Source organism: Mustela nigripes, chromosome 17 (assembly GCF_022355385.1).
Source record: "Mustela nigripes isolate SB6536 chromosome 17, MUSNIG.SB6536, whole genome shotgun sequence".
NCBI classification, from domain to species: Eukaryota; Metazoa; Chordata; class Mammalia; order Carnivora; family Mustelidae; genus Mustela; species Mustela nigripes.
This window is the reverse complement of record NC_081573.1, coordinates 11,776,550-11,842,929: the sequence shown is the minus strand read 5'-3', so window position 1 is coordinate 11,842,929 and position 66,380 is coordinate 11,776,550. Positions and strand designations below refer to the sequence as shown.

Below are 66,380 nucleotides of genomic sequence, written 5' to 3'. Positions count from 1 at the left end.
AGAAATCACAAGAAGGCAGAGAGGCAGGCAGAGAGAGGGGGAAGCAGGCTCCCCGCTGAGCAGAGAGCCCGATGCGGGGCTCAATCCCAGGACCCTGGGATCATGACCTGAGCCGAAGGCATTGGCTTTAACCCACTGAGCCACCCAGGTGCCCCGAATGGGGACTTTTAAAAAGCCATCCAGCAGCTAGGAACAAGGCCAGGAAGTAGATCCCAGCAGTCTGACTCGAGGGCCCATGCTCTTGACTCTCCATTGCTCCGAGGAGGGCAAAAACCAGTTGCCCATTTACAACCTAGCTCAGACCATTCACTCGTGAGACGTGTGAGCTCCTGTGAGCAAGCAGCTGACAGGCCGTTAACTCCAGACCCGAGGAAGACATCACTGAGCCTTCCAGACGCAGCCCCGCATCTAGGAGTGCGACAGGAAAGGCCATCTGTGGGCCGGGGGGCGTGGGGTGAGCACGGAGGGAGCTGCGCCTACTCCCAGGAGCCAGACTCCCCCAGGCCTCCAGCATGTGGTCTCTCTGGCGGGCCCTCCCAGCTGGAGCCCAACACTCCCACTCCCTCCCAGTCACCCCCTCTGATGGATCCATCAACCTGACCATGCCCAACACATTATTTCATCTCAAGTTATCCACATTTAATGATGCAGAAATTATTATGGCCACATATTTAATTTTCTTCTTTTAGAGCCAAAGGCTACGTGTTTCAACAGCGGGAACAGAGTAAATGAGAAATCACAGACATAAGTGCGATGTAAAAACAGCATTGACCTGGCCATTTTGTCTTTGTGGAAATAAAGGCAAAAGAGGGACTATTTGCAAATCAAATCACCTAAAGCTCCATCTATATCAAGAAAGGCAAGAGCCTGGCTCTGCAGTCTCACACTTCGTCCCCATTAAGTTCAACTCTACGGTGGAAGAGTATCTGTGGCTGCACTGATTTAGTTACCATGGTCATATGTATGTAAGCTGTCGCCTCAAAGCTAGGACTTTGTCACTGCAGCAGGCTGTTGACTCAACCTTTTAGTACCATTCAAGTCACTGTGAAGAAGAGCTCATGTCGCAGGCCTGCGACTGCTACCCCTGGAGCTTCAAAATCTGCCTTTGGCTGGAGTTGGGATCTTATGTTTCAGGAGGTTTCCCATAGTTCCCAGAAATGACAAATGGCTCGGTTTGCCTATTGTTTGTGTCAACCACGTGGCTTATGCTGGTGGCCTGCTATCCTTCTGGAGGTCTAAAGTTTTTATTATATTTTAGAGAAATAGTGCCCAATAAAAACCCTGGGTATGGAGTTTTTCTTTCCTTCCTTCCTTCCAAAGTTTATTTATTTGAGAGCGAGCACAAGCTGGGTAAGGGGCAGAGGAAGAAGCAGACTCAAGCAGGGTGAAGAGCAGAGAGAGGGAGAAGGAGACTCTGCTGAGCAGGCAGGCCAACATGGGGCTTGATCCCAGGACTCAGGGATCATGACCTGAGCCGAAGACAGAGGCTTAGCTGACTGAGCCAGCCTGGTGCCCCATGGCATGGAGTTTCGAATGTGCTTCTCTTGTATACATTGCACAGACGCTGTCCTGACTCCTTGATGGAACCTGAGCGCTCAGAACTCCTGAGGAACTCCGCACTTCTGCCTCCTTGCTTGGCTGATTTGGCTCTGACCCCATCCGCTGTAATAACTCAGTCACAGCTACTGCGTACGCAGCGTCCTCGGAGTCTTCCTACTGCATCATTCACCCTGCAGTAGTCTTGAGGACTTGCAACACACGCCACTCATTACTCAGTCAAATGCTCCACCGCCGAGCTATACCCCGTGCCTCCACCACCATTCACCATGGCTTTGCAAGTCTTAGAGATGTGGCCATAAACGCTGCTGTGGTTTCTCTCTGGGGTCAACACATGCCACATGCTGTGCCAACTACAGACAGAGCGTTGCGTGAACACTCTGTGAGGGGCCCGGACATAGTAATAAAAATACACTGCCATGTGTGACCATTTACTAAGACACACATACACCAAGTGTCTACGGAGGAAAATAAAAAGCTAAAGACAACAGAACGAGACACTGGCTGGATGCGGGGAAGACGGAAGAGAAATGGCGGCAAGGTATCCAACTCAGGCAACAGACAGAACACAACGGATTCACTGAGATATTTCTCAGGCACCTCAAACACGACGTGTAAAACCAAATGCCTCCCATAGTCCTCTTCAACCTCATACCATGTGAAACCCAGAGATTCTCTATAAATTTCTACAACATTATAATAGACTATGCAGCCATTGAAAAGTTAAGTTTGGTTTATCTCACTCAACCTAAAGAAACGGCCAAGGTGTACAGTCAAAGAGAAAAGGGGATTATAGCTCAATGACCATAATTTGATCCACTTTAATAAAAATGATGGTGACCAGGAAAACAAAGACTTATCACATGAGAAGGAACATAGGAAAGGACCTGGACATGAATCCTGCAGCTGTCCTAACTGGCCTCAAATCCCTAGTCTCATACTTGGTTAAATGTACAACTCTGGGTAAATCCCTTAGCCTTTCTGTTCCTCTGAACAGATCAGTTTTCTGATCTGTAAAACAGGGATAACATGACCTACCACATAGAGTTTATCGCAAAGAGGAAGAGCTGATGTGTGGAAAACATTCAAAACAATAACGGAAACATAGTAACATACCATGTCTGCCTGCTTTTGTGCTGGCCCACCGCCTGCTGGCCCACTGCCTTGAAGGGATTCCCGTGACTACATGGCACACGCAGACAGGCTCCGTGTGTATGATTACTGCCCAGGTGTGCAAGGATGACCAGACAAACATTCAACCTGGAGACAAGGACTTGGGGAACTCTGCAGATCACTGAGCGTCAAATACCTTGAGGGGGGGATTCACTCACTCATGGAACCCCTCCCAAGTCAGAAAGGGCAACAGACGGACTGAGAAGTACCACTGTTTAATGGATGGAAGAAGACATAGTTTCTCTGAAGGAGCAGGGCAGGAACTCACAGAAACCAGGAAAGTGCTTTCAAGTCAAAGAGGTAGGCAGCAGGAAAAAGGTCCCATCACAGCCTGTGTGGGGGGGGAGGGTGCGGTGGAGAAGGGTGGGAGGACAAGAGGGAACTCTGGGAGACTTGCTTAAGTCAGGTGACGGTGCTGGAGACCACTGTTTAGTTGTCGGCAGGGTGAAGGGACATGAGGGGGTGGCGACAGACAGGGGATGGAACAGTGACACAGGGTGTGTGTCCACGCGGTGTTGGCAGTGAGGCAGAAAGTGCCTGGGGGTGAGACTAGAGACCTAAACACAGGTACGGATGAGGCGGCTAGAAGGGGATTAAGAGAAGTTACAGACCAAGCAGTGGGGGGTATAACAGACATCTTAGACAAGTCAGGGATTGGAGATACATGTCCAATCACAAAGAGGAAGAGTGAGCCTTGAAGAGGAAGAGCCTCTTTTTCCTTTGAGGCTACACAACTGAAAAATTCAAAAACCAAAATGAAAACTCGCTGGGTGAGCTCAATAGATTAGCTACAAGAGAGAAAAGACTCAGTTAGCTCAGAGAGAGATCAATGGAACTAAATCCTTCTGAGCAACAAAGAGAAAACAGACTAGAGAATGGGGGGAGCACAAGTCCACAGACCTTCCGGCACAAGAACAGAAGATCTACCACTCACGTTACTGAAAGAGAGGAGAAACTGGGGCTGAAAAAGATAATTGAAGAATATCTAAAAATCTTCCAAAATGGCAACACATTCAAAAAGCTAAGCAAACACCGAACAGGATAAACCCCCCAAATGTCATGCCACGTTATATCATAATCAAACTTCTGAATTCTATATACAATAAAAACCACATTGAAAACAGCTTGACAGAAAGAGGCATTACAGATAGAAAAACAATGGGTCAAATGGCAGACTTCTCATCTGAAACCAAGGAGAACAGAAGGAAATGACATGCTTCCCAAGTACTAAAAGGAAAGAACTGCTGACCCCACATCCTGTATCCCACAAAAATATCCTACTAGAATGAAGGAGACTTACATCGTTAGATGAAGGAAAACAAAAACATTTGTTACTAGAAGACCTTCCCTATAAGAAAGACTACAGATGATCCCTGACTTAGAACGGTTTTAGGACTTTTTTGGCCTTATGATACTGTGCAAGTCATAGTCAGCAGTAACAGCCACAGCCAGCAGAAACCGTAGTTCCAAATCTGAATTTTGACTTATTTTTCCTCAGACCAGCAGTATGCAGTACGATACTCCCTTGTGACACTAGGGGAAGCACATCTCCCCAGCAGCCCTGCAATCTCAAGGGTGACCCACTGGTACTCTACAGGGCCCTATGTTGCCAGCATTTACGATACTATGTCTGGTGTTTCCCATCCCATCATTTCTACAAAACACCCATCTGTGGCTCCACCTTCTGGTGAGAAGAGAAGGACAATTACTCTTGAGAAGAAACTCAAGATAATTACCTGGCATGAAGGTGGCGAACTAGTAATGGCTATCACATGTGACAGTTCGGACTTTCTTAAACAACAATCAACCATATTAATGGTCAGTGTTGATGAAATCCACTGTCACCACAAAGAAAAGAGATGGGCCAGCTGATGAGCAATGGGGAACTTTGCTGCCATGCGGACAGATGACCAAATACAGAAGCTAACCACATGCTGCTTAGCCCACTGACGATCCAGGCTAAGGCAAGAAGTCGAAAACTAAAAGAGCAGCTGATGATCCTACAGATACACAAATGGTTACAGAAAGTCCTAAGGGATTCCAGTGCTTCAAAAGGCATCATAATTTTCATCATGTGAAGGTTGGCAGTGAGGCAGAAAGTGCCAACACCGAAGGTGCCGAAGCTTTTAAGAAGACCTGCACAGGATAATTGTGAATGAGAAATATGTGCCAGAGCGAGTATTTAGCGATAATGAAACAAGCTCGTTCTCGGAGTGTGTGCTGGGTCATTCATACACTTGTCAGCAGTCCAAGTCAGCCAAGATTCAAGGCGCTGAGACAAATAATGCTGCTTTTGCGTGAGAAATGTTGCAGAGTTCAGATGAAAGCCTTTTCTACTCTACCACTCAGAGAGCCCTAGAGTATTCAAGAACGTGAGCAGGTATATGCTTCCCATATGTTATCACTACAAAAAGAGAACCTGGATGACATTAGCACCGTTTAAAGGCTGGTTTTCAAACTGTTTTATTCCACAGGCAAGAGACTATTTGAGGCAGGCATCGTCCCATTCAGGAGTCTTCTTATCTGAGAGGGTGCTTCAGGGCACCCACAGCAATTCAGGCACAAACATCCTGCTGTAAATGTTGTACCTTTGCCAACAAACAGAGCTACGCTCGTTCAATCCATGCACCAACGTGCCACAGCTATGTTCAAAGCACACTATTTATGCCATTTGTGTAGGCTGTTGAAGTGACTAAATCTGGCCAAATTCTCCCATTTTAGAAAAATCTTCACATTCTAAATGCTCTCCAGAATATCACTACAGAGCGAGGGGTCACGCAGCAATGCCTCACAGAAGCTATGGGCGAACACATTCAGAGGTTGTAACAAAGATTCTGCTGTTGAGGAATGTTAAGTAACAAGATGTTAGTGCCTGGCAAACAGCCACATCAATGAAGATATTCCTGAGCTTGCTGGCGTGGAGCGGAAGAGCTTTCTCCTGGGGACTCCGCTAATCAAACTGGAAGGACAAAGAAAAAAGCAGCTGATGCAGAAGTCACATTGAAGCACCAAGAAAAGTCACAGCAAACACTGACAGAGGACTCCGCTGCTATCAGCAGTGCCATCGGGATGTTAGAACAGATGGATGTCAGTCGCAAGACATTCACTAAGCTGATGGGCAGACACAGGATGCTCCTGCTTGCTACGCAAAAACTTGTAATGAGGGGCGCCTGGGTGGCTCAGTGGGTGAAGCCTCTGCCTTCGGCTTGGGTCATGATCTCAGGGTCCTGGGATCGAGCCCCACATCGGGCTCTCTGCTCAGCAGGGAGCCTGCTTCCCCACCCACTGCCTCTGCCTGCCTCTCTGCCTACTTGTGATCTCTGTCTGTCAAATAAATAAATAAAATATTTTAAAAACCCATACAATGAAAAGAAGAAACAAACCGCAGAGTCAAAACTTGGTATCCCCCTAAAGAACTCTGCTGGCTAAACCTTCAATGAGTCTTGATGCCTTGGTGCCCTCTACCCGCTATTCTTCAGCCTCATCACAAGAAAGAGAAATGGATGATCCTGTCTCTGTAGCAACCCCATTGTCCACAAATTAACTGTAGCTCACCAACTCAAACGTTCCTTAGGCCCAGCTGTGTATGTTAATGATAAGTACCCACACAATCATGGTTTTTCACTTTCAGTATAGTATTCAGTACACTACCTGAAATATTCAACACTTCGTTATAAAACAGGTTTTGTATCAGATGACTCTGCCCACCTGTAAATGAATGTAAGCGTTCTGAGGACAGGTAACCCAGGCGAGGTTATGCTACGATGGTCAGGAGGGCTGGTGTACTAAATGCATTTCTGACCACAGTGTTTTCAACTTGCAGTAGGTTTACAGACATGTAACCCCACAAGTGAGGGAAGATCTGTGTAGGAGTTTGCAAAAGAGAAAGGAAATGTTAATAGAAAAAAATCTTCAAGACAAAAGGACAATGGAAAGGATACAAGTAGAGGTAAACAGACTATACTTCTCATGGGTTTTGTAAAAATTCCTTGTTGAAGCAAAAAACATCATCTGATATGCTCACTGCACAAAGAGGAAATACATAACACAATTATACTGGAGAGTGGGGAATGTGAAGGGGCGGATAAAAGCCAGGTTTCTACATATCAAAGCACTAGGGCGTTGATGCCACAGGCTGTGATAAATTATATGTGTATAAAACAATACCTAAAATGACTACTAAAATACAAAGAGATATTCTCAGAAACACATTTATAGCAAATGAAATTCTAAAAATTAAAGTTAACCCACAGGAAGGCAAAACAAACAAACAAAAAGCCCCCAAAAAACAGAGCAAAAATAAACAGGGAACAAAGAAAGGCCAAACAATAAAATGGCAAACTCAAGCCCTAACATATCAGTAATTATTTAATCTTAAATGGTCTAAATACAGCAATTTAAGAAAGAAATCAGCAGAATGGATAAAGACAAAGCATGACCTGAGTATGTGCTATTCCTGGAAACTCACAAATATAACAACACATGTAAGGTTGAAAATAAAATTATGGAACCATATAAACCCCAAACTGCAAAATATTACCCCCAAAATGCAATAGTGATTATATTAGTATTGGATAAAATATACTCCAAAGAAAATTTACAGGGGCAAAAAGAGACATTACATAATAATAAAGAAGTCAACACACCAAGATGACAGAGCAATCCTACATGTGTGCGCACTGACAACAGAGCTTTGAAACGCTCAAAGCAAAAACTGGTAGAATTTAAAAGGAGAAACAGACAACTCCTGATCATACTTCAGGACTTCAATATCCCCCTCTCAGCTATTGAGGGCAATACCAAACAAAATCAGCAAGGATACAGAAAATCCGAAAACATCCTCAACCAACAAGATCATGTGGATATTTACATAAATTCCATCCAATGACAGTAGAATACACATTCTTTTCAAGCAACTTTATAAACATTCATCAAGACAGACCATATTTGGGGTCATAAAGCAAACCTCAACAAATTTAAACAACTAGATCAAATATAAAACAAACTAGAAGTCATTAACAAAAAGCATGAAATACCCCAAACACTAGGATATTAAACAATACACTTCTAAATACTTTATGGGTTAGAGAAGAAGTTTTGAATAAAGAAGTTTTTAGAACCAAATAAAATGTAGTTAAAATGTATTACAACTTGTGAGGAAAGTGCTCTAAGGAAAATTTATAGAACGTAATGCTTACATCAGAAAAGCAAAAAATCTCAAATCAGTAATCTAAGCATCCATCCCAAGAAACTACAGAGGAAAATACCGCCAAAGCAGATGGAAGAACGGATATAATAAAGGTCAACACAGGTATCAGTGAAATTGGGAACAAAAAGGTAACAGAGAAAAAACAGTGGTATAAAGTGCTGCTTCTTTAAAAAGATCCAAAAAAATGATAAATACCTAAGAAGATTAACAAAGATAAAAAGAAAGTTGATGCATTTCCAATATCAGGAATCTAACAGGAGATATGAGTAGAGATTCTTCCATCATAAACAATATAATAAAGGAATACTTGAAACAAGTAAGAAAATTTAGATGAAATGGAACAATTCCTAAAAATGGACAACTATGAAAATTCATCCAATACTAAACATTCTGAACAGTTCTATACATATTAAATAAAATAAATATATAACTAAAAGCATCCAAAGAAAAATCTCCAGGCATAAATGTTTCACTGGAGAATGCCACCAAACATTAAAAATAAAACCAATTCTATATACTATCTTCCACATAATAAGACTACTCTCAATATAGTTGGGGAGGTCACTATCACTTACAGACCCAAACCAATGATGGTACGAAACAAAAGACAAAAAAACAAAACAAACAAACATGAGTGAAAGAAAAAAATCTATGTATCATTACCACTAATGAAATTGCAGGAAAAGTTCCTCAACATACTAGTATACTGAATACTGTAATAGAATAACAATTATGTTCTAAACCAAGTAGGGCTTATTTCAAGAAACACAAAGTTGATTTCACATTCAAAACTCAAATTAAGTAATACATCCTATCAACAAGTTACAGAAGAAAAAACCACAAGATTATATCAATTGGTAGAGAAAAAGTGTGTGATAAAATTGAACACCGATTCATAATAAGAACAAAAAAACCCCAGCAAATTAGGAATATAGGAAACTTTCTAAACTTGATAAGAAATTTCTATAAAGAAACCTTATACTAACATCATACTTGATGAAAAATTGTATGTTTCCCCCTCATATCAGAAACCAGACAAGAATATCCTTTCTTACTACTACTACTGTTCAACATCATATTGGAAATCCTAGCTAGTACAGCAGATAAGAAAAGAAAATACTAAGTATACATATGGTAGGAAGATAATAAAACTATCTCTTTTGTGGATGATATTTCTATGTTTTCTAACCCCAAGCATCCTATCACAACAAATAAATGGCTACCGTTCACCAAGGGTGCAGGATACCAAAACAACATCCAGATTTTAATTACATTTCTGCATACTACTAAAACTTGTGTGGAAATGGAAAGTTTAAAAATCAATGCCATTTATAATAAAAGGAAAAAAAACACCTTGATATAAACCTTATAAAGTCCATACAGGACCTATCATTGAAATTTATACAACAGTGATGAAGTAAATCAAATGATACTTAAACAGAGTTTGGGTTAAGTATGAACATACTGTGTTCATAATGATGCGAATTCTCAACAACTTGATCTGAAAATTTAACTCAATTTCTATCAAAAGTCAACAGATTTTTTTCATAAAAATAGACAAACTTCTCCAAAACTTTATGTGGAAATTCAAAGTAATTAAGAATGCTAAATCAGTTTTAAATAAAAACAATAAAGAGAAAGAAATCATTTTACACAACTCAAAGATTTACCATCTAATTATAGCCATCAAGTAAACTAATAATACAGGACCAAGAAAAAGTCCAAGTATCAGCTCCTCAAAACCACATGAAGTTTCTTTCTTTCTTTCTTTTTTTTTTTTAAATCAAAGCCTTAAACAGTTTTAACCAGTGCAACAACATGTGCCCATTCATATGTGTGTTCTTATCTCCTCAACAGAAAGGTGTTTGATGGTTCCAGCCTTTGTATTTCTCACAAAGATGAAGCTCCTTAAGAACAGAGACAGTGTTTTAGAACAAAGATGTTCCTGAAGTTTCCAAACCTGCCTTCAATTAACTCTCTTGACACTGGATAGCAAGGAATGTATATACAAGACACATAGCAGTCTGGATCCTTTATCCTTAAAACAAAACCCTCCCCCTGCCAAGTAAACTAAGGATGCCATGACAAAGTGCCAAAGGCTTGGGAAGGAAGTCTGAAAGAAAATGTGTGTTTACAGTTCATTTTCTCTTCTATGTCTCTTTCTTAAAAAAAAAAAGAAAGAAAGAAAGAAAGAAAGAAAGAAAGAAAATTCCTGAGATATTACTGCGGTGTAAAACAAGGAAAAGCATGTAGCTGGAGGTTTTCCTATATGCACATAATCACTGGGTCTGTCCCTGGATGAACTCTCAGATGTAGGATATGGCTCCAGATGGGGTAAATTTCCCGTCTGACTTCTCAGATGACAAATGATATCCTACAACAGAAGGTTTCTCATCGGGAAGGAAACTGAGGGGGTTCTCTTTGGTATGAACGATCAGATTCTGAGTAAGAAGTTTCCTCAGTGGTTACATTCAAGAAGTCTTTCCCCAACAGGAGCTCTTGGAGGTTGACTGAGGACTGCCCGCTCGTGAAGGGTCTTCCCACTTCGGTTACACGGACAGGGTTTCTCCCAGTATGAATCCTCTGATGCTGAGTGAGGGACGAGCTGCGACTGAAGGCTTTTCCACACTCACTGCACTCATAGGGCTTCTCTCCGGTGTGGATGATGGAGTGTCGGATGAGGTTGGTACTCCAGCAGAAGGTTTTGCCACACTCGACACATTCATAGGGCTTCTCTCCACTGTGAATCCGCTGGTGCCTCGTGAGCCCTGACCGGCGGTTGAAGGCCTTCCCGCACTCCGTGCACTCATAGGGCTTCTCTCCAGTGTGGATGCTGAAGTGTCGAATGAGGTCTGCACGATTGCTAAAGGCTTTCCCACATTCTTTGCACTCAAAGGGTTTTTCTCCGGTGTGGGCCCTTTTGTGCAAGATGAAAGTAGAGCAGTGGGTGAAGGCCTTTCCACACTCGCCGCACACATAGGGCTTCTCCCCAGTGTGGATCCGCTGGTGCCTCTTGAGGTACGACCTGTGGTTGAAGGCCTTCCCGCACTCCAGGCACTCAAAGGGCTTCTCCCCAGTGTGGATGACATAGTGGTGAATGAGGGCCGCACTCTCACAGAAGGCTTTCCCACACTCACTGCACTCATAGGGCTTCTCCCCAGTGTGAGTCTGTTGGTGCCACATGAGGTAGGACCTGTGTTTGAAGACCTTGCCACACTCGAAACATTCATAGGGATTCTCGCCACTGTGGATGATATAGTGACGGATGAAACCTGGCCTATCACGGAAGGCTTTCCCACATTCTTTGCACACAAAGGGCTTTTCTCCAGTGTGGCTCCTATTATGCAAGACAAAAGTGGAGCGGTGGGTGAAGGCCTTCCCACATTCATTGCACTTGTAAGGCTTCTCTCCACTGTGGATCCGCTGGTGCTGGGTAAGGTGTGACTTACGGTTGAAGGCCTTCCCGCACTCCATGCACTTATAGGGCTTCTCCCCTGTATGGACCATGTGGTGTTGAAGGAGATAAGTGCTTTTACTAAATGTTTTCCCACACTCGGTACATTCGTAGGGCTTCACTCCAGAGTGAATCCTTTCATGTCGAGCAAGGAGGCGTTTCTTGTTAAAAACTTTCCCACATTCATTGCATTTAAAGATATTTTCTTCTTCCTGAATCACAGGATCTTTACCTGACCCATACGAGTCACGGTCATGGACAGCACCTCCCCGAGGGACAGGCTCCTGTACAATCCCTGAATACACATTATTAGCTGTTCCTATGTTGCCATGTTCAGAGCTTGATTTTCCAGGGAGCTTCTCCTTCTGGGGGTCTATCTCTGGTCTCAAGTGTCCTTCTTGCATTTGCAGTGACCCAACCTGATCCTTAGTTCGGCCCACCTGGGAGTTCCCTGGAACTCCTTGTGTTAATTGTTCCTGGTGGAAGACTCCCTCAGACAGGGCTGGCTCACTAGTGGTTGATTCTGTGGTCTTGGATTTTCCTTTGTCACCTGAAAGAAACCCAATACATAAAAAGGTCCGTTGGTAATGCCAACACAGAAAAAAATGAGCATTTCAGTGAAATGAAGAGAAAAAAACAAAGATGAAAATAGTGTCTCTGGGGGCGCCTGGGTGGCTCAGTGGGTTAAAGCCTCTGCCTTCGGCTCAGGTCATGATCCCAGGGTCCTGGGATCGAGCCCCGTATCAGGTTCTCTGCTCAGCAGGGAGCCTGCTTCCTCCTCTCTCTCTCTCTGCCTACTTGTGATCTGTCAAATAAATAAATAAAACTTAAAAAAAAAAAAAAGAAAATAGTGTTTCTGTCTTGCTACCTCTGAATCCCAGGATAACAATGTCTTTCTTTCTTGATCCTAGGACTGTTGACACCATGAAAGGGAAACCTGGGGGAGTGGCTGGGTTAGAAGACAAAGTGCAAGAGAGGAGACACAGTCGATTCCAGATTGGACATTTATGCAAATAGGTAACTCATTTGGGCCCCTGATAGTTCATGCTTAAGAGATGACTGAGGGCAATGTCTGACCACATGCAATCAGAGGGTTGGTGCTTTGAGCTATAAGATAGCAACTAGGCCTCTGGACAGTCACATAGGAAATAATTCAATCAGCTGTGCTTATGTGAAGACAGTCAATAACTCTGACCCTCAAGTCAGGTGAAATTCCTAGGCTGCCAATACTTTGTGCATGGATTTCTATACATCAATCCCAGAAAGGTAACAAGTCCCTGAGGATACAGTAGGTCATGTATGGAACCCCTCCAAAACCTATTCCTAAAAAACACCTGATACAGACATACTGGACGTGACTTTACAACAACCACATTAAATAAGCTCAAAGAGCTAAAGTAAGATATGGAGATAGTCAAGAAGACTATGTATAAACAAAATGGAAATATCAATAAAGAGCTAGAAACCTAAAAAGAAACCAAACAGAAAAGTATAATAACTGAAATGAAAAATTCACCGCAAGAATTCAAATGAAGATTTCAGTAGGATGAAGACAGAATCAGCATACTTAAATAAAGGAAATGAAAATTCTTGGGGCGCCTGGGTGGCTCAGTAGGTTAAAGCCTCTGCCTTCAGCTCAGGTCATGATCCCAGAGTCCTGGGATTGAGTCCCACATCGGACTCTGCTTGGCAGGGAGCCTGCTTCCCCCACCCCCTGCCTTTCTGCCTACTCGTGATCTTTGTCTGTCAAATAAATAAAGAAAATCTTAAAAAAAAAAAAAGAGAGAAATGAAAATTCGGTCCAAAGAACAGAAGAAAAAAAAAATTTAAGAAAAGTGAACATACTCTAATGGACTTTGTGATATACCACTAAATGAACCAATATAGTTATTGTAGGATTAGTCAGAAAGAAAAAGGTAAAAGAAAGTATTTTATTTTTTTTATTTTTTTTTTTTTAAAGATTTTATTTATTTATTTGACAGAGAGAGATCACAAGTAGGCAGAGAGGCAGGCAGAGAGAGAGGAGGAAGCAGGCTCCCCGCTGAGCAGAGAGCCCGATGCGGGCCTCGATCCCAGGACCCTGAGATCATGACCTGAGCCGAAGGCAGCGGCTTAACCCACTGAGCCACCCAGGCGCCCAAGAAAGTATTTTAATAAGTGGCTGAAAATATCCCAAATTTGATGAAAGAAATCAACAATAAATATCCAAAAAGATCAGTGCACTCCAAGAAAGAAGAACTAAAAGATTCACACCAATAAAACTTACAATCAAACTTTTGAAACCCAAAGATAAACAGAGTATCTTGACAGCAACCTTGATGCTACTTGTCATATATAAGAAATTCTCAATGAGAGGGACGCCTGGGTGGCTCAGTTGGTTAAGCAGCTGCCTTCAGCTCAGGTCATGATGCCAGCATCCTGGGATCGAGTCCCACATCGGGCTCCTTGCTCCGCAGGGAGCCTGCTTCTCCCTCTGACTCTGCCTTCCACTCTGTCTGCCTATGCTCGCTCTCGCTCGCTCTCTCTCTGACAAATAAATAAATAAAATCTTTAAAAAAAAACAAAACAAAACAAAAAAAAAAAAAAAAAGAAATTCTCAATGAGATTATGAGCAGACTTCTCATCAGAAACCTGGGAGGCCAGAAAACAGTGGGTCAATATATTCGAGGGTAAAAGAAAAAAATGTTAAACAAGAATACTATATATGGCAAAAGTGTCCTCTAAGAGGGGGAAATTAAGGGGCATCTGGGTGGCTCAGCTGGTTAAGCATCTGCCTTTGGCTCAGGTCATGATCCCAGGGTCCTGGGATAGAGCCCCGCATCAGGCTCTCTGCTCAGCGGTGAGCCTGCTTCCTACTCTCTCTCTCTCTGCCTGCCGCTCTGCCTACTTGCAATCTCTGTCAAATAAGTAAATGAATAAAATCTTTAAAAATAAAAAAATAAAAGCTAGCGTTACTGTAACTTCGGGCTATAATTCCACATCTAGTTTCTACATAATTCAAAAGACTAATGAATTTAAAAGAGTTATTAGTCTTAAGTCTGCGGCAACACAATATACAAAAATATACTTTTGTGACACGAACAACCAAAACAGTTGAGAACTGAGCTGTAAAGCAGAATTTTGTTTGTTTTTTAAAGATTATTTATTTATTTATTTATTTGACAGACAGAGATCACAAGTAGGCAGAGAGGCAGGCAGAGAGAGAGGGGGAAGCAGGTTCCCCGCTGAGCAGACAGCCCTATGTGGGGCTCGATCCCAGGATCCTGAGATCACGACCCCGAAGGGTCTGCTGAAGGCAGAGGCTTAACCCACTGAGCCACCCAGGTGCCCCTATATTTTAAGATTTTTATTTTTTATTTACTTGACAGAGAGAGAGAGCAAGCAAGAACACACAACTTGGTAGAGTGGCAGACAGTGGGAGAGGAAGAAGCAGGCTCTCCACTGAGTAGGCAGCCTGATGCGGGGCTTGACCCTAAGACCCTGGGATCATGACCTGAGTTGAAGGCAGACACTTAACCAACTGAGCCACCCAGGTGCCCCAGAACATTGTATTGTATTTTATTTTTTTTAAGATTTTATTTATTTATTTGAGAGAGAGACAGTGAGAGAGAGCATGAGCGAGGAGGTCAGAGAGCGAAGCAGACTCCCATGGAGCTGGGAGCCTGATGCGGGACTCGATTCCAGGACTCCGGGATCATGACCTGAGCCGAAGGCAGTCGTCCAACCAACTGAGCCACCCAGGCGTCCCCAGAACATTGTATTTTAATAAAAGATCTAATACAGCAAGAAGCTGCAACAATTGTAAACATGTACTTAAAAACAGGCCATCAAAATATATGGAACAAAAAGTGACACAATGAAGGAAAAGAGAGACAATCCTATAGTAATAGATGGAAACTCCAATATCTCACTCTCAATAATGGAGAGCACAACCAGACAAAATATAAATAAGGAAATAGAGGACTAATGAATATGGAACATTTTCCAGGATAGATCATGTTAACACCAAAATTAGGTCTCAACAGATTTACAAAGATAACATATAAAATATGACTCACTTCTACTGAAAATGAAAACTTAAGATATTAAAACTTACAGGATGCAATGAAAGCAGCATTAACAGGGAGATTTATAGTTATAAATGCTTATGTTAAATAACAAAGAGATGTGAAATCAACAAACTAGTAGACAACTTAAGGATGCAGGAAAAGAACACACTAAAACCACAGTGAAGGGAAGGAGGGAAATAGTAAAGATTAAAAGGAAATGATAAAGAAAATAGAAAAATAGAAACAAAAATCAGGATAATAAAAACTTGGTTCTTTGAAAAGATCAACAAAATTGGCAACCTTTAGCTAGATGAACTAAGAAAAAAAAAGATACTTAAATGACTAAATCAGAAATTGAAGTGGGGACATTACTACTGATTCTGCAGAAATTAAAAAAAATAAGATTATAAGAGACTATTATGAACAACTGTACACCAACAAATTGGGTAACCTAGATAAAACAGACAACTTTCTAGAAACACAAAACCATGAAGACTAAATCAGGAAGAAATACAAAATCTGAATAGACATCTACCTAGTAAGGAGACTGAATTAGTAGTAAAAATATCTCCCAACAAAGAAAAACCTTGGCCCTGATAGTTACACTTATGAATTCCACCAAAGGCTTTAAAAGAAGAACACCAATCCTCTAACTTTTCCAAAATATTGAAGAGGAAGAAACACTTCTCAAATCATGAAGGCCATTAATATCCTCATACCAAAACTAAAGACACTACAGTAAAATTATAGCCTAATATACCTCACAAACATTGATGTAAAAAATCCTCAACAAAATAACAGCAAATTCTGCAGCATATTGAAAGGATCATACACCGTGACCAAGTGGGGTTTACTGCTGCAATGCAAGGGTGGTTTGACATAAGAAAACTGATAAATGTAACAACACATTACTAGAATGAAGGGGAATAGCCATAAAATGATCTCAGTGGACACTGAAAAGCCTTTGAAAATTCAACATCCAGGGGCGCCTGGGTTGCTCAGTGGGTTAAGCCTCTGCCTTCTGCTCAGGTCAGAATCCGAGAGTCCTGGGATCAAGCCCCGCATCAGGCTCTCTGCTCAGCGGGGAGCCTGCTTCCCCTCTCTCTCTGCCTGCCTCTCTGTCTACTGATCTCTGTCTGTCAAATAAATAAATAAATAAAATCTTTTAAAAAAGAAAAGATATTTCATCAAAGACGACATACAAATGGTTAATAAATGCAAGGTGAGAACGCCTGAGTGGCTCAGTTGGTTGAGCAACTGCCTTCAGCTCAGGTCATGATCCTGGAGTCACAGGACCGAGTCCCACATTGGGCTCCCTGCTCCACAGGGAGTTCGCTTCTCCCTCTGACCTTCTCCCCTCTCACTCTCTCTCTCAAATAAATAAAATCTTGGAGTTCGATTGGGAGCGGGAGCGAAGACCGGACTCCAGAGAGCCCTGAGCAGCCCTACAGCCGCCGCTGGCCTAGTTTCCTTCACACCCCAGGAGAAGCTGCCGCGGCCGCAGCTGGCACAGTCCCCTCACCGCAGCCAGGAGCAGTGAGGCCGGAATCCTGCAGCCGCCTGCTGCCCTCGCCCTCCGCGCTGCCCACACCAAGGCCTGCACCACCGGCAGCACCACAAGGAGCGGCGGCCCAGGGGGGCCTCACATCAGCGGCGCCTGCCGGCAGGGACAAAAAGGTCATCACAACAAAGGTTTGGGAATAGTAAAATGGTTCAATGTAAGAAATGGGCATGGTTTCATCAGCAGGAAGGGCACCAAGGAAGACGGATCTGCATCACAGGCTGCCTGAGGGAAGAAGAACTCCAGGAAGGGCCTTAGCAGTGGAGGAGACGGAGAGACTGTGGAGTCAGGTGCTGTGGAGGGAGAGAAGGGTGTGGAGACAGCAAACGCGGAGGGCCCCCCGGGAGTCCAGGGTGAGGCAATAAGTCCGTGACAGACCCGAGCCGTTACACATGCTCTCCGCGTCGCAGGGTCCTCCACGCAGTCACCAGCCAAATGACCAGAGCAGGGAGCATGCGGGAAGGACGCAGGATCGGAAAGTGCTCCCGAAGGCCAGGCCCAACAGCGCCGACCACACCTCAGGCGACGGTTCCCGCCTTGCTCCTGCGGAGACCCTACAGCGCGGATTGCAGTAGGCCAACCCTCCCGAGCAGGGAGAAGGGATGGGAGAAGGAATGGCAGGTGCGGACACCGGGGTGCACCAGAACAAGGTAGTGAGACAGAACATGTATCGGGATTGAAGACCCCGATTCCGCAGGGGTCCTCCTCGTCAAAGACAACCTAGAGAGGATGGCAACGAGGAAGATAAGGAAAATCAAGGAGATGAGACCCAGGGTCAGCAGCCACCTCAACGTCACTACCACCGCAACCTCAGTTACCGACGCAGACACCCAGAAAACCCTAAACCACAAGACGGCAGAGACAAAAGCAGCCGGTCCACTCGCTGAGAATTCGTGGGCGCCCGAGGCTGAGCAGCGTGGGGCTGAGTAAACCCCTGCTTTCTGTCTCTACCAGCACCCGGTTAGTCACCCAACACGAAGAAATGAAGATGACATTCCAGCAATAAGAAATGAACAAGAGAATGGAGCTGAAGACCTTAAGTGCTTGCTTTTTGCCCACTGACCAGATAAACAGAACTACCTGCATTATCTATGCAGCATGGCCTTTTACTGCTTTTACCTAAAGATGTCTCTTTTTCGAAATGACAAATGTGTTTTTTAAGAAAAAAAAAAAAAGCCTCGTTTTTCTCAATATACCTTTAAAGGTTTTAAAATTATTTCATATCTGGTCAAGTTAAGATTTTTAAGAACCTCATTTTTAAATTGTAGTAAAAGTTTACAACTTGATTTTTTCAAAAAAGTCAACAAATGGCAAGCACCCGTTAACAAAGGTCTTACAAAAATAAAATAAAAACCCACAAGGTGTTCAACATCACTTATCATTAGGGAAATGCAAAGGAAACCTACAATGTGGTATCCTCTCATGTCTATTAGGACTGCTATCAAAAAATCAGAAAGAACAAATACTGGCGGATGTAGAGCAATGCCAGCTCTAGGGCACTGTCGTGGGAATGCACAATTACAGAAAGGAAGAAGAAGAAGAAACAGAAAGGAAGCTCCTCAGAAAGTTAAAAATGGAATTCAGAGATGACTCAGCAATTTCATTTTTTGTTATATGCCCAAAGAATTAAAACCAGGTTCTCAAAGATGCTTGTACACCCATGTTCACAGCAGTCTTATTCCACAATAGGTAAAACACGGAAGCAACCCAAGTGTCCGCTGAGGGATGAACAGATGACAAAGTGTGCTATGTGGAGTGTTACCAAGCCTTAAGAAGGAAGGAAATTCTGACACGTGCTATAACACAGATGAAACTTGAGGACATTATGCTAAGTGAAACTGGCCAGTGCCAAAGACACACAAATACTGCATCATTCCACTCATACGAAGTACTTACAGGAGTCAAAATCATAGGCACAGAAGTAAAATTGTGGTTGCAGGGCCTGGAGCAGAGAGATTGGGGATCACTGTATCATGGGTATAGAGTTTCAATTTTACACAATCAAGAGCTTTGGAGATGGATGGTAGAGACAGGTGTACGGGATTATGAATGTGTTTTGTACCACTCAACTGTACAATTAAAAATGGATAAATGTCAAGTTTTATGCTATGAATATTTTAACACACAAAAATAACAAGAATATACATACAATCCCTACAAATCAAAAAGAAAATGCAAACAAGTTAATAGAAAAATAGGTATTTATCATGAAACAACACTCCAAGGAGAAAATACAGACTGACCGAGATCATATGAGCAGGTGCCAAAGGTCCTCCAGGAAGGAAAAGCAAGTGGAGCCCACATGAGATACAGTTTCGTCGACCTGATACCTGAGAGTAGCAGACACCGGGCAGAGTACTGTCAGCGACCGAGGAGCCCTACAGTACCAAGTCCCGGGCAAAGCATGGGCCCAAAGGAACCTCCATGCGGTCCTGGGGCAAGTGTGAACTGGTACGTGTTCTTCAGAACACGTTAGCCAGTGAGCAGGCGAGCCTGCATGGCCTTTAATCCAACATGTCACCCCAGGAGACATCAGAGACACCGCCATCTTGTGCAAGATGACCGACGCAGGACTGCTCCTGGAAGCAGCGCCTATGAGAGTCAGAACATGTGAGTAACGGAGCGCAGAGTGGGTGAACACGCTGAGAGACAGGAACTTTCTTACTACTTTTCTTCAACTGTGAGGATTTGAGCCCATTTGTATGGTGAGTCGAAAAAAAGTGAAGTCACATTACACAACAAGCAGAATATGAATGAAGAAAACAGTTTCCTGCAAAGGTGTGCTCTAGACTCTTGACTCAGAACTGGCCAGGGCCAAGGGCAAGACCTCTCCCGCTCGATGGTAGGGGAAGCTGCAGATCCCGGAGCCTGAACGAGTGCGGTAGGGTTGAGGATCAAGCAATGGAGGAGGCGGACCTGACTTTCAACGCCAAGACCCGCTGAGACATCATGGCTGGGGCAGTGGGAAACCCTGGAAGTGAGTCCGAGCCCCTGAGGTAACTCATGCAGAACACAGAGTTGACCAGGGGCCCAGCAGATGCAGAGGCCGGTTACGAGGCTAGCAGCAACCCCCAGAGAAAAGACAATGGGAGCGTGCACTGAGCCTGGGGACTGGTCTGAGGGAGGCGGTACAAGTGATGGATTCGGGAGATGGAGAAGATGTAAAATGCATGGGACATAGGCATGGCTGGATGTGGGGCTGGTGGGGGGAGGGGTTGGGGGTGTGAAGAACTCTCGTAGGCTGTCTCCAGTCTCTAACCTGCTTGGGTGGCAGGACCATTCCCTGAAACTTGGGAGGTGGGAGGAGTCAGCGACCTTCTGGGCCCCTTGGCAAGAATGCTGACTTCGGGTCAAAGGGCTCCGTGGCATCCAAAGCAGCTGAGAAGCCAGAACAAGAAGCTTCCCCAGGGAACCAGGGCCAGCGGTCTCCTGCTGGTCTCAAGCCTGGAGGGTCCCCCACCTGCCCACACCTTGGCTCATACCTGCATCAGTGCTCTGAGACAGGTGTCCCTTTAGCATCCACAGCTCCTGCCCGTGCTCCAGCTGGTAGATCAGCTCAGGTCTAGGAACAGGAAACCCTGTTCACAGAGAAAGAAAGAAGATGCTAGGGTTTGTGTGAAAAGAAAGAAAATCCCTCCATCTAGTCTGTAAACAAGACCTTGGAATAAAACCAGCTCCCATGCACACAGAATGCTACGTTGCAAACCTGCGAGCGGAAGGCATGCCATGCTGCCGGGCAGTTTTCTTCCTCATGGAAAGTAAAAAACCAATATATAGAGTCATAAATATCATAGTATAAATACAAACTGTAATCATAAATAAATAAAATCATAAAGGACTGTGTCAAACAAATGCCTTATAGCATTTCAAAATTGAAATGAATTACAATTTACACATTTAAAATATTGATGTATTTATTCAAAACTAGGCATTTGGCTTCAATGATCTAGCTCTTCTTCTAGACCCTAAGCACGGTTTTGTACGCTTCTTTCTATACACCACAGACAAAACGAGGATTCTGTCATAGGACTTCCTCCCGGCATCCTTGGCAAGTACACGCTGCAATCAGCACCACTTTGTAGATGAAGAAACCAAGGCTCAGGCAGATAATGGGATGTGCCAAAGAGCACAGAGCTGGTGACTGGCTGAGCCAAAATGGAAACCCGGCTCTAGCCGTACCTGCTCTCTATGCTGTTTGACCACAAAGCTGCACACCATCGTTCCAGATGTGCTGAGTCCAGGCAAAAGGATGATAACGATCACGATGAGAGAAACAGAACTGGCAGTGAGATTTTCAGCTGCTAACATGCACATGAGCTGGTCACACCACGTACTGTTCTGAATCCTGTTCACAAGTGACCCATTGATCCGGGCTACAGTCCAGGAAGTAAAAACTAAAGTATGTATCACCCCAGCTTACCATCGAGCACACCGAAGCACAGACAGGTTTAGTAACTTGTCTGCAGCCACAGTTTTTAAGGAGCAGCCTAGGACTGAACATCAGGAATCTGGCTCTAGAACTTTGTCTCCTAAACATGACACTAAGGAGGAAAAGGCAAGCACCTCTGTGTGTGGCCAGCAGCCTCAGACCAAGTGGAGGGTGGTGGCGAAGCAGGGCCATGAGTATGAAGATTCATCCTCAGACCAGAGGAGTCTGGGGAGGGACAGACTTAAGGACTCTAGACTTCAGCATTTCTTAACTACTAAGAAATAATAAAATTGAGACTCCTACATTTAGAGATATGGTCACAGACCATTTACAGAAACATCAAATATTGCACACTGTCAAAAGCATTAAACATAAAAAGGATTGCTACTACAAAGAAAAAAAAAAAAACACCAGAGAATAGCTTCATGAAATGAAATACGTTCCACACTGAGTAAATTAAGCTGTGTCGGGGACTCACTACAGTGGCCGAGGTTTCCTGATCTCCTGAGCACCGGGATGCCATGAGATTATATGGGGGAGCAGGAAGCGTGCCTGGGGCCGTGCTCCAAGGACCTGAGCAGGCTGTAGCTATTATTAACTACTTTTCCTAAAAGTGACTCACTCTTTATTTTTCCTAGATTCCTTCAACAACGGAATCTGTATCACTGTAGTAGGTGGGAAATCGGCATCATTAGCCTTGATGGGAGGTCACCCTGAAGACTCAGCAAAGAAATCAAAACAATCTTAATCCCCAGTAAGCTCATGAAAGGCAAATTAGCAACAATTAGGGGGTGAGGCGTTAAAATTCAACACTAAACCCAAATTTATCCTTAGCAACAATCAGAAGACAGGGAAGAGCAGAAATAATGCAAAGATGATGTCAGGGTGTCCCTCCATGCCAGCTGCTGATGTGTCCATTAGTCCCTGAAACAGGGTTTCTCAACCGCCATACAACTGACATGTAAGTCACGGTAATTCTTTGCTGGGAAGATAGGGAGGAAACTCCTGTGCATTGTAAGGATGTCCGGCAGCATTCCAGGTCTCTGCCCACTCAGTGCCTGTCCCACCTCCATCCCACCTGGGACAACCAAAAATGTCTCCAGACACTGCCCAGTGTCCTGGAGGGATGACATTGTCCCTGAATGAGAACCACAGGCATAGCGGGTTATAACCAGGAAGACGAGAGAATGTGAGGTGGAGAGAGGATCCTCCGTGAGAGCTGCCGGTCAGGACACAGATGGAAGGTGGGGACTATGCGCGGGAAGGGGCGACTGTGTGAGAGGCTGAAATGCCCCAGACACGACAGCCAGCGGAGTGAGCTCCAGCTGAGTGAGCTCCGGGAAAGCACTGAAGGTGAGGGGTGAGGTCAGCAGGAGGAGAGCGTGGACTTTTATTCTGAAACATTTGTTACGAAATATTTAATCTATCTGGCTGTTCTAGTTTTGCTTTTTCTCTTCTCACTGGCAGACGTAATTCCAGTTCTCCAAGAACAGACACGTCTCATCCTCAGCTCTGGATTTATAGTTCCCCTTTCCCTCAAATTGAACAGCCTGTGCTGATTCTACCCAAGGAGAGAAACACCGAAGCTGGTGCTTCTCAACCGCAGCACCCGGGACGCAGCAGGCGGCACAATTCGTCACTGAGCGGGCGCTGTCTCATCCATCAGAGAGGGTTACGGCCATCTCCGGACTCGAACCCTAGATGCCAGTCCCAGCTGCACCCACGGCAGGACAACCCAGAGGGCACGCAAACATTGCCAAATGTCTCCTGGGGGCACAACTGCCAGCTGCCGAGGAGCATTACTCTAACGTCTCTCGACCCGGCAGAGGATGCTGCTGGCCTGGCCCTTGAACCTCGGGACCATCACGGAGGCACAAACACAGAGAAGCCCCATAACTGGGACCATGTCCTTTGGGACAGTATCTGTCCGCACTGAAGGCAAAGGCCTCCCAGGGGCCTGCCTGACTCACTCCCTCCTTGGAGAACATCCCATCACTCACAGGCCTGCTAAGGACTCTTGAGTCAATCAGGCTCGTGCAGTCAGCTCCCCCTCTGGAATGTGAAATCAGAATCTCGGATGGAGGCCAGTCTGTGCTGGGCACTGGGGTGACAGGTCCAGAGAAGTACTGGCTCCGGTGGCCGTTCCTGCCTCAAGAACACCCCACACGGCCCGGCAGCAGACAGACAAAGAGGAACAGTATAAGCACGCCAAGATGCGGAGATGAGGCATCTGGGGGCCGGAGAGAGCAGGGACCGGTGGCCAGTCCTGTCACTACCTGATGAGGCAAAAAAAAAAAAAAAAAAAAACCTTCTTGCATACAGAGACAATAACAGAGAGAGCCAGAGAGAGAAGCCAGGACAAGAGACCAGAAGCCACGGCATCATCGTCGTGGTTCCCAGTTCCTCTACCAGAGCCTCACGGGACCAGCTGGAAATCCTCCCCTTGGGTTCTGCAGAACACCCCCCTTTCCTTCCACGGTTTTCTAGGAGCCAAAGAGGAACTGTTTCTTGCCCAAACAGACACAGGAGAGCAGGTCCAAAGAGATTAACCTAGAAAATGGCTGAAGCTGCAGGGAGGAGGGTCACGGGGAGGGCTCCAGAGATCTTCTTGACCAGCCAGGCCTGGAGCCAGAGGGTGCTCTGACAAGGAGGCAGCAGCTGTCCCCATGGTGGAGTGGGGAGGACTTACCCAGAGACACCAGAAGTCCACAGTTTTCCAGCATCACCTCCTGGTACAGGGTCCTCTGGGCCGGGTCCAACTGCCCCCACTCCTCCTGGGTAAAAGTCACGGCCACATCATCAAAGGTCACAGATATCTGCAAAGTCAAAGAGAGAGAGTAGCGTTGGCCTTGGGGCTGCTGGATGGGATCAGAGCTCATCCCTACATCCCTGGTAAAGATGCAGAGTGATCAAGGCTCCGATCACCCAGTACCTCCTGAGGGCCAAGCTCTGTGCTGGGCTCGAGGGGGAGGTGGGCCCTGCTCTGGATGTGCTCCAGTAGTGTAAGGGAGAAGCCTCCTCCGTGGGAGGCCCTGGAAGGTCACACAGACAATGAAAATGACTCAAGGACTGGGAGATGCAGACAGCAAGGGCTCTAGGACGTCAGAGGAAGTAGCGAGCATGGTAATAACAGTGTCAGTAACAACAACAGTACCTGAGCCTCACTGGCCCTGCTAGCTGCCTGCCTCATGCTGAGGGCTTCGCATCCTAGGTAAATGGACTACGAGTCCCCAGCTCTTAAGTCATCTTGAGTTTCCACCAGTGTTGTCTAGTTGTTCGAGTGTTGACTTGAAAACACTTCATAAGGAGTTTGCCTTGTTAACGTTACTCCACCATTTTCTAGTTTCCTCAATGTTAAATATCCAACATGTGCAGGACCATATCCTACACACCACAAGTTAGATATAAAGAACTCAGCTACTCCACTGCCCGATGGACAGCCCCACTACTGCACATCTGTCATTTAAATGCTCCAAACCACTGGCTCATGTTTTTTTTTTTTTTTTTTTTTAAAGATTTTTTTTTTTTATTTGACAGAGAGAGATCACAAGTAGGCAGAGAGGCAGGCAGAGAGAGAGAGAGGAGGAAACAGGCTCCCCGCTGAGCAGAGAGCCCGATGCGGGACTCGATCCCAGGACCCTGAGATCATGACCTGAGCCGAAGGCAGCGGCTTAACCCACTGAGCCACCCAGGTGCCCCATGGCTCATGGTTTTTAATGTGCACTTTCAGTACCCACATCTCTGTGCATTGCAGCTTTGTCCCCTCTATCAGTGCTCTCAAATTAATATTTCAATTATACACCTGGACATTCCTAATTAATTGGTTCATACATAGGAACCCTGAAGTATTACTTAGCTCTGGTGCTGGATAAAGTCACATCACCAGGCACATCTTGGACATTTAGATAAACACAGAAAAGTCAACTAGGGCCTCCACATTGACAACCAAATGATATATGTCTAAATTATGGAAACTCTCTGACATGCACTCCCCTAGCATCATATATGTGCTTGGTTAGGGGTACAGATATGCATTTTTTCTGATCCGTCTTGAGCTGAAAATTGGGGAAGAATTAGCAAGGATCAGTTATTAATCAAAGCTTGGCTACCTGGGGCCGAGTCTTAGAGAAGTCATGGTCTAGCTTCCTGGGTGTCACTTAGGGTTAGGAATCGGGCTTCTGGCCAAGAATGACAGAGCGGACTGGTTCCCAGGTTGCTAAGAGTAGAGGAGGGATTCAATTCCTGTGCAGGAGCTGCACGTCTGGGGTCAGAGTCACTTTTAAATACGGTGTGCCCATTGTCGGGCCACCTGCACATTCAGTCCCTCTCCGTGTATTCTAAGACTGGAGATGAAGAAAGTGACAACCTTCTCCACTCGTCTGACACACACACATCAAAGAGAAACCGAGTACCCCCTCGCTCCAGGCTGCCCAGGAGCCCTCTCCGCAGCAGCGAGGCAGCAATGCCCCAGACATCGTCCACTCACCCGCGCAGGGTCCATCCATGCTGCCGCCATCATGGGACCCTGTGCACGGAGCGGGGCCCGGACCGGCAGCGATGCAGGCGGGTCCCGCCGGCTCAGCCGACTGCCACCTCTCCCCTGCCCCGGGAGGTGTGACCGCGGCTGACGTTCCGACTCCCCGGACGCCGGGTGGCTCACGGCTCCTTCAAAGGTGCGGGGCTGAGCGGAAGCCGTCTCTCTGCTCTTCTTGGAAGAGCTTCACTGGAGGCGGCCACAGAACAGCGACGCCCTCCCCACAGCTGGCGTGGACGGAACCGTCGCACACGAATGACGTAGGACCAGGAGCCCGGAAGCCCCGCTGCCAAGGGAGCGGACGCCAGTGCACAGCCTTCTGGGAAGTGTAGTTAGGGCTCTATAAAGTGCCCCGGAAGAACCTGTTCTGGAGCGGGTCCTCCTGGTCCTAACTTACCAGACCCGGAGCTTGTCGTCACACCCCCCTCTTCACGGCGAACACAACGCGAGGGGACAGAGGAGGAAAGGCGAGGCCGTCTCTGTCCCGCCCGGGGAAGGCGAGGCTCGGTGGCGGGGACCTCCGCCCGCGATCAGGACGCTTGGTCACCAGGCCCTTGGGTCGGCTGGTGACTACCCCCGGGCGCCTCACCTCCCGGAGATGCCCCTGGACGGAAGACGGATGCTTGAGCGGTGACGACACCGCCGGGGTTGGGACGCCGGAAGCCCCCCTCCGACGCGGCCCCCTCTGAGGGGCCTCTTGTGGGCCGGCGCCACGCGCTTCGGCGCCTTGACACGGGGATCGGGCCTGGGAGCCAGAGGGGCCGCGTGCGAGCCCTGGGGCTGGGGAGGCCGCCCGTGACCTAGGCTGGAGCCCGGCGCTGTGGAGTGTCTGTCCCACGCGGCACCTCGCCCTGCGTCTAAACGCCAGCGGAGGGTTGTGCGTGGACGTGGAGTACGGGAGTGGTCGGCCGCCGCCGCCGCCTCGAGTCTCCGCCAGGGCGAGAGTAGCTGGAGACGCGAACGGACCGGGGCGAAGCCAGAGCTAGCCTGGCGCTTAGGGGGTGCAGATGAGAAACCCACAAAACCGTGTTAGATGCTAACATTCTTTTCAGAGTTATATTAGGCAAAATCTTACATGTCGCCATCAGGGACTTCTATAGTTTTCTTCTCGTGACTATGAGAGTGAGAGAATAACGCCTCACTTGGAAGGAGTTGAGAAGACATACGGTCGTGAAGAATGGAAACTGTGCAGAAGATATCAAGAGATTTAAGTTTATGGACTATTACTCATCCATGAGAAGGAATGAAACGGTGCCATTTGTAACGACATGGATGGAGCTAAAGTGTATTATTCTAAGCAAAATAAGTCAGAGAAAGACAAATACCATATGATTTCACTCAGATGTGGGATTTAAGAACCAAAACAAACAATCAGGGAGGGAAAAAAAGAGGAAAACTAAGAAACGCTATTAACTATAAAGAACAAACTGACTGATGGTTGCCAGAGGAGAGGTGAGTGGGGGAGACGTTCAGTAGGTGATGAAGATGAACAAGTGCACTTTAAAAAAAAATATTTATTTATTTATTTATTTATTTATTTATTTGAGAGAGAGAGCGAGAGCATGAGAGGGGGGAAAGTCAGAGGGAGAAGCAGCCCTCTGCATAGCACGGAGACCACTGTGGAACTCAATCCCGGGACTCCGGGATCATGGCCTGAGCAGAAGGCAGCCGCTCAAACAACTGAACCAGGTGCCCAGGAGTGCACTTTGGATGAGCATTGTGTTGTGTATGGAAGTGTTGAATCACTATATTGTACACCTGAAACTAATATTACACTGTATGTTAGTTGTAATATAAATAAAAACAAAAAATTTTTCAAAGTAGAGAAGAGCATAATGACTGAATCAAGGATTAAGATGCAGTTGATTTCCTAGAAGATGCTTTTTATAAAAGGAGGTTGTGGAGAAGTGTGGCTTAATTAGCACAAAAGGCATAGTGTGATCCATCATTGGGCATAGTAATTTGACCAAATTGGAAAAGGTATTCTTCTTTTCACATGTGGTTGACACCATTAAATTAAATGGTTTGAGGGTAGGGTGTACATCAGGTACCAAAGTTAAGATTTTTATATTCTGTGTCCTGGGTGGCAGAATGTCCAGAGTAAGTGGTGAGAAAAACTATGTAGCTATTGGAGACTTTGAAATCCCTACTGTAGAGCATGTCTGAGAGTTTTCACAATTTATACACGTCACCTGGTAGTCAATGTGGAAGCCCTCATTGACTTTTCTCTGCTTAATCCCCAAATATGTGCCCAGTAACGTGTTTATCTAGTACCAGAACTGAATAGTCTTGCAGGGTTCCTATGTACAAACCAGTGAGTTTATTAGGAATTTCCAGGTGTTTAATTGAAATACTGATTTGAGAGCACTGACAAGACAAAGCTAGAAAGCACAAAATATGGGCACTGGAGGTACAGATGAAAAACCGTGAACTGACATCCTGGAGCATTTAGATGACAGATCTGCGGTAGTGAGGCTGTCCGTCCGCGAGTGGAGTGGAGTGGCTGAGTTACTTCGGTTTATTTAGTGGGTCTGGTCACATGCAGAGACGTGGTCCTGCAAGTGCTCGACATTTCACATTGAGGAACCCATGTAGAATATGGTGAAGGGAGTGACACATACTTCATATAAAGTATTTTTAAGTCAGGAGACACAGTGGTAAAAGCAATGACTGCGATGAGCAGAGAACATGCTTAAGCTCCCAATTGTGTTTATTCTGGTGCAGTCAACTTATGGATGGAGGGAGTAGCTGACACACGAGGCTATAACAGGATTCAGGGAAAAGCTGGAAGAGAGTTCCCTAAATTGCTGCAAGTGGAGGAGGTATTTTCAGAAGATGCGATGTTACATTCATTATTAGGCATGATTTACTTGGTGCAGTCAGAATATGACACATGACAGAGGTGCCAGTGAATTCATTGAGAATTGAGTGGCACTGATGTACAGTGAAACATTTTGTCTCAGAGATGGTAGCATGCTGGAGGTGAGTATGAAGAGGGTGGGCCTCTGGGCTGATCAGTCCTGGCTTACAAATGGCATACTCATGAGAACATGGGGAATAGTAGACAGAGTCTAGAAGCAAACGTGACAGGTGGTAGGTTGTACACCACCAGAGTGGTTATCTGCACAAGGCAGTTACTAGTTTTCTTTTTTTTAAAGATTTTATTTATTTATTTATTTGATAGAAAGAGATCACAAGTAGGCAGAGAGGCAGGCAGAGAGGGGAGGAAGCAGGCTCCCCGCTGAGCAGAAAGCCTGAAGCGGGGCTCGATCCCAGAACTCTGGGATCATAACCTGGGCGGAAGGCAGAGGCTTTAGCCCACTGAGCCACCCAGGCGCTCCAGTAACTAGTTTTTAAGGTGAGTGGCTGAGTCACCATCCTTGCCCAGGAGGGACATCATCTTGGGAGGCTCTCATGGGAAAGAGCTTCTACAAGAAATTAAGATTCTACCCAGTCACACACCAACTCAAATAACTATAAAGAACTGCTACAAAATGATTCAAGTTTTATTAATTAAAATTGTGAATCTAAAACCAACAGAAGACTGATAAAACAGTAGACCCAGGAGAGCTCTCTGGGCAACCACAATGAAACATGTGCACACAAGGCTCAAGAAGCCATCTGAATGGATGGACGCAACACTCTCTGAGAGTGGGCCCGGACCCAGGGGTGCTCCAGGATCTGGGCTAAGGGCAGCCGCTCTGAAGGCTGGTACCTGAGAAGCCTGGAGATCAAGTCCCGGGCCCCCAAAGGTAATGATGGGGGAAGCCTTACATCGACCTGATGATGCCAGAGAGGAAAAAAAGAGAACATTAATTTCTGTGCTGTGTGTTTTCTCCATTCCTTAAGACCCTTGAAAGCACTGTTCTGGATCTTATTAGACAATCTTTACGTGCACCACAGGCTCTGTAAGCCTGGCTCCCGAATGAATGCCCAGAGTGTAGCCATCTTACCTTGAGGATGCGCTGGTATGTCTCAATATGGGAAGGGCTCTCAAAGGGTGGACTTCCCACCAGCAGCTCATAACACAGCACTCCAATGCTCCACAGATCTACTTTCTCATTATATGTTCTCCTTTCAATAATTTCGGGGGGCAAGTAGTCCAGAGTCCCACACGCTGTCTTTCTCCTAGAGGACACCAGGGAAGGGAGCACTGTGCAGAGGCCCAGAACAAGGGTAACCCTCCTTTTCTAGATTCCAGTGAGATGGGAGACCCTCAAAAGTCCGAGAAGTCCCCTCCTGTGCATGGGAGTTTGGAAACACTAAGTTGTTTTTTTTTTTTTTAAAGATTTTATTTATTTATTTGACAGAGATCACAAGTAGGCAGAGAGGCAGGCAGAGAGAGAGGAGGAAGCAGGCTCCCTGCTGAGCAGAGAGCCCGATGCGGGGCTTGATCCCAGGACCCCGAGATCATGACCTGAGTCAAAGGCAGAGGCTCAACCCACCGAGCCACCGAGGCACCCCATGGAAACACTAAGTTTTAATAAGGAACAAGGTTTAGGGACGGCCAATACTGGGACCCACCAATTCTGTATTTTGGAATTATTCATGTAGTTATGCAGTTATGTAGCTCATGATCCAAGATGTTTTCAGACATCTTGGGCATCAATAGAGATTTTGAACAAAGAGTGCATCAAGAAGGACCAATTAAAATTCCTGGAGTTATAGAGCAATGAATCTGACCTATGTGGCTACTTACTGGGAAAGCCACATGTTACCAGAGATCAAAAGATAAAAGATAAGGTCGAGCTACATTCTTTGTCTACAATTACACATTAAATATATGCATTTGAAAAAAGCAGTACTCAAATACAAAAGCAAGTTTGCATCTTGCATCTGGGTCTTACACACAGCATGAATTAAATCGGATCATTCCTAAGTGGCACCCAGGGCCCATACCACCACCACCACCAAGACCTACCTCAGTGATGGGGTGTGCACAGACCAGCCAAAGTCCGCAATCTTCACCTCACCCCTGAGCCCCAGCAGTAGGTTCTCTGGCTTAATATCCCTGTGGATCACCTTTTTTTCGTGGCAGTAGATCAGAGCATCTGCCACTTCCTCCATTATCTGAGAGCAAAGAAAGAGCTTTTTGGAAATGAAGTCCCCTCCCACACTGCATATAAGATAAAATACTCCTCATGCAGTTATAGTTGTAGTGGAATCTTTGTTTCCTGCTTACCGACCCCATTACTTCCTTAACGGCACCACAGTTCTTGGTGGGGGAGGGATTCCTCTCCCTGTTTTATGTAGTCTTATAGGATGGATGCTGAGGTGACAGAACCTCCCCTTTGCCCTAGAACAGCAAGTAGCTGGAAACCAGCCCTGTGCTGAGCTAAACAGATAATCTCCCACAGGACCTAAGGCCTGAAAAAATGATACAAAAGCAGGAGGAAAGCTGCAAGATCATTCATTCCATCAGCAAGCTGACCCAGCACTTCTGCTGGTTTGACTGTTTCTCTGATTCCCCATATGGAACCCTCCAGAAATCTCTTGCTTCCGATTTCTAAGCCAGTTCTACTCACTTACCCGGGGAACCCCTTCCTAGGCTTTCAACATGCTTCTCTATATAAGGTAGCAGAGTCAGACGGTCTTGCTTACCCTGATTACTAATATCCTGGGGTGATTAGGGCATCCACTGTGAAGTTATGGGCTGTACATGTCATTACATAAAAGGTACAGAATTTGAAACAAAGAAAAAAGAAGAACATGGACAATAATGACAGCCAAAAGCAGTGACTGCTCCTCCCAACCAGTTCACAGTAAACTCATGGGCCCCAGAGCTCCCAGACCCCCGCCTCACCGTCACTGTGCGCTGTTCGTCTAATGTGTGGCTCTTCTGCAGCTCCTTGTAGAGCTCACCCCTTGGAGCATATTCCAGAATCAGGTACACACGGCGGGCATCATGGAAATAGTTGTAGAGGCGCAGGATATTGGGGTGTCTGGAGAAGGGAAAGAGTAAGGGTTAGACTCATAAGGCCCAACACCTGATGCTGTCACAAGTGACTGGTCACACAAGGAGCATGTTGTGCTGGGACCAGAACAAAGCAGATCCGGGAGTGTGAGAGAGGACAGGAGGAGCAAGCAGCAGAATTTGGGTGCCTGAAACAGGGAGGATGACACGGTGTGAGCGCAGTGAACTGCAGAAAAAAATCGAGGGGGCCTATTGGAGGGTGGTTTGGGGGTAATGCCAGGCGAGATGCCAGAGATGGAAGAGAACACAGAGTGAGAAGCCGGTGCTGGATTCTCCTGCAGCGGGGCCTCACTGCAGGTGCGCCTGGATTTCAATTTCCCTGCGCAGCTGGGGCTCCAGTCCTTCCTTTTCGATCTGGGACTTGAAGAGGACTTTCAGGGCCACGATAAAATGGCTTTCCTTGAGCCGAGCCAGGTACACATTCCCAAATTTCCCCTTGCCCAGAGGACGCCCGATTTCAAAGTCATCCACTGTGAAGCGCCGCCTGCGAGGAAAGGAAGAAAAGAGCCTTATGGGAGGGAGGTGGAGAGCAGTCGGGGACTCCTCCTTCCCTGGACCCCACTGTGGCCCCTGCCTGTCCTCATCTGGTCCACGAGCCACCACTAAACTCGCGTGGCTTGCTCATCGCTTGTCGCGCCACTCCCGTCTCCCTGCAGCGACCGCGCTGCTGAAACTCACACGGGCGCGCCGCTGAGCTCCACGCGGCCGGCTGCAATGATGGGGGACGGAGGGCGGTCGGCCCTTCTTCCCGCGCTGCGTCCGCCCCCGGCCTCGGAGACCAGCCCTTCGCGACGTTTCCTGCGGTCCCGGGTCCTCTTCTGTTTCCCCGCGGGCTCAGATCGGTTCGAACTCATCACGGCATCTGATCGGCTCCCGAGAGGAGACGACGGCGACCGGACGCCTTCCTGAGCCTACCGGAAACGTCCTGAAGGGCGGCGAAGGCCCGCAGCGTGCAAGTGCCGCTCCTCAGATGCGGAGCCGCACACACACTTGCAGGGAAAGCCAAGCCCCTCGCAACCTGGGACCCGCCGACACCGACGAACTCCCAGCGCGCCAGCGCGAGGCCCTTTACCCTAGCGCCCCCCCATTGGTTGAACCTGATTGGTTGAAGCTTCCAAGCGCGGAGGCTGCTGGGAGCTTCCCATTGGTTGAAACTTCTGAGCGCGGAGGCAGCGGGCCCAATAGGAGAGATGGAAATGGCGGACGCGGGCGCGTGCGCGGGGCAGGGTCCGGTGGTACACCGGGAGCTGGGGCTTTGGGGATGGAGGACTCCTCGGAAAAGGGGGGACGAACAGAGGGTAGCCCAGAGGGTAAGATGCTCACGGGTCTCCATGAATTAATACCTACGGAAATGCACGAGTGTGCGAGTCCAGTAATGAACTGACCCGGGGCACGTGGGAACAAATAGATGCCAACCGCGGGAAGCAGCCAGGGTGCCCGTGTGAAGCTCGCGAACCACCTGCTCGCCCCACCGCACCGTCAGCTCCTGAAGGTCGTGCCCCATTTGGGCCACTCCCCAGGGCCCTCCTCCATCACGCTCCCTGCAATTTCGGCCTCCTCCCCCAGTGTCGTGCAGCTCTTGGCCTCCTCACTCCACCCCACAAGCCGTGCAGCCTCCCCTAGGCCTGCAGGCCCACTCGGCGCGGTGACACACAGCCTAGTCACCTCTTGCCTCATGTATTTGTTGGACCAGCAAAAAATTTTTACCAGCCAAAAAACCAGGTTTATTTGGAAATAATGGAGAATTACAACTAGGGACAAGGAATCTACAGCAAAAATCATAGGCTAGTCCCTCAAACAGGAGAGGAACACAATTTGCGGAGAAGGGAATTTGGGAGCAGTTGTTTTGAAGGAAAGTCTGTTGGAGAAAAGCAACAGTTAAGAAAAGAAGGTTTCCCATTGCTTGAGTTACAGGGGTGGTCAGTTTCTTGCAGGAAAAGCAATGTACATCTTTTCTCCTTGGGGCCTGTTATAGATTATTCTTTCCTGTGGAGGATTATTCTGTTGGGATCTGTGGTTGACATCCCTAGGCAGCATGTGAGAGCTTCCCGCCTGGACTCCTGACTCCTTTTTAGAAATTTCCTTTTATTTTCATAGACCCTGTCATCAGTTTGCATTTGGAGTCTCAAATAGTATAATCAATCCACATGTCTATTTGGCAAATACAGAAGTTCCAGATATTTTTAAATGGAATTCTTTTAGATAGGTAACAATATAAATTGTTGGAGAAATAGAACTTAAAAAGAAAAAAATCTTCTCCCAACCCAGAAAATCTCTCCACAAAGGTAGTAGAGAAATAAAAGTGTTTATTACTGAGTAAGCCTTAAACCAGAATGGGATGCCTTATCACAGATAATTGCTAAGAGATGGCAAAGTCAGAAAGATACCCTTTCATATAACCAAGCAGATACTAGCTTTCTCATTACATATTTTCAGCATAGACAGTCATTAGTCCTCATGTAAGAAAACATGACAGCACCAATTGTTACACAATTCATCCTAAATTTACCTAGTAATTGAGCTGGCTTTCTGCTGCTACCTTGGCTTTCTATGAGGGAAAACAAACTTCTCATTACCTGAGGGTAGATGGTGGTGTTAACCTTAAAAATACAAGTTACTTTAGCAGCAAAAATGGGTTTATTTGGAAATAGCATAGAAATGCAATTAGAGACACACAAGCTATGGTAAAGTCATAGGCGGAGCCAACAAAGATTAGTTACTTTACGGAGGAGGAAGAAGTTGGGATGATTGTTTTGAGCAAAATTCTTTGGAGAAAAGCAACAATTCAAAGTGATGACCGTTTCTCGATGGCAGAGTTGCAGGGATGATTGATCTTATGAGAGATCCAGTGTCCATATACCCCGTGGGGGCCTCGGGTTAGGCCTCCACCTTCTGTCCCAAAACTGGGACAGAGGGATGCTATCTCCTTTGATGTCAGCATTTCAAAGAGAGCGCTCCCAGGTGTTCTGAGAAAGACATTCCAGGGCTGGGAGAGCACCGGGTCCCTGAGGGAAAGCAAGAGGGCTAGTGTTAAGGAGGGCACACAGTGCAGGGAGCACGGGGTGTTATACGCAAACAATGAATCATGGAACACTACAGCAAACACTAGTGATGTACTGTACGGCAACTAACATAATAAAAAAAAAGTCCATTTTGTCCAAAAAGAAAAAAATGGCGGCTAGCATGTCTAGAGCTGCAACTGCAGGGGTTCAAGCGGGACGAGACGAGTTAAATAAATGGAGATAAATTGCGTAGAACCTTGTCAGCCTTTGTAAGGAGGTTGCAGTGTGCTCCAGAATGTGTTCTAAAATGCACCTGTTATTTGTTTAATCAGATATGGTAACGCAGTGGACCCGAGAATGATTGTCAGGAAGAAGTTTATGCTTACAGATTCCCAAATGAGTCAGGGAATCCTACCAGTGGGAGATCCTGCAGTGTATAAATAGAGCCCTCAGTTCCAGGATTCCCCATGGAAGATTTCCGTGGGGATCCACTCTCAGCAAGCCAGCCAGGATGGTAGCAAGCACAAGTTTATTACAGATGGTATGCTGTCAAAGTGGGAGGCAGGCCGGCCCAGAGGTGACAACTGCCTACAGGGATCTTTTTAAATAAGTGGGGGTCAGGGCTCATGGAGGGAGTAGTCTCTAATGGAGGCTACTTCCAATCATTTGGGGGACGATTCCTACTGTTTCGGAGGGCGAGTTTTTGATCCTACAAGATTTGTACCAGAACCCTCCTGGCACTTTCCCCCATGGGGGAGACAAAACCACAATGCCAGTGCATTATAATGTCCCTAGGGTCACCTGGTGCAGAGGGGAAGAGGAGAGCACAGGTTCTGCACCCGTGACTCCTTGTCTGTTAGCTCTGGGGTGCTGGAAGCCAGTCAAGGTTTTTGTGACCTCAGACTTCTAGGGTGTAACCTGCTTTCACCACCCTTGCCTCCAGCTCATGTCTGTCCATTCTGTCAGGCATACCTTACAGGTGGTATGGGGGACGCAGCAGCAGCGGTCAGGGGGCCGCAGCCGTAATGGAGAAAGCACAGCCCAGCACATGGACTGTGTTTTTTGCAGGAAAGGCAAGGTAAGACAGGTCATCAGTTTAGGATTGACTTGTTTGCACAGTCGGAGCATACATGTCACACTCTCTGACTGGTCCCTGGCCCTGGTGTTTTAGGGCAGAGGAATGCTGCCTCTTGGAGTTTAGGAGCCAGAAAGGTGGTTGGTTTGCATATGGAAAGTGAGGTCTTAGAATAGTTGTTACCTAGTCCAGGGAGGAGCAGCGTCTCCCCAGTCAGCAAGGCCCCACATGCAGGACCACAGAAAGTAAAAAATACATACTTAGTACGCTGTGAAACATAACCATCCTGGGGGGGAGGTGTTGAACTGAGTGGCAATGTAATCTGAGTCATGAATTAGAAGATCAATCTGGATATTGTGTGGAGATTAAACTACAGGTGGGGCAAGAAAGGGGAAGACCTGTTAGGCTGTTTTCCAGATGGGTGAGGATGAGGATTTAAATGAAGGTAGTGACAGGGGAGGTGGGTTATCACAAAGTGCGAACAGCTGACCAGAAGGGACAACTTACCAAACTAGTGCAGAAGCAGAGACACGAATATAATGGTCTCACAGTAGGCATTGTTGTTCTTTAATTGACCCACACCCCACATGGCCTCCTTCACATGTTGAGCAGATTTCTGGCGATACTACAGTGTGTCCTCACGGAAATGCTTTACTACATAGAGATGCTCAGGCAAATATCAGTCTGCTGTCCCAGAGCCCAAGCCAAGGGCCAGGCCCGGGGACCGTGTAGGAGTGTTCCCGGAACAGCCTCTGCTACTCAAATGCTACGGATCGCAAAGAACTGGCCCCTGACCAGCTCCGAGAAGACAACCTAGGTCCTTGAACATGGCCTGGTCAGAGGGACTTCAGGCCTGTATCTGCAGGGCCCACGCTTCAGGCTGACCGGGTCACTTAAGCTAACACTGTGATTCACAGGAAATGGAGGGTTTTGTATGCCTGAGCCTCTGAGCCACACTGTATCTTTGCCTCCTGTGGTCCCACCGAGTATCCACGGGCAGTCACCAAGGCACCGAGTGCCTCAGGAAGAAACCCTGGGCACTGAAGTGTGGTGACTTTCCCTCGTTGGCGATACTAGAACGTCGTCCCACGTTTGCCGAAAGACTTAAGCAAGGGCCTGTGCGACTGCACTGGGAGGGAATGCCTGGAAGCTTGGGCTTAGTTTCTTTACCCTGTGTGCCTTTTCCCTTTGGGGACCTGGACCTGTGTCCTTGTGCTGTCACAGACAGTAACTGGGAGTACAGCAGCAGTTCTGAGTCGAGGGACTCCTCCTGGCGAACCACCAAGCAGGAAGGTGGCTCGGGAGCAAAGAACCACATGCACACACGGTCATGACCTAGACGGGTGTGCAGGTAAAGCTTCCCTGAGGAAGTGCCATCTGAGATGAGAGGGGAGGGCTGAGCATGAGCTAACCGGGCAGCATGGGGATGGAAGAGGCCATAGCAGGTGAGAAAGTGAGGAAAAGGGAAACAGGAAGTGAAGAGACCAGAGTTGTGCAAGACAAGACAAAAGGTAGTAAATTAGGCACATCCCACACCAGATAGGGCCCCAGGGATGGGCCATGTTAAGCATTTGTTTTTTATCCCAAGAGAGAAGGGAAGTCACGAAACATTTTAGGGGAAGGGGGTGGGGGTGAGCCATCCATGACCAGTTTGGGGTCACCTCTCTGGTCAGTGTGGAGAATCGACTGGGGGAGAAGAGTGGAAGGTAAATGGAAGCTGAGGTGTGGGATGATGCCTGGCTGGACCTAGGAGGGGGTGGTGGATTGCACAGTGGCAAGGTCCCACGTGGGAAAACTTCACCGTGACAATGGCTGCTAGATGCAGATTGAGAGAAGCAGAATGAACGGGGACTTTTAAAAAGCCCCCAGCAGCTAGGAACAAGGCCAGGAAGTAGATCCCAGCAGTCTGACTCGGGGGCCCATGCTCTTGACTTTCCACTGCTCCAAGGAGCGCAAAAACCAGTTGCCCATTTACAATCTAGCTCAGACCATTCACTCGTGAGATGGGTGAATCTAGCTCATTCACTCGTGAGATGTGTAAGCTCCTGTGAGCAAGCAGCTGACAGGCCGTTAACTCTCCAGACCCGAGGATGACATCACTGAGCCTTCCAGAGGCAGCCCCGCATCTAGGACTGTGACAGGAAAGGCCATCTGTGGGCCGGGGGCTGAGCGCGGAGGGAGCTGCGCCTACTCCCAGGGGCCAGACTCCCCCAGGCCTCCAGCATCTGGTCTCTGTAGCAGGCCCTCCCAGCTGGAGCCCAACGCTACCACTCCCGGTCACCCCCTCTGACGGATCTCAACCTGACCATGCCCGCAACACATCAGTCTCAAGTTAGGTGCACTGAATGACCACATACTGTTTTAGGTTCGTTAAAGCCAGACACTTAAAGAGTATGAACAGCAGGAACAAAGAGATGAGAGATCGCTGACATGTAATACAGAAAACACACGGCATCAATCTGGCCTTTACATTTTTATAGATAAAGGTAATAATGAGTCTATTTGCAGGTCCAACCACTTGAAGTCACATATACACACACATAATTCACATACATCTATCAGGTGTATGCATGCATATGTGTGTATATAAAGAGTCCTAAGTGATGTGTGTGTACTCACACTTACACACACACACACACACACACACACAGTCAGTATTTGGAAGAAGTCCAGTCTCTTCTCACCAGATTTCCCTGTACTTGTCATCACTAAATTAAATCCTGGTTAGTCTCTAAGTTCTACTGTGGCTTAGGGTTTTTTGGCTACAGGGGTTATGTTCATAGAAGCCTCCAAAGCAATGACTTTTTTTTTTCCCCGAAGTAATGACTTTTTTCGAAGTAAAGACTGTGTAATTGTTGTTGTAGGAAGTGTATTTGCTTTGTTACAGAAATCTGTTCAGCCTTTTAGTACCATTCAGTCTGTATAAGGCTGTAACACAGCAGGCTGGAGAACTATCCTTGCTGGGCTTTGAAACCTCAGAGGTCAGGTTTCTCACCATGCCCAGACACGAGTGTCTCAGTGTGCCAATAATGGGGTTTGCATTGAATGCCAACTACCGTTTTGGAAACCTAAAACTTGGCCTGTGCTAGGAGAGCCCCACCCCCTCCAAAAACTCTGGGTACCAAGAGTCTCTAAGGAGCTTCTTTAGCAGACGTTTTAAGTAATTGTCTTAACTCTCTGACAGACATCCAGTTAAGCCTGTCTGACTTCCCGGAGATAGACTCTGACACCCTCTGCCTTTCTTCAGTCCTTGTACCTCCTCCCTTGGCTGAGTTCGCTTTCTATCCTTTTGCTGGAATGAATCACAGCTAGTGAGTATGACAAAATGTGGAGTCCTGCAAGTCTCCCTACTAAACCACTGAAACAGGCTGACCCTGATCACTGACACAGCCATTCACTGGGACTTCTGAACCGTTACCGATCTGGCCGTATAATCCTATGTGGGTTCTCATCAAGGTCAACATGTCTCATACATGTTTATATAGTATCAACCATATAAACAGCTCTGTGTAAATGCTCTGTGAGGGACCCAAACATGACAATAAAAAAACACCCTGCTGTGTGTGGCCATTCACTAAGACACACATATACTGAGGCTATAAGGGGGAGAAAAAGTGAAAATGAACACAATGGGACAATGGCTGAAGTGGGGATGATGAAAATGGCTGCAAAGTGTCTGACTTGGGCAACAAGTCAGAGCACAGGGATAGTCACTGAGATATTGGGCACTTCAAACACGTCATATCAAAAATCAAATGCATGGGACGCCTAGGTGGCTCAGTTGGTTAAGCAGCTGCCTTCGGCTCAGGTCATGATCCCAGCGTCCTGGGATCAAGTCCCACATTGGGCTCCTTGCTTGGCAGGGAGCCTGCTTCTCCCTCTGCGTCTGCCTGCCATTCTGTCTGCCTGTGCTCGCTCTCGCTCCCTCTCTCTCTCTGACAAATAAAGAAAATCTTAAATAAATAAATAAATAAAATCAAAGGCATGCCTTAGCCTTTCTCGACCTCTCCGCCCCTCACACCCCTTGTCTGCACTTTCTGCAGTTGCAACACATTATGCAGCCATTAGAGTGAGTTTGGTTTATCCCAACCTAAAGGGATGGTCAAGATATAGTTTCAAATGAGTACAGTAATTTGCAGACAAACGATAGTGATTTGTTCTATTCTGAAGGGGTACACAGACCTGCCCTAGAGAGGCAGTAAAGTGGTAAGGGCATGGATTCTGCAGCCTGCCCACCTGACCTGTAGTCCCAAATCCCATACTTCCTAATCAATTGTGAAATCCTGGACAGATACTTTAACCTTAAACCCAACAGAAGCTTTGTGCCTTTGTTTTCTGATCTGTAAAACAGGGATAACATGACCTACCACATAGAGTTATCGCAGAGAGGAAGAGCTGATGTGTGGAAAATATTCAAAACAATGACGGAAACATAGTAACATACCATGTCTGCCTGCTCTCGTGCTGGTTACCGATGCATCCTCATGGGGACGCCTGTGATCACACGGCACACGCAGACAGGATCCGTGTGTATGATTACTGCCCAGGTGTGCAAGGATGACCAGACAGAAACATTCAACCTGGAGACAAGGACTTGGGGAACTCTGTAGATCACTGAGCGTCAAATACCTTGAGGGGGGAAACTCACTCACTCATGGAACACCTCCCAAATCAGAAAGTAAGGGCGACAGACGGACTGAGAAGCACCACTGTTTAATGGATGGAAGACATAGTTTCTCTGAAGGAGCAAGGCAGGAGCTCACAGAAGCCAGGAAAGTGCTTTCAAGTCAAAGAGGTAGGCAGCAGGAAAAAGGTCCCATCACAGCCTGTGTGTGGGGGGAGGGTGCGGTGGAGAAGGGTGGGAGGACAAGAGGGAACTCTGGGAGACTTGCTTAAGTCAGGTGACGGTGCTGGAGACCACTGTTTAGTTGTCGGCGGGGTGAAGGGACATGAGGGGGTGGCGACAGACAGGGGATGGAACAGTGACACAGGGTGTGTGTCCACGCGAGTAAAGAGAAGGGCAGAGCTCACTGGGCATGTGGGGCAGAAAGTGCCTGGGGGGTGAGTCTAGAGACCTAAACACAGGTACGGATGAGGCGGCTAGAAGGGGATTAAGATAAGTTACAGACCAAGCAGGGAGAGTACAGGAAAGAGGTCCTAGACAAGTTGGGGGTTGGAGGTATGTGTCCAGGCACAGAAGGGTGATCCTTGAGGAGGAGGAACCCCTTCTCCTCTGGGGCTATAATAAGGCTTAGAGAGGTGGGGAATTTTACACACAATTCTCCCCTGAAGACTAGAACCCTGAGTCATCTGCAAATCACCTTCCGTTTTAAGATGTATTTTAAGAAATATCTGTGGATAAAAAGACTTCCATTTCTCCAGATACATTAGAATTTCTATTCCAATATCAAGATAAACCACCAGAGAATCCTGACTTTGACTACACAGTTTTGCCTGTTTTTTAAAAGTCCTTCTTTGGTATTATAAACTAGGCAAGGAAATAGAATATGTAAAAAAGGAGAGGTTAAACTGGGAAAAGGAAAAAAAAAAAAAAGCAGCAGCAGCAGCCAAAACCAAAACATCAGTGAATAAGCTCAGCAGGGAGGAAATGAGAGAAAAGAGAATCAGTGAGCTCAAAGATCAATGGAGGGGTGCCGAGATGGCCTAGTCATGATCTCGGGGTCCTGGGATTGAGGCCTGCATTGGGCTCCCTGCTCAATGGAGAGCCTCCTTCTCCCTCGCCTGCTTCCCCTGCTTGTGCTCTAAAATATATATAAAATCTTAAAAAAAAAAAAAAATCAGTGAAAATTGATCAATCTGAGTAACAGAGAGAAAACAGACTGGATAAAGAAAAAAAATGATTTGAAGACGTTAACTGTTGAAAACTCCCCAAATCTGGCATAAGACCTGTATCTTCAGATTTAAAAAGATGAACAAATATTAAACAGGAGAACTCCAAAAGTTCAATGCCAGAACACACTATAATCAAACTGATGAATCCTATAGACAAAAAGACCCTGAAAGCCCTCGACAAATGACGCAGCACAGGCAGGGGAACAATGGTTGAACAGCAGCAGGTTTCTCATCTGAAACCATAGAGGACACAGGGAGGTGACATGTTTTTCTTATACTAAAAGAACTGTAAAGTCCAAGTCTTTTATTCCACAAAAAACATGTCAGGAATGAAAGGGACAGAGAAACAATTTCAGATGCAAGAAAACAAAGTCCTTTGTCGACAGCAGACCTACCCCAGAAGAAAGGCTACAGTAAATTTGCCAAACCGAAGGGAGATGTTAACAGAAGGCCTGGGACCTCAAGAAGGGAGAAAGAAAATGGAATGGGTAACAGAGGTAAACAGACCAGACTTTTCGTGAGTTTTCTAACAAATGTTGTGACAGCCCAAGCACAAATTATAACACCCAACACGGTGTTCAATGTATAAAGAGGAAATACTTAGAAAAATTATATTAAAAATGGAAAATGTAAAGGAACCTCATGGAATTTAGGTTTCTATAATCAAAGTGCTAAAATGCTAATAATATTAGACTGTGATAACTTACGTACGTAAATACTTAGAATACAAAAATTAAGACAATACCCAAAAACATTATAGATAAATCAAATGGAATTCTAAAAAATGTTGAAGTAACCAACAGAAGGGGCAAAACAACAAAAACACATAAAACAGAAAAGCAAAATAACAAGAACAACCAGAAAATAAGTTGAATGATACAAAGGTAACACAAACAAAAACAAATTAAAAAATGGTACACTTAAGCCCCAACACACCAATAATTATTTTCCATCTAAGTGATGTAAATCTACTAATTAAAAGATGAAAAGCAGAAGGGATAAAAAAATTAAGACCCAACTATATGCTGTTATAAGAAACTTATTCCAAGTGTAATGATACAAATAAGGTTCAAAATAAAATTATGGAAAAATAAAAGCCATGCAAACATTAATCAAAACATGCAGTAGGGACTATATTAATATCAAAGTTTGCTTCAAAGGCAAGAAAATGAACAGGGACAAAAAAGGGGACATCACATAACGAAAGGGTCAACACACAAGATAACACACCAAGACTAAACGTGAATGCACCAAACAACAGAGTTTTAAAATACCTGAAGCAGAAAATGATAGAATCTATTTTTCTTTTTTTAGATTTTATTTATTTATTTGAGAGAGAGAAGGAGAGCACACGCACGAGCGCACACAAACAGAATGGCAGGCAGAGGGAAGAAGGAGAGGAGAAGCAGGCTTCCTGTTGAGCAGGGAGCCTGACATGAGGCTCAATCCCAGGACTCTGAGATTAGGACCACTTCATAAACACTTCAACAAATTTAAACAGATCAAACCAGAAATCAGTAACAGAAGATAACAAAAACACTTCCAACACTAGAAAACTAAACAGTAATCCATGAACCCATTAAAGTCTCTAAAGAAATCAAGAAACACTAGAGCTGAATAAACTGTAATAAAAGCTTGCAGGATGCAGCTGTCACAGTGTTGTGAGAAAACTTTATACTACCAATGCTAACACTAGAAAAGAAAAAAAAAAAAAAAAAAGTAAAATACAACCAAAGAAGAAGCTATAAAGATCAGAACAGAAATCAGTGAAATTATGAACAGCAATAGAGAAAAATCAGTGAAGAGGCACCTGGGTGGCTCAGTGGGTTAAGCCTCTGTCTTTGGCTCAGGTCATGATCTCAGGCTCCTGGGATTGAGCCCCTCATCAGGCTCTCTGCTCGGCTGGGAGCCTGCTTCCTACTCTCTCTCTGCCTGCCTCTGATCTCTGTCAAATAAATAAAATCTTTAAAATTAAAAACTTGAAAAAGAAAAATCAGTGAGATAAAGTGCTGGTTCTCCAAAATGATCAGTAGAATTGATAAATGTCTAAGAGGATGGACAAAGATAAAAAGAGAGTGGACAGATTTCCAAAATCAGGAATCAAATGGGATGTAAGTACAAATACTGCTCCCACTAAAAGGGTAATAAGGAAATATTTCAAACAAGTCTATAAACTAATTTAGATGAAATGGAACAATTCCTTGGAAAGGACAAACTTCAAGCTATTCAATGTATCCAACATATAAATTATTCTGAATTCAAGAAATTAGAGGAAAACCTCCTCAACAAAATATAATCAAAATGGAATGTTTTAATATAAAATATATATAAAAAATTCATACTCTACAACCAAATGGGGTTTATTCCAAGGATGTACGACTGGTTCAATATTCACAACCAGTCAGGCTACAGAAGAAAAATCAGATGATCACATCATTTGATGGAGGCAAAAAGTCTAACACTCATTCATAACAAAAAAGACTTAGCAAATTAAGAACAGATGGGAATTTTCTAAACTTGATAAGAAAAATCTGGGGAGGGAAAAAAAGCCTCAGCTAACATCATACTTGATGAAAACTTGAACATTTTCCTCCTAATTTGAGGAATCAGTCAAGGGCATTCTTTCTTACTACTATTCAACATCAGGTTACTTACTACACTATAACTAGTGTAGTAAGAAAACAAAGTAACAGATATATAGATGGGAAGGAAGAAATAAAACTCTATATGCAGCTGACATGTCTTTGCAGAAAAGCCTGAGGATTCTACCCAAAGAAATGGCTACAAATAATGTGGGTTCACCATGGTTGCAGGATACCAAAATATCACTCCAACAATTACCTTTCTACATACTACTAAAGATCATATGGAAAAATGAAAATGTAAAAATCAATGCCATTTATGATCACACACACATACACACACACAAGACACACAAAACCCCTAGATACAATTCTCTACAAAAATGTACAGAAACTGTATGATGAAAAACTATAAAACAGTAGTGAAATATCAAGAATGACTTCAACAACTGAAATGTCATACCATGTACAGTGTTCATGATGCTGATTCTCAATAAACAGAGCTACAGATTTCAACCAATTCCTGTAGAAATCCAAGTAAGATTTTTTGGTATCCTAAGATTTATATGAAAAGTCAAAGGAATTAGGAAAGCTAAATCAATTTAAATAAAAATAAAGAGAGCGGAAGCACGTTACCCGATTCTGAGGGTTACCACACAGCTATAGAAATTAAACAGATGGACCAAGAACAAGTCTGAAAAAAGTCTGTTTGGTGTTTAAAACCAAATAAAAAAGTTTTCTAAAAATGTAAGCTTTAGAGTCTTAACTGGTGGAATAAAATGTGTTCTCACATGTGCATTTATCACTTTACTGCCTGTCTTCAACGGGCTAACCCTGCCGACACTGGGCAGCGATGAACGTGTACGTGACGTGCACGGGGACAAGGCCCATTGCGCCTGCAACGCTGCCCTGGTCCCACGTAAACATGTGAATCCATGACAAAGTGCTGTAAGCTGGGCAGAGAAGTCCCCAAAGATTTTCGTTTCATTCGCTCTTCTACATCTCCACCTTCTTTTTATAAAAACTCCTGAGATAACACTGCAGTGAAGTGAAGGAGAAACATGCAGCTAAGGGTTTTACCTTGTGCACAGGAAACCCTGCTCTCTCCCTCACAGATGAATTCTCAGACACAGAATAAGGCTCTGGGCTCGGTCAATCTCTAAAACGCATCTCTACCGGACTACTGATGGTCTGGGATGGAAGATTTCCTCACAGTGAAGATACTTGGCGGGTTTCTCTCTGGTAGGTCCGATCTAATGCCACGGTAGATGTTTCATCTGGCAAAAGGTTTTCCTCAGTGGTTACATTCAAGAAGTCTTTCCCCAAAAGGAGTTCTCGGAGGGTGACTGAGGACTGCCCGCTTGTGAAGGGTCTTCCCACTTCAGTTACACGGACAGGGTTTCTCCCAGTATGAATCCTCTGATGCTGAGTGAGGGACGAGCTGCGACTGAAGGCTTTTCCACACTCACTGCACTTATAGGGCTTCTCTCCGGTGTGGATGATGGCGTGTCGGATGAGGTTGGTGCTCCAGCAGAAGGATTTCCCACACTCCATGCATTCGTAGGGCTTCTCCCCGCTATGAATCCGCTGGTGCCTCGTGAGCCCTGACCGGCGGTTGAAGGCCTTCCCGCACTCTGAGCACTCGAAGGGCTTCTCCCCAGTGTGGATGCTGAAGTGTCGAATGAGGTCTTTCCTAGTGCTAAAGGCTTTCCCACATTCTTTGCACTCAAAGGGTTTTTCTCCGGTGTGGGCCCTTTTGTGCAAGATGAAAGTAGAGCAGTGGGTGAAGGCCCTTCCACACTCAGTGCACACAAATGGCTTCTCCCCAGTGTGGATCCGCTGGTGCCTCTTGAGGTACGACCTGTGGTTGAAGGCCTTCCCGCACTCCAGGCACTCAAAGGGCTTCTCCCCAGTGTGGATGACATAGTGGTGAATGAGGGCCGCACTCTCACAGAAGGCTTTCCCACACTCACTGCACTCATAGGGCTTCTCCCCAGTGTGAGTCTGCTGGTGCCACACGAGGTAGGACTTGTGTTTGAAGACCTTGCCACACTCGAAGCATTCATAGGGATTCTCGCCACTGTGGATGATGTGATGTCGAAGGAAGCCTGGCCTATGTCGAAAGACTTGCCCACATTCTTTGCACACAAAGGTTTTCTCGCCGGTGTGTCTCCTCTTATGCAAGACGAAATTGGAGCGGTGGGTGAAGGCCTTCCCACATTCGTTGCACTTATAAGGCTTCTCTCCACTGTGGATCCGCTGGTGCTGGGTAAGGTAGGACTTGCGGTTGAAGGCCTTCCCGCACTCCATGCACTCGTAGGGTCGCTCCCCCGTGTGGATCATGTGGTGCTGGAGGAGGTGTGTGCTCTTAATAAATGTTTTCCCACACTCGGTGCATTCATAGGGCTTCACTCCAGAGTGAATCTTCTCATGTCCAGCAAGAAGGTGCTTTTTATTAAAAGTTTTCCCACATTCACTGCACTTAAAGGTATTTTCCTCTTCCTGAATCACGGGATCTTTACCTGATCCACACGAGTCATGGTCATGGACAGCACCTCCTGGATGGGTCAGCTCCTGTGCCATCTGTGAACACGCGCCATCAGCTGCCCCTAAACCATCAAGCTCAGGGCTTGTTTTCTCAGGGAACTTCTCTCTCCTGGGTTCTAAGCCCGGTCTCAAGTGTCCTTCCTGCATTTCTGATGACCCACTCTGATCCTTGGTTTGGCCCAGCTGGAAGTTCCCTGGGTCTCCTTGTCTTAGTTCCTGGAACAAGGCCCCCCCAGACAGGGCTGGTGCACAACTGGAAAGTTCTGTAGTCGTGGGTTTTCCCTTGACATCTGAAAGAAACCCAATGTACAGAAAGGCCTGTTAGTAATGATAACACAGAAAATATATCATCAGCATTTCAGTGAAAAGAATGAAGATGAAAATAGTGCCTGTCTCTGTTATGTTTTATTACCTCTGAATCTCGGGACTGCAATTTCTTTTTTTCCCCCCCTAGGTATTAGACTGTTGACACCATGAAAGGGAGACCCAGGAGAAGCTAGATAGGAGACGGGTCTGGAGTGGAGACACCGCTGCAATTCCGTACTGGATGTAGCCAGAAAGACTAATAAGAATGTTGTATGTTTGGTTTTGTCTAAGCGAGGACATTGTTGTTAAGAACACTAGAAAAGGGTACCTAATGGAGCCCTGATAGAAGACAGAGAGTGTGTAAAGTTAACTTTCCCCCAAAAGAAGTATGATCTTTATCCCAGCTCCAAGGAGGTAACCTCTCAACGCTGTGTAGTTTCAGAGTAACAGACCTGTCTTTGTCATTCATAGTGGGTGCCTAGGAATGCACCTGATACTTTATGACAATATATAACTCATCGTGGGCCCCTTGTTTATACCAAAGAGATGACTCACAGGGTAAGGTCTGGCCACATCGGAAAACTCAACTATGTAATTAGAAAGAGTGAAGCTTTGAGTCACCAGGTATCAGCTGGACCTCTGGAAAGGAACAAAAGCCTAGAGACTGAGTCTCATGGGCAATGACTCAATCAAACACGCTTCTGTAATGAAGGCTCAATAAAAATCTGGATACTGAGGCTTCGGCCAATTTCCTGGGTTGGCAATATCCACGGACCTATTGTCACATATGGATCCAAGGAGGTACCAAGTCACTGAAGACACAGGAGTTCAGTATTTGGAACACTTTTGGCTCCTCTTCCAAGCTGTACCTTTGTCTGTACCAAACATGACTGAGAGGACAGTGTAACAGTTTTTAGGAAGTTTACTGAGTCTATCAGCTCATTAAGCCTGAAGGTAATTCTGGGCAATCTTTGAGCTTCCAGTGGCTTCAGATGACTTGGGACGATGTGGTACTCTTAGGAGTTCTGTGTTCTTAGCTTTGAGCTTGGCTGGCTGCGTACAACAAGAGATCCAAGGGAGTTTTCCCTTGCACAGGAGGTGCCCATGATGTGAGTCCTACTGGCATCATGGGACTCACCACAAAAGAAAAAGTACAAAGGTCACAGTAGCCTTAGGAGACAGAATGTACAAAGGGGCTGAATGCACAAAGACGGTACTGATGAGGATCCAGAGAAAGGGAGGACAGAAGGAAAACAGGATTCCCAAATTTCTGACAAGGGTGACAGTGAGGCCTTCCAGGACAAGGCTCATAAGGCAGGAAGTGAGCAGGACTGGGCTGGACACGAGTCTGGTTTGCCCGAGGAGCAGTATGGTGAATAGACTTGCAAAATACACAAGATCTACATGAGAACACAGTAATGCTGTACTTGAAGACATCCATGGTGAAAAAATTCTCCATATAAATCAATGGTAATTTCTTCCACACTTTATGTCCTGAGAAGTTTCCCAGGAACACTCTAATTTGGCATAGTGGGGAAACCTGTATGTCCATAATTACTCAACAAAACCCGAGCCAGCGTGGGGGGGCGGGGGGGAGAGGGTCACTTAATAATATAAAACTGACAATGCTACCCAAGTGAAGAAAAAAAATTCAGTACAATTCCCTATAAAATGGCAATTGGATCATCAAGGAACTTCATAGTTCGATGGTAGGACTTATAGGAAAGATCAGACAGGCAAGATTAAGGAGAAGGATACCTACCACCTCAGATGAGAGTACTCAGACACGGTGGTACTGGCACAGAGAGAAGACAAATGGAGAAGAGAAAAAGAACAGAGAGCTCAGAAAACACACACACACACAGCTCAGTTGTAAAAAGAGAGAAAACACAGTAAACGGAGCTAGAAAAACTGATGTCACCCTGGCAAACTGTATTCCGATCTCACACTCATTCAAATTCGACCTCAGATCAAAAGGAGTTAAATATCCAGATAAAATAAACAAGACTATTTTCCTGATGTTGGGGAATACAACAAGATTTTTACACAAGACAGAATCATTATTATGTAAGAACATTACACTAAAATAAAAAGCTCTATTCAAGAAAACATACTTTAAGTAAGCGAAAAAACAATACTGAAAATTATTATTATAGCTGCAGCACCCATAACCAATGATAGGTAAGTGTAAGGACTACACCGAGTGAGATAATAGAAAAATAGGTATTCATCATGAAACGACACTCCAAGGAGAAAATACAGACTGACCGAGATCATATGAGCAGGTGCCAAAGGTCCTCCAGGAAGGAAAAGCAAGTGGAGCCCACATGAGATACAGTTTCATCGACCTGATACCTGAGAGTACCAGACACTGGGCAGAATACTGTCAGCAACCAAGGAGCCCTACAGTACCGAGTCCCGGGCAAAGCACAGGCCGAAGGAACCTCCACGCAGTCCCGGGGCAAGTGTGAGCTGGTACATGTCCTTCAGAACACCACAGCCGTTAGCCAATGAGCAGGTGAGCCTGCATGGCCTATAATCCAACATGTCACCCCAGGAGACATCAGAGACACCACCATCTCATGCAAGATGACCGACACAGGACTGCTCCTGGAAGCTGCACCTATGAGAGTCAGAACGTGTGAGTAACGGAGCGCAAAGTTGGTGAACATGCCGAAAGACAGGAACTTTCTTACCGCTTTTCTTCGATTGTGAGGATCTGAGCCCATCTGTATAATGAGTCGAAAAAAAGTGAAGTCACATTACACAACAAGCAGAATATGAATGAAGAAAACAGTTTCCTGCAAAGGTGTGCTCTAGACTGACTCAGAACTGGCCAGGGCCAAGGGCAAGACCTCTCCCGCTCGATGGTAGGGGAGCTGCAGACCCTGGAGCCTGAACAAGTGCGGTAAGGTCGAGGATCAAGCAATGGAGGAGGCGGACCTGACTTTCAACGCCAAGACCCACTGAGACATCATGGCTGGGGCAGTGGGAAGCCCTGGAAGTGAGTCCGAGCCCCTGAGGTAACTCGTGCAGGACACAGAGCTGACCAGAGGCCCAGCAGACGCAGAGGCTGGTTATGAGGCTAGCAGCAACCCCCAGAGAAAAGACAATGGGAATGTGCACTGAGCCTGGGGACCGGTGTGAGGGAGGTGGTGCAAGTGATGGGTTCGGGAGACGGAGGAGATGTGAAATGCACGGGACTGGGGCAGGGCCGGAAGTGGGGCTGGAGGGAGCTGGGGGTGTGAGGAACTCTCGGAGGCGGTCTCCAGTCTCTAACCTGCTTGGGTGGCAGGACCATTCCCTGAAACTTGGGAGGTGGGAGGAGTCAGCGACCTTCTGGGCCCCTTGGCAAGAATGCTGACTTCGGGTCAAAGGGCTCCGTGGCATCCAAAGCAGCTGAGAAGCCAGAACAAGAAGCTTCCCCAGGGAACCAGGGCCAGCGGTCTCCTGCTGGTCTCGAGCCTGCAGAGTCCCCCACCTGCCCACACCTTGGCTCGTACCTGCATAGGCGCTCTGAGACAGGTGTCCCTTCAGCATCCACAGCTCCTGCCTGTGCTCCAGCTGGTAGATCAGCTCAGGTCTAGGAACAGGACACCCTGTTCACAGAGAAAGAAAGAAGATGCTAGGGTTTATGTGAAAAGAAAGAAAATCCCTCAATCTAGTCTGGGACTTCAGAAAGTGGTTATGACCTTGGAATGAAGCTACTCCCATCCAAACTAATAAAATACTAACCTGTCGCCTAGAAATAGGCATGAACACCACTCTTGGGATCCAAAGACTTTAGACAGTAGTGCTGGCTGTGTAGACAACATCTATCCTGACTTCCAGCACACAGAATCCCAGGGAATAAGACCCCCTCCTTCCAGAAAGTGTTTTTTAACCAATCCAAGTAAGTGAGTCTCACCCAGGTGCGCATCAGCACCTCCTGGGATGTTGGGTTCTTAGCCAATGGAAACAAAATCTCTGTAGGTGAGGCCCATTATCGGTCTCAGCTCCCAGGTCATGCTCCTGACACGTCTTCACTGAAGTGTGCCTCCTGGGCCCAGGTGCTTCATTCCTCTGCCACGTTATTAAGGAATTTTTAATCCCCACAGTAAATGAAAAACTAGCATTTACAGGGTATAACCATACACAGGGACTGTGTCAAGCTATTCACATACATTATGTTGTTTCAAGTGGAAAAGAATTTATGGAATTTAAAGAACTGACATTTAAAATACTGATTCTTCATTCAAAACAAGGTATGTGTCTTCATCGATCTAAGTGTTATTTTAGATCCTCAGCAAAGTCTTTTTGTAGTTTCAGGTGTGATAACCTGGGTCTGTGAGGGCTGATTCCCTAGTTGCCACTTTATCTGGAAAGATGGATCTCATCAAAATCTTTCCATGGTCAAGTTTAGAGGGTGGGGGGAGGGATGTGCCCCCAGGGGCAACTAGGATAACCAGTTATCATGCAAGGCTGAGGTGTCCCCAGAGACTACTGTGCTGGGACGCAGGTTTAACCAACTGGGCCAGCAGTTGGTGGGCAGTACCACTGGGTTAACTGTGACAGACCAATCACACTGGCTCGTCCTTCTAGAGGCACACCTGTTAGAGTGTCCCGGTACTGGTCCCTCATGTGATATAAGGGATCCACAGCAACATAGAGTGGCACGCCCTCCTCAGATGCCTTGGCACAACAGGCTTAAATTGCTTGAGGGCAAATCTTACCATTGTTGCAGTCTGACCCCTCACCCAGCAGGGTGTAAGGGACCCCATTCATGGAGACCCATGATTCAATGTATAATGGAGAGAAAAAAAGTGTATAGAATATCTTGTTCCTGCTCCCTGTTAAGATACCTCAGGATGTTTCTCACCTTATTCTTGATTGTACAACCTCTGGCCAATGTGTTTAGGGACTTCTGACAGCTGCTGCCCACCAGCAGGCCAAGAGTCTCCTCCTTAAAATCAAACCAACACAATCAGGATACTGATGCTGCCGCCATTGCTCCTCTAGATGTAAGCTCAGCCCCTTTCTAGGGTGCCTGGGGCACCCTAAAAAAGGAGGCCACCACTCACAAGGCCACTTGGGACTGCCAGAAGCTTCTTGGGTAAATACCCAAAGAAATGAAAAATAGCCAGGGACAGAGAGGTGACAAAAACAATTATGCTGTGGACCAGGGCCATCCCAAGGAGGCTGCTACCCAGAGGCCCCAGGCCCTCCCTGCTGCTCCTCTCACCAGTGGGAAACAAATTCAATATGGGGCTTCGGGAAGCTGAAAGCCCAAGAGAAAAAGGAGGGGGTGCACTTTAAAACTTATGTACCAAGGAAACACCAGGTCTAGAATACATGACTCATTCTAAACTAGCTATTTATTTATTTATTTATTTATTTTTAAAGATTTATTTATTTATTTATTTGACAGAGAGATCACAAATAGAGAGGCAGGCAGAGAGAGAGAGAAGCAGGCTCCCTGCTGAGCAGAGAGCCCGATATGGGACTCGATCCCAGGACCCCGAGATCATGACCTGAGCCGAAGGCAGCGGCTTAACCCACTGAGCCACCCAGGCGCCCTAAACTATTTATTGATTCAAAAGAGTAACAAAGCACTAGATACAGAGAGAGAAAATAAGAGATAACTAAATAGGGGCGCATGGGTGGCTCAGTGGGTTCAAGCCTCTGCCTTCAGCTCAGGTCATGATCCCGGGGTCCTGGGATCGAGCCCCCAATCGGGCTCTCTGCTCGGCAGGGAGCCTGCTTCCTCCTTTCTCTCTGCCTACTTGTGATCTCTGTCTGTCAAATAAATAAGATCTTTAAAAAAAAAAAAAAAAAGATAACTAATAACACACGATATATAACTAAAAGTCTAGAATTTGACAACTGGAAATCCAAAATTTACATACTAAAAGCTTACGTAAGTTATATAAAATAATTACGTACAGCATCACAAAATTTGTATTCCAAAAAAAATTATATCACCAAAAGAAAACACGGCATTGAATGGCTTTTCTGATTCTATAATACAGGTTCTGAGTTAACTTTATAATTTGCTAAAATGCACCAAGTGACAAAACTTCACAAATTTAATCAATACTAGGGCTCAAATCATAGCCATATTGGAGATTCCACTTAGATATTATTCCGCCCAAACTTAAAAAGTAGCAAAATGCAAAGGAAAAATAGGTATGTCTCACTTAAACTGTAGACTTGCCTATTTTTCCCCTACTCATACCCATACCCACTGTCCTAAAACATCCCACTCTGGGCATGGATGCTCTGACACAACATGTAATTAAATTTTTGGTGCTTACAAATTGACCCGGTAAAATGGGACCCATAGACACCAGTTAAGGTAATGAATATGGCTCAAAGGAAGCTGGGAAAGGGCCTCCATGCAGTAAAACTTCACATAACAGCTAATCAATAAAGGAATGACTGTCCCATTGCTTCTCCATTTGACAGCTCAGTTTTATGTGCTCTTAACTCTGGGAAAAAAACAAAGGGCACCTCACAGTGGGTTACTACAATCTTAATGCGGTGGTCAATCCATTAGGGTTCCTGGGAAGGACCAAGTGTGTCTGCCCCTAAATGTTGTTACTAAGCCCAAATTCCCAATGTGATCATATCTGGAGAAAGGGTCGGTAAGGAGGTAATTAGGGTTAAATGTCACCAGCCCCAATCTGGTAGGACTGGTATCCTTAAAAGAGGATTAAGGGGGCTTTCCAAGCCAGAGGCAAGGCCATGTGAGGACAGAGCACCAAGGCACAGCCAGGAAGAGATCATCAGAAACATGTCTGCCTGCACCTCGGGTCTGGGGCTTCCAGACTCCAGAATGACACGAAAATAAGCTGTTGTTTAAGCCACACAGTCTGGCAGCCAGAGCTGATTCATACAATCCATACTGCCAATACCCCATATAAATAAAAAATGATAGCCAATCAACAACCCAGTGATTATCTTGGGCTCACAGATCTGGCTAACCCTGTTTAGTACCTCAACAGCTTCTCTGCCAGCCTGCCTTTACTCTGAAGGTCAACACTTCTATTTTCCAGGCTGCCTGGGAGGCTGGCCCCACCGTTCTGCCACCGTGCAATCTGTGCACTCAAGATCTTCACCACACCCACCTTTCTCCAGTAATACAGGTACGGTATATCGGTTATAGCCTTATGCATTCATTATGCATACATAAATCCAATGTCTTTCAGTCCCACCGTGGGGACAGTTTTAGCTAATACAACTACCTCGATATTATCTGAGGCCTGATGACTACATTACTACTCATTTACGGACTTTATTTAATCTCACTACTGCTGCTGTTTACAGATCAGCCCACCTTAAATGGGGTTCCCCCCGACAAAGACTCTAAATCTACTCAAAATACTGTTAACAGAACAAGCTCAGCACAGCTCCTGAGAACTCTCTAAGGCAGAACAGAACCCAGTCTGGGTCCTCTGGCATAACTCCACCAGGAGGTGGCAGCTTCTCCTGTCCTCAGTCCCCTGCCAGATGTTAAGGTGTTGCAGGAGGTCAGCCCCCCCTCCCCCAGACCCTTTGGCTATCTGGAAAGTCCCCTGAGGTTAAGAGTGAACAGGTACAGGAGTTCGTGGACCATTAAAAGGACACTGCTTCCCATCATACATGATGCAGCTCAGTGGAATGCGGCTGCTTTCTATCCCTTAGCCAGAATGTTCCAAATAAAAAATGGGACCTAACAAACATTACTTTGGACAAACATTGGGGGTTATCTTAGTGCTGGATGCCCTGATTAAATAATAAATGGTCCCATCTCTACATTTATCATAATCTGCTGGGCCATTGCCTAAAAATGGTCTGCTTTAGAGTAAAGAACCCTTAATCTCCGGTCTCTTGGGCACCTGGGTGGCTCAGTTGGTTAAGCAACTGCCTTCAGCTCAGGTCATGATCCCAGAGTCCCGAGATTGAGACCCGCACTAGGCTCCTAGCTCCTCGAGGAGTCTGCTTCTCCCATCTCACGTTCTCTCTCTCTCTCAAATAAATAAATAAAATCTTAAAAAAACAAAACAAAACAAAAAAAAGAATCTCCTGTCTCACAGACACTCCAAATAGAAGTCAAAATCATCTATCTCTACACATGCAAGGGCCACAATACAAGGCACTGCCAGGACATTCCTTATCCCCTTCAGAGTTGTAGACAATGGACACACATTTCACTTCTCAAATTATGCAATGCTACTTATGCTCTGGGAAGAGACATTCAATAGAGCTTTCTGGGCCCAAACATGCCCCAGACTTGCTCCTAATAGCTGTTTTAAGTAAAAGACAAAATAGTCACTTCAAACAACTCCTTTTCAAATTCCAGTGTGACAAAGAACCCCTACAGGGTCTCTATCTTGCCTTAATAAAAGGCCTCTTGACCTACTTACACTCCACACTAACACCACTGTTTCAACCAAACATGGCAAAACCCCCACCAACTCCAGAGGGTACTCACTTGCAAAGAATACCCCACTCACACACCCAGACAACATCATCCCAGACCAGTACCTCAACCATGAAGGTGACTCCACCCGGATGCTAAAACCTTCACCCCAACTAATGTCCACAGACTGCCTCTCCTAAGACAGAAATTAGACACAGGGCCTTTTCTGGTTTCCTCTTTTAGGAATTCTATTATGTTCCTGAGGTGACTTTTAAAAAACTCCTAGGGGGGAAAGGTCTGGGGAACCAATCATGTGATTCTAATATTGGAACATTCAGTTCCATCCCAGCTTCCTCTGTGGAGGCAAGAAGGGCTAGAGATTGAGTTCAATCACCAATGGCCAGTGAGTTATCTATCAATCATGCCTATGTAATGAAGCCTTCCCAACTAAAGCAGTTCAGGGACTTTCCAGGTTGGTTAACACACAAGGTGCTAGAAGGGTGCCAAGCCTGGAGGGCATCGGCGCTCAGTGTCCTGTCCTAAGCACCTAGCCCTTTACATCTCTTCCATTTAGCACTTTCTAAATATAATTCTTTATAAGAAACAGGTAATATTAAGTAAGTCTTTCCTAAGTTCTGTGAGCCACCATGGTAAACGATCAACTGTGAGAAAGGGGTCCTATCTCTGACTTACAGCAAGCTGATCAGAACGGGTGACAACCTGGACTTGTACCTGGCACCTGAAGTAGATGCGTGGGAGGGGGAGGGGCCAGCCTAGGCCACTAAGCCCTTAACCTGCAGGATCAGGACTAACCCCAGGGGGGCAGCATCAGAAATGCATGGTGTGAAAACAAAATTGTGATATCAGGAGTTGCTGAGTAGAGGAAAAAGATTTTTTCTTTTACACACAACTACCACACACAAAGGCATGTATGTACATGTGTGCCTGCGTGTATACACACAAATACACACATATAGAAATGTAAGACCTACAACAGCATTAACCTCCCCGTTCTGTCACTAAGTAACCTCTACAAACTAAAATCCTGGAAGTACAAGTTACTACAGGCGGAATGCTGTGGGAATTTAAACGAGTAGAGCATGACGATACCTGAAGAATCCTGCTTGGTCAGTGCTCAGGGTATTTGTGCTGATGATTATGAACTGCTTTTTAACGTGATCCATGTTTAATTTCTCTTCTCTTCGGAGAAAGAATCATTTGGTGGCAATTCCTTTGGTGGCAGGTCACCACGAAAACTCAGCAATGAAATCTAAATGATATTAAGTCCCAGTGTCCTAAAGCTGCCTACGCAGGGCTGCAAACCCAAGGCTACTCCCTCTATTTTAAAGGGAAAAGTACCCACAATCAGAGTGTGAGGCGAGTGAAGAAAGTATATTAAGATTCAGCACTAAACCCAGACTTGCCAGGAACATTTATGGCAGAGCGTCTCTCAATGCCAACTGATGCACTGTTCCTAACCTCTCTGAAACAAGGCTTCTCAACCTGGCATAATTATTGAGGTTCATGGGCATGATTATTTTTATCAAGATAATTCTTAAAAAAAAAAAAAAAAAAAAAAAAAAAGATAATTCTTTGCTAAGAACACAAGGAAGAAAACTGTCCTGTGCTTTGTAAGGATGTCCAGCAGCATTCCAGGTCTCTGCCCACTCAGTGCCTGTCCCACCTCCATCCCACCTGGGACAACCAAAATGTCTCCATACACTGCCCAGTGTCCTGGGGGAACGACATTTTCCCTGAATGAGAACCACAGGCATAGTGGGTTATAACCCAAGAACAGGAAGACGAGAGAATGTGAGGTGGAGGGAGGAGCCTCCGCGAGAGCTGCTGGTCAGGACACAGATGGCCGCGACCGTGTGAGAGGCTGAAATGCCCCAGAACATGCAGCAGCAGACACGACAACCAGCAGAATGAGCTCCAGCTGAGTGAGCTCCGGGAAAGCACTGAAGGTGAGGGGTGAGGTCAGCAGGAGGAGAGCGTGGACTTTTATTCTGAAACATTTTGTTATGAAATATTTAATCTATCTGGCTGTTCTAGTTTTGCTTTTTCTCTTCTCACTGGCAGACGTAATTCCAGTTCTCCAAGAACAGACACGTCTCATCCTCAGCTCTGGATTTATAGTTCCCCTTTCCCTCAAATTGAACAGCCTGTGCTGATTCTACCCAAGGAGAGAAACACCGAAGCTGGTGCTTCTCAACCGCAGCACCCGGGACGCAGCAGGCGGCACAATTCGTCACTGAGCGGGCGCTGTCTCATCCATCAGAGAGGGTTACGGCCATCTCCGGACTCGAACCCTAGATGCCAGTCCCAGCTGCACCCACGGCAGGACAACCCAGAGGGCACGCAAACATTGCCAAATGTCTCCTGGGGGCACAACTGCCAGCTGCCGAGGAGCATTACTCTAACGTCTCTCGACCCGGCAGAGGATGCTGCTGGCCTGGCCCTTGAACCTCGGGACCATCACGGAGGCACAAACACAGAGAAGCCCCATAACTGGGACCATGTCCTTTGGGACAGTATCTGTCCGCACTGAAGGCAAAGGCCTCCCAGGGGCCTGCCTGACTCACTCCCTCCTTGGAGAACATCCCATCACTCACAGGCCTGCTAAGGACTCTTGAGTCAATCAGGCTCGTGCAGTCAGCTCCCCCTCTGGAATGTGAAATCAGAATCTCGGATGGAGGCCAGTCTGTGCTGGGCACTGGGGTGACAGGTCCAGAGAAGTACTGGCTCCGGTGGCCGTTCCTGCCTCAAGAACACCCCACACGGCCCGGCAGCAGACAGACAAAGAGGAACAGTATAAGCACGCCAAGATGCGGAGATGAGGCATCTGGGGGCCGGAGAGAGCAGGGACCGGTGGCCAGTCCTGTCACTACCTGATGAGGCAAAAAAAAAAAAAAAAAAAAACCTTCTTGCATACAGAGACAATAACAGAGAGAGCCAGAGAGAGAAGCCAGGACAAGAGACCAGAAGCCACGGCATCATCGTCGTGGTTCCCAGTTCCTCTACCAGAGCCTCACGGGACCAGCTGGAAATCCTCCCCTTGGGTTCTGCAGAACACCCCCCTTTCCTTCCACGGTTTTCTAGGAGCCAAAGAGGAACTGTTTCTTGCCCAAACAGACACAGGAGAGCAGGTCCAAAGAGATTAACCTAGAAAATGGCTGAAGCTGCAGGGAGGAGGGTCACGGGGAGGGCTCCAGAGATCTTCTTGACCAGCCAGGCCTGGAGCCAGAGGGTGCTCTGACAAGGAGGCAGCAGCTGTCCCCATGGTGGAGTGGGGAGGACTTACCCAGAGACACCAGAAGTCCACAGTTTTCCAGCATCACCTCCTGGTACAGGGTCCTCTGGGCCGGGTCCAACTGCCCCCACTCCTCCTGGGTAAAAGTCACGGCCACATCATCAAAGGTCACAGATATCTGCAAAGTCAAAGAGAGAGAGTAGCGTTGGCCTTGGGGCTGCTGGATGGGATCAGAGCTCATCCCTACATCCCTGGTAAAGATGCAGAGTGATCAAGGCTCCGATCACCCAGTACCTCCTGAGGGCCAAGCTCTGTGCTGGGCTCGAGGGGGAGGTGGGCCCTGCTCTGGATGTGCTCCGGTAGTGTAAGGGAGAAGCCTCCTCCGTGGGAGGCCCTGGAAGGTCACACAGACAATGAAAATGACTCAAGGACTGGGAGATGCAGACAGCAAGGGCTCTAAGACGTCAGAGGAATGAGCAAGCATAGTAATAACGGTGTCAGTAACAACAGCAGTACCTGAGCCTCACTGGTCCTGCTAGCTGCCTGCCCCATGCTGAGGGCTTCGCATCCCGGGTAAAGGGACTACAAGTCCCCAGGTCTTAAGTCAGTCTCCTGTGGCTTGCATCCAGACTCCTGAAACCGACACTTGCCAGCTGCGTTACCAAGAGGACATCACTTCTCTGAGGCTTGGTTTCTGGACCAATACAGTAGTAATAGTTCCCACTTCAGCAACAGCTGCGAGAGTTAGACAGGAGTGACTCAGTGCTCAGCGGGCTCTGGGATCTGCAGGTGTCTCCAGCCTGGGAGGCAAACACCTCATCATCTTGGTGCCACCGGCCCTGAAAGGCTGAGGGAGCCCCGCCAGGCCAGCAGCCTCACATCGTGCCACCCAAAGTGCGGTTTCAGGACCAACTACTCTAGCACAGCACTAACAAGCCGAACCGGGCCCTCCGGTCTAACCAGAGTGACTGCAGCAGATGGAGGCTGTGAAGCACTTACCCCGGGTTTTGCTCTTAAATACATTTACTTCCCCCCAAATATTTCCTTGAACATGCACAGAGGAGCTGCGCCCTCCTCACCAACCTCATGGGAAATGAAGCTGAAAGGGCGGAGTCTCCCTGGAGACACTGCAGGGCCCGGACTTGCTCCCCAGGCCCCTCCGATGCGTCTGGGAGATGCCACCATGAACCATAAGCCTTTCTCCCTCCTGAGCTGCCAGTCCTTTCCCTGGGGCTAGGGTACCTCAGGACCCGCAGCACAACCGGCTGCAAACGCCACAGACACTGGCCTCGCGGCGGGCGTGCTGAGGGTCGGTGGAGCGTCCTGCAGGACCACGGGGAGCAGCTACCGGCTTCCCTCAACAACCCGCGTCCCCCACTTCCGTCCACGCACTTGTCAGAAAAGCTGTCCGCCTCCGTCCGGTGCCCCAGGTCGCCTGCTGGAGGAGAGCAGGTGGAAAGCGTGCATCAACCCAGGGCAAGGGGAGGTGGAATTTACTCGAAGAACAACTGGAGTCCCGGGCGGAAGCATCCCTCACTCCTCCCACACTGAAGTCAGAGACCGCACACTTGAGAGTCCGGGGATCACGCGCCAGCCGCGCACACCGACACACACCCCTGTGGATACGCGTCCGGCGGCCGCCGCGGCTCCCGCCCGCCCCTGGAGAAAAACAGCAGTCCCAAAACCAACGTCCACTGACCTGCGCCTGGCCGGTCGGCGGCGGCGCCGCCATCACGGGGCCCCCCGGTCGAGCAAGGCTGCAGCGGCGAGCACCGGGGCACCCTGCTGGCCGCACCTCTCCCGCGCGCTCTGGCGACCTCGGCGCACAGCGGGAGGCCGGACCGCTGCGTCCCCCGCGCAAAAGGCACCACGACGCGGGCGCTGCCCTTGGCGACTGCGGGGATGAGGGCGGCTGCAGAGGCCGCGGCCCAGGGGGCGGCCGGAGGTGGGGGGGTGGCACGCCCGCCACAGAGGGCCCGGACCCTACAAAACGCGGTGAGTCCTCTCCTCCTTCCCGGCTCGTTCTCCAGGCGTGGAGCCGCTGTGGCGCCGGCCCGGTCCTCAGCAAGTCAACGCCTCTCCGGGGCGAACGGCAGGGGCTAATGGCGGCGGCAGTAAAAAAAAAAAAAACACCCGGAAGTTCCGCCCCGGTACGCAAACCGCAGGAGACGCCCCGTCCGGGGCTGTCATTGGCCAGCGCCACCTCAGATGCCTTCTGGGTACTGTGGTTTTCCCTGCTCCGTGTCCTACTGCGCGAGGCGGGTCTTCGCAGGAGTTTCCTTAACAGGGAAAGAATCGCGGGCAACTGAGCAGCCTGTCGTCCTGTTTTCAGTTCGAGAGGACTGGCAAGGGGCAGGAGCGAGAGCCTTCGTTCTGGGCCTGGGGAAATTGAGGCTCGGGAAGCAGGTCATGCAAGGGCAGAGACCGCGCCCTCGACTCGAGGCTGGCCTGCTCACTTCCCCTTTTGGTACCCCCTTCCCGGATCCTCCCAAAAAAGTCGTGTAAAAATCCTGCCAAGGAGGACACCGGAAGTCCCCTTTCTCTCCGCAGAGAGCTGCACACTCTCCTGGGCCTTTTTCATGCGATGAATGACATTCTGAGTCGTGTAATTGGCCCAGATCACCAAGACATGGATTTGCCATCCTGTGAGGTGGGGAGGAGCACATGGAGGAAGCTTGGAGGGGGACTCGGGACACCACCTGTGAGCAGGGGTGTGTGTGTCTGAAACGTTTGTGAGACCACAAAGCATGTGTTACCGATCACTGATAAAGGAAAATTTGATGAAATAAAGGAAAATTTTCAACTTTCCGTTTTTGTGGGTCCTGTTTTGGGGCTGTCAGGGAAGTTATACTTGAGCATTTACCAAAGTCAAAATGACTTGGCAAACATCAAAGCATGGTCTCTATTTCTGCCCCAAGCACACATTGCTCATCTGCTTTGTTGAAAAACAAAAACAAAAACCAAACAGGAGCATTCTAAACATAAAGATAAAAGGGGGAAAAAAAAACCCTCCTTGGTTCCCCTAAGATTAAAGTCATACTTTAAAGTCATACATAAAGTTTTACATATACTAAAAGCATAAGAGAAAGTCTGTAACTTTCTGGAATGTCTGTTCATGATTATTTGTAACTGTTTATGTAAAAACAAAAATATAAGAGTGCACCAAATGTTCCTTCCCAGAGCACTCTCTTCTTTGTGAAGATTGTGTATACCCGTTAGCTGTCCTAACCTGAGCTTAAATAAAACTCTCTTTCTCTTTAAGATTTTAAAAAAAGCTTTGTTCCTTTTGTGTGGACATTACCCATACATTTGGGAGTTACTAGCTTACACCGATATTCCAAATCATGATACTAGGTAAGACCATCAGAGTAATGAGTGTAGACTGGAGAAGAGAATGGACAGAGCATGAATCCTGGACCAGTCTGGCTTTGTTAACTTGTTGATGTCAAGAAACCAACAAACTCACATTACGGGTTCTAATGTGCACCCGGAGCTACATTAAGCAATCTTAGAAGTCACCATTGGTGATTTTTTTCCCCCATAACTGTGAAGCTGGGAGAATCAAATGCATTTTTGATGATTTGAGGATGCATACAGATTGAGAACTGGAATCAGGGAGTATAGACATGCCCTTGAGATAATATTTCTAAGATGAGAGAGAATCATAGTGACAAGTTATTAATCAAGTCAAGGAATGAAGATCTATCAAGAGTTCTGCAGACAACTAGTAAGATATATGTTTTATAAATGTTTACATGTGCACCTGTTATAACTATACGGTGTATATATGGGCATTACATATACATATATAGGTACAGTACGTATATGAGATTTATTTCAAGAAATTTGCTTATGTGATTGTGGGGTGTGGCAAGTTTTACTCTATCCATAGGTTAGAGGGTAGGCTGGTGGGCTGGAAAGTCTCCAGACAAAGCTAATGCTGTAGTTTTGACACTGAATTTCTTCCTCTGGGAACTCTTACTTAAACTCATAAGACCATTGCACTGATTGGATAAGACCCACCCACTACCAAATAAAATCCTTTGCTTAAAGCCAATCATTTGTAGATGTTGAGCATATCTATAAAATATCTTCACAGCAACACTACATCAGTGTTTGATCCAATAACTGGCCAAGTTTATACATAAAACTAGCCATCATATTCCACCTCTTGTCAACTTGGCACCCACATACATCTCCTTAAACCATACTTAATCTCCAAATAAAGACAGTAAAAAGTCATGCTTCTGCCTAACTAGATAAAATCTGGTATTGGCCCATTACTGGGATGGACCATATTACATACAATGGACTTTACATGATGAATGCAATGTGATCCGGGCGAAATGAATCTACTGACCTGATATTAAATTCTCTGACATTAGAAATTGTCCTCTGGTTGTGTAAGATAATACCCTTGTTCTCAGAAATACAAGCAAATATGAGACATGAAGTATGAAGCTCTTAAATGGTTCAGAAAAAGATAGATTGAGGGATAGCGGGAGGGAAAAAGGATGAGTGTTAGTGACAAATGTGACAAAGTGTGACAAAAATGTGGCTGGGAGCAAAGAAACATTGTTATCACCAGACATGAGAAGTCAAAACAAACAAACGAAAATCCATATAAACAGACATTGTTAAGATAACTTTGGGGACAATGGGTGGGTCAGTAGTTTAAGTCTCTGCCTTTGGCTTAGGTCATGATCTCTAGAGTCCTGGGGTTGAGCCCTGAGTTGGGCTTCCCGCTCAGCTGAAGGCCTGCTTCTGACACTCTCCCTGTGTCACTCCCTCTGCTTGTATTCCCTCTCTCACTCAGATAAATACATAAAATCTTTCTTTAAAGATAACTTTTATCTTCCTTTAGTCTCCCCATTTATTTTAGCTACTTTTGAACAATTGCCTCTCTTTGTTCAACTTAACATATAAGCACTTAGGTTTCCTACTTCTTTGCATCTTCGTTTTCCTATGAAGTCTTGTGTATCAGGTGAAATTTACATTAAATAAATTTATAAGCTTCTCTCCTCTTAATCTGTCTTATGTCAATTTAATTCTCAGGCCCATCCAGAGATCCTAAGGAGTTAGAAGTAAAATTTAAACACACTCTCTCTCTCAAATAAATAAAATCTTAAAACATATGGAAAAGTTTCCCTTGTAAAATCAGGATGGAAATGGCTGCATCATGGGAGAGTCCAAAAATTTTCATTTTTTAAAGATAATGCCAAGGTTTTTTAAAAATAGTCTTTTAAAAAGGATTTTATTTTTTTATTTGACAGAGAGATAGAGAGCACAAGAAGGCAGAGCAACAAGCAGAGGGATGAGGGAGAAGCAGGCTTCTCGCTGAGCAGGGAACCCATTGCAGGGTTTAATATCAGAACCCTGGGTTCATGATCTGAGCTGAAAGCAGACTGAGCCACCCTAGCACCCCAATAAATGCCAAGTTGTTGGAAGTTTCCAAGTTTTTGGAAGAGACAAGAGATGTTATTCATTTAGATCTTATTCAACAACTTGGAATTGTGAAACTGCTTATATTTCGCCAATGAAATCAGTGTAAAATGGAATTTAATGATGGTTGTGATTTCCTTTCCCAGACACTGATGAGGTTGAGAATTTCCCCATCTTTCCTAAATTGTGTTTCCTCTCTTCTGAAATGTAATCTAATCTCCACAAGCTCAGAGATTTTCACTGACAAAAATTTGAGAACATCTTTTTCACAATGGCCAATGATTTTCACTTTTTTATTTTATTTTTTAAAAAAGATTTTTAAAATTTATTTGACAGGCAGAGAGAGAGAGAGAGAGAGAGAGAGAGGAAGGGAAGCAGGCTCCCTGCTGAGCAGAGAGCCTGATGCAGGGCTCCATCCCAGGACCCTGGGATCATGACCTGAGCTGAAGGCAGAGGCTTTAACCCACTGAGCCACCAGGGGCCCCGATTTTCACTTTAAAAAAAAAAAAAGATTTTATTTCTTTATTTGACACAGAGAGACACAGCGAGAGAGCGAACAGAAGCAGGGGGAGTGGGAGAGGGAGAAGGAGGCTTCCCGCCAAGCAGGGGAGAGATGGGGGGCCCCATCCTAGGACCCTGAGATCAGGACCTGGGCCAAAGGCAGATGCTTAACAACTGAGCCACCCAGGCGCCCCTGATTGGCTTTTTAGATGCCACATATATGTTAAAATTTTTAGTATAAATTTAAAATATATATTTTAAAATAAATATAGTATTTAATTGGAATAAGTACAATAAATATTTAATTTATAATCATTAACTAATAATATAAGTTATGATATTTAAATCCAAGTAGGTATACATTAAAATATATATCAAAAATAGACATATTAATAAATACAAATGGCAGAAAATTGTGCTCTAGGTGTCTAGACCAATTTGGTGGAAAATATAGTAAAAAAGGTTTAATATGCAGAAGTGAATGACATACAACTTACCGCTGTTTTACATGACTATAGTATAAAAGTTTCCTGATAAGTATGTTATTGTCCTGATTAAAGAACTTTCAGGAAAGATTTAATATTTGATCACATTTTATTTATTAGAAGTCAGATAGCTCATGTGGAGTGCCTGGGTGGCACAGTTAGCTAAGCGGCTGACTCTCAGCTTTAGTTCAGGTTGGGATTTCAGGGTTGTGGGTTTGAGCGCTGAATCAGGCTCTGAGCTGAGTGTGAGGTCTGCTTAGGATTCTCTCTCCTTCTGCCCCTCCCCCTCTCTCAAATACATACATAAATAAATCTGTCTAAAAACCAAAAAGAAGTCAAATATCTCAATAAATAAAACTTGTATTACTTATCTAATTCCTCTTTAAAGTGTTTTAAAATAACACAAACATATATGTGTAATAAAATGAAACTTTCCTTCTTATCCTGTGGTACTGTGGATTGCAGCTACCAACAACTACAAGAATTTGTCACCTTCCATCAAGGCTGATCAGTGACCTCGAGAAGAGATTGCAAGGGAGAGACCTTTATGTTCGTTGCACAGGCAATCTCATCTGAAACCACTCTTGCCCCTGTGGGGTAGGATCTTGTTTTTATTTACATTTTTAATATCTTATATACATGGACTTTTTACGATTAATTTTTGGTTTTTTAAGTATTGCATTCAAATATGATTTATATTGAAGAAAGAATTTTTTTGCACCCTCTTAAATTGCTCCTGAGGTGAGAACTTCACTTTCCATCCCTAATCCTGGCACTAATTAAAAGAACTCTTTTAATTTTCATTTGCTTTTTATTTGTTTGTTGTTTTCCTTAAATAAGCTGTATGCCCAACACCCAACATGGGTCTTGAATTCATGACCCCAAGGTCAAGAGTCACATGCTCTACAGACTGAGCAAGTCAGGCTCACTAAGAACTCTTTTAATCTTTAAAAAAATTTTTTTTTGCTTATTTATATGACAGAAAGAGAGAGAGCACAAGCAAGCAGAGCAGCA

General features: G+C 46.1%; 3 protein-coding genes and 1 pseudogene across 15 annotated transcripts; 1 reads left to right on the top strand and 3 right to left on the bottom strand.

The window, feature by feature from the left end:
- Window positions 1-6,925: 6,925 nt before the first annotated feature.
- ZNF805 (zinc finger protein 805) lies at window positions 6,926-27,753 on the bottom strand. Of its 2 annotated transcripts, none has more exons than XM_059383184.1 (4): window positions 26,364-27,753; window positions 24,122-24,248; window positions 20,486-20,581; window positions 6,926-11,943 (listed from the first exon to the last, which is right to left on the bottom strand). In XM_059383184.1, the coding sequence occupies exons 2-4, from the start codon at window positions 24,153-24,155 to the stop codon at window positions 10,331-10,333; spliced, it is 1,743 nt and encodes a 580-aa protein (XP_059239167.1). In that variant the 5' UTR covers window positions 24,156-24,248; window positions 26,364-27,753; the 3' UTR covers window positions 6,926-10,330. The 2 variants fall into 2 exon arrangements, with proteins under 2 accessions (XP_059239167.1, XP_059239166.1); XM_059383183.1 differs by lacking the exon at window positions 26,364-27,753 and adding an exon at window positions 25,919-26,213.
- Window positions 16,647-17,933, top strand: LOC132005784 (Y-box-binding protein 1-like; annotated as a pseudogene).
- Window positions 27,754-29,498: 1,745 nt separating the features above from the next.
- Window positions 29,499-32,967, bottom strand: AURKC (aurora kinase C). Its single transcript, XM_059383208.1, has 6 exons — window positions 32,619-32,967; window positions 32,233-32,424; window positions 31,770-31,908; window positions 30,888-31,036; window positions 29,920-30,094; window positions 29,499-29,746 (listed from the first exon to the last, which is right to left on the bottom strand). Exons 1-6 carry the CDS (start codon window positions 32,792-32,794, stop codon window positions 29,576-29,578), a joined length of 1,002 nt encoding a protein of 333 aa, XP_059239191.1. The 5' UTR covers window positions 32,795-32,967; the 3' UTR covers window positions 29,499-29,575.
- An 11,784-nt stretch (window positions 32,968-44,751) lies between these two features.
- Window positions 44,752-61,680, bottom strand: LOC132005703 (zinc finger protein 264-like). 12 transcript variants are annotated; one of them, XM_059383171.1, is made up of 7 exons: window positions 60,638-61,680; window positions 60,022-60,376; window positions 59,455-59,738; window positions 58,990-59,116; window positions 50,809-50,904; window positions 50,002-50,034; window positions 44,752-47,289 (listed from the first exon to the last, which is right to left on the bottom strand). In XM_059383171.1, the coding sequence occupies exons 3-7, from the start codon at window positions 59,488-59,490 to the stop codon at window positions 45,662-45,664; spliced, it is 1,920 nt and encodes a 639-aa protein (XP_059239154.1). In that variant the 5' UTR covers window positions 59,491-59,738; window positions 60,022-60,376; window positions 60,638-61,680; the 3' UTR covers window positions 44,752-45,661. The 12 variants fall into 12 exon arrangements, with proteins under 12 accessions (XP_059239154.1, XP_059239155.1, XP_059239156.1 ...); XM_059383172.1 differs by having other exon boundaries at window positions 59,455-59,673; XM_059383173.1 differs by having other exon boundaries at window positions 59,455-59,673; window positions 60,181-60,376.
- Window positions 61,681-66,380: the final 4,700 nt, after the last annotated feature.

What these genes read in the sequence shown, in the direction of transcription:
- ZNF805 (XM_059383183.1), bottom strand. Translation starts at nt 25,951, where the DNA reads ATGATGGCGGCAGCATGGATGGACCCTGCGCGG. An exon ending in CATGGATGGACCCTGCGCGG is followed by an intron (nt 24,249 to 25,918) that starts GTGAGTGGACGA and finishes TTGACTTTGCAG; the next exon opens with ATATCTGTGACCTTTGATGA. An exon ending in TGGACTTCTGGTGTCTCTGG is followed by an intron (nt 20,582 to 24,121) that starts GTAAGTCCTCCC and finishes CTCTGTGAACAG; the next exon opens with GGTTTCCTGTTCCTAGACCT.
- AURKC (XM_059383208.1), bottom strand. Translation starts at nt 32,794, where the DNA reads ATGAGTTCGAACCGATCTGAGCCCGCGGGGAAACAGAAGAGGACCCGG. An exon ending in ACGAACAGCGCACAGTGACG is followed by an intron (nt 31,037 to 31,769) that starts GTGAGGCGGGGG and finishes CTTTGCTCTCAG; the next exon opens with ATAATGGAGGAAGTGGCAGA. An exon ending in GTGCACACCCCATCACTGAG is followed by an intron (nt 30,095 to 30,887) that starts GTAGGTCTTGGT and finishes GGTGTCCTCTAG; the next exon opens with GAGAAAGACAGCGTGTGGGA.
- LOC132005703 (XM_059383171.1), bottom strand. Translation starts at nt 59,490, where the DNA reads ATGGGGCAGGCAGCTAGCAGGACCAGTGAGGCTCAG. An exon ending in TGGACTTCTGGTGTCTCTGG is followed by an intron (nt 50,905 to 58,989) that starts GTAAGTCCTCCC and finishes CTCTGTGAACAG; the next exon opens with GGTGTCCTGTTCCTAGACCT. An exon ending in GTCTCAGAGCGCCTATGCAG is followed by an intron (nt 50,035 to 50,808) that starts GTACGAGCCAAG and finishes CTCATTATACAG; the next exon opens with ATGGGCTCAGATCCTCACAA.